Source organism: Oncorhynchus nerka, linkage group LG12, assembly GCF_034236695.1.
Source record: "Oncorhynchus nerka isolate Pitt River linkage group LG12, Oner_Uvic_2.0, whole genome shotgun sequence".
NCBI lineage: Eukaryota > Metazoa > Chordata > Actinopteri > Salmoniformes > Salmonidae > Oncorhynchus > Oncorhynchus nerka.
The window spans coordinates 19,754,594-19,826,682 of NC_088407.1; the positions used below are offsets into that span (position 1 = coordinate 19,754,594).

The 72,089-nt window shown below is 42.6% G+C and overlaps 7 protein-coding genes across 7 annotated transcripts in view; all 7 read left to right on the forward strand.

Moving 5' to 3' along the window:
* The window catches only part of LOC115120828 (uncharacterized), a 9,328-nt gene extending 2,553 nt beyond the window's left edge, over positions 1–6,775 (forward strand). Inside the window, exons 4-9 of the mRNA XM_029649805.2 lie at positions 1–346; positions 3,949–4,131; positions 4,418–4,507; positions 4,636–4,816; positions 5,039–5,122; positions 6,605–6,775. The exon at positions 1–346 is cut by the window's left edge and continues 360 nt beyond it. Coding sequence (XP_029505665.2) covers positions 1–346; positions 3,949–4,131; positions 4,418–4,507; positions 4,636–4,816; positions 5,039–5,122; positions 6,605–6,654 — 934 coding nt within the window. The 3' untranslated portion in view covers positions 6,655–6,775. The remainder of the gene's footprint in view (positions 347–3,948; positions 4,132–4,417; positions 4,508–4,635; positions 4,817–5,038; positions 5,123–6,604) is intronic.
* Positions 6,776–25,269: 18,494 nt separating this feature from the next.
* Positions 25,270–25,854, forward strand: LOC135574284 (hepatitis A virus cellular receptor 1-like; the record flags this gene model as incomplete). The annotated part of the gene is made up of 1 exon (XM_065025355.1): positions 25,270–25,854. A coding segment is annotated over one exon (585 nt), but the record flags the coding sequence as incomplete, so codon positions are not given.
* Positions 25,855–27,162: 1,308 nt separating this feature from the next.
* LOC135574273 (mucin-2-like) lies at positions 27,163–29,694 on the forward strand (the record flags this gene model as incomplete). The annotated part of the gene is made up of 1 exon (XM_065025342.1): positions 27,163–29,694. A coding segment is annotated over one exon (2,532 nt), but the record flags the coding sequence as incomplete, so codon positions are not given.
* Positions 29,695–31,903: 2,209 nt separating this feature from the next.
* On the forward strand, positions 31,904–34,723 carry LOC135574272 (mucin-2-like; the record flags this gene model as incomplete). The annotated part of the gene is made up of 1 exon (XM_065025341.1): positions 31,904–34,723. A coding segment is annotated over one exon (2,820 nt), but the record flags the coding sequence as incomplete, so codon positions are not given.
* A 2,212-nt stretch (positions 34,724–36,935) lies between these two features.
* On the forward strand, positions 36,936–38,802 carry LOC135574107 (mucin-5AC-like; the record flags this gene model as incomplete). The annotated part of the gene is made up of 2 exons (XM_065024984.1): positions 36,936–38,073; positions 38,198–38,802. Coding segments are annotated over 2 exons (1,743 nt in total), but the record flags the coding sequence as incomplete, so codon positions are not given.
* Positions 38,803–39,933: 1,131 nt separating this feature from the next.
* Positions 39,934–40,707, forward strand: LOC135574283 (hepatitis A virus cellular receptor 1-like; the record flags this gene model as incomplete). The annotated part of the gene is made up of 1 exon (XM_065025354.1): positions 39,934–40,707. A coding segment is annotated over one exon (774 nt), but the record flags the coding sequence as incomplete, so codon positions are not given.
* A 366-nt stretch (positions 40,708–41,073) lies between these two features.
* Positions 41,074–42,648, forward strand: LOC135574275 (mucin-2-like; the record flags this gene model as incomplete). The annotated part of the gene is made up of 1 exon (XM_065025347.1): positions 41,074–42,648. A coding segment is annotated over one exon (1,575 nt), but the record flags the coding sequence as incomplete, so codon positions are not given.
* Between the last annotated feature and the right edge of the window lie 29,441 nt (positions 42,649–72,089).

The window sequence follows — 72,089 nt, forward strand, 5'->3', positions numbered from 1 at the left end:
TACTGATCCTACTACAACAACTACTGATCCTACTACAACAACTACTGATCTTACTACAACAACAACTATTGCTCAACTAAATCTCCAACCACAACAACCACTGCTCCTACTACAACAACTACAGCTCCCACTACAACAACTACAGCTCCTAACACAACATCTACTGGACCTATCCCAAACAGCTCTGAACAGCACAACTATGACTCCTACTGCTACATCTGCTACTCCAAGTCCTACTCCTATGCCTCCTACTGCTACATCTGCTACTCCTAGTCCTACTCCTCTGACTCCTAATTCGTCAACAACTCCAACTACTGCTACTGCTACAACTCCTCTTAGACTTACGGTAATGTCCTCAGACACAAGTATAGATGCATAGTACTTGTACTATTTTAATTCAATTTAGCAGGCATTGTTGAGTGTTGCGCTAAGTGTTGCGCTAGTGTTGCGCTAGCTCTCAACATGAGAAAGTTTAATTTCATAGAAATTAAACAGGACCACTTTCTCTTTGTCACACAGGGACGAAAATGTTGTGCTTAAAGCCAAGGTTGTAACGAGTCGGCATGTATTTGAATCGTGACTCTGTGTCGCGTGAGAGGACGCAGGACATAATATTCTGTCATCAGTAGTATGAAGTGGTGCCAATTTTGTACTGTCACTAAGTGCTGAGATTTTCCTGGTCAGGCTGTATGTCCAGGGTTAGTCAAGGCCCAAAGTGTATATATGTCAAAACCCCCAAAAATCTGTATACAGTTCCCTCGGAAAGTATTTGGACCCCTTGATTTTTTAAAACATTTTGTTACATTACAGCCTTATTCTAAAATGTATTAAATCGTTTTTTCCCTCGTCAATCTACACACAATACCCCATAATGACAAAGCAACAACAGGTTTTTAGAAATGTTCGTTAATTTATACAGGTAAAATAAAATGGAAATATCACATTTACATAAGTATGCAGACCCTTTACACAGTATTTTGTTGAATCACCTTTGGCAGCGATTACAGCCTCAAGTCTTCTTTGGGTATGACACTACAAGCTTAGCACACCTGTATTTGGGGAGTTTCTCCCATTCTTCTCTGAAGATCCTCTCAAGCTCTGTCAGGTTGGATGTGGAGTGTTACTACACAGTTGGATGTGGATTGTTACTGCACAGGTCTCTCTGTCTGGGCGACACAAGGACATTCAGAGCCACTCCTGCGTTGTCTTGGCTGTGTGCTTAGGGTTGTTATCCTGTTGGAATGTGATCCTTCACCACAGTCTGAGGTCCTGAGCTCTTTGGAGCAGGATTTCATCAAGGATCTCTCTGTACTTTGTTCCTCTTTGCCTCGATCATGACTAGTCTCACAGTCCCTGCCACTGAAAAACATCCCCCCAGCATGATGCTGCCACCACCATGTTTCACCGTAGGGATGGTGCCAGGTTTCCTCCAGACGTGACGCTTGGAATTCAGGCCAAAGTGTTACATTTTCGTTTCATCAGACCAGAGAATCTTGTTTCTCATGGCCTGAGAGTCATTAGGTGCTTTTTGGCAAACTCCAAGTGGGATGTATTGTGTATTTTACTGAGGATTGGCTTCCGTCTAGCCACTCTACAATAAAGGCCTGATTGGTGGAGTGCTGCAAAGATGGTTGTCCTTCTGGAAGGTACTCCCATGTCCACAGAGGAACTCCAGAGACCTGTCAGAATGATCTGTCATCTCCCTGACCGAGGACTTTCTACCCCTGTTGCTCAGTTTGGCCATACGGCCAGCTCTAGGAAGAGTTTTGGTGGTTCTAAACTTCTTCCATTTAAGAATGATGGAGGCCACTGTGCTCTAGGGACCTACAATGCTGGAGAAATGTTGTGGTACCCTTCCCTAGATCTGTGCCTCGACACAATCCTGTCTCGGAGCTCTTTGAACTCATGGCTTGGTTTTTTCTCTGACATGCGCTGTCAACAGTTGGACCTTATGTAGACAGACGTGTTCCTTTCCAAATCATCCAATCAATTGAATTTACCACATGTGGACTCCAATCAAGTTGTAGAAACATCTCAAGGATGATCAAGGGAAGCAGGATGCCCCCAAGCTCAATCTCGAGTCTCATAGCAAAGGGTTTGAAAACTTTTTTTAGCAAGGTATTTCTGTTTCTAATTTGTAATAAATGTACAAAACAACAACAACACTGTTTTCGCTTTGCCATTAGGTGGTAGATTGATGAGGGGAAAAAAATATTGAGTAAATTTTAGAACAAGGCTGTAACGTAGCCAAATTTGGAAAAAGGGAAGGGGTTTGAGTATTTTTCCAATGCACTGTATATACAGTGCCTTGCGAAAGTATTCGGCCCCCTTGAACTTTGCGACCTTTTGCCACATTTCAGGCTTCAAACATAAAGATATAAAACTGTATTTTTTTTGTGAAGAATCAACAACAAGTGGGACACAATCATGAAGTTGAACGACATTTATTGGATATTTCAAACTTTTTTAACAAATCAAAAACTTAACCTTTCAGTGCAGCAAACTCTCTCCAGAAGTTCAGTGAGGATCTCTGAATGATCCAATGTTGACCTAAATGACTAATGATGATAAATACAATCCACCTGTGTGTAATCAAGTCTCCGTATAAATGCACCTGCACTGTGATAGTCTCAGAGGTCCGTTAAAAGCGCAGAGAGCATCATGAAGAACAAGGAACACACCAGGCAGGTCCGAGATACTGTTGTGAAGAAGTTTAAAGCCGGATTTGGATACAAAAAGATTTCCCAAGCTTTAAACATCCCAAGGAGCACTGTGCAAGCGATCATATTGAAATGGAAGGAGTATCAGACCACTGCAAATCTACCAAGACCTGGCCGTCCCTCTAAACTTTCAGCTCATACAATGAGAAGACTGATCAGAGATGCAGCCAAGAGGCCCATGATCACTCTGGATGAACTGCAGAGATCTACAGCTGAGGTGGGAGACTCTGTCCATAGGACAACAATCAGTCGTATATTGCACAAATCTGGCCTTTATGGAAGAGTGGCAAGAAGAAAGCCATTTCTTAAAGATATCCATAAAAAGTGTCATTTAAAGTTTGCCACAAGCCACCTGGGAGACACACCAAACATGTGGAAGAAGGTGCTCTGGTCAGATGAAACCAAAATTGAACTTTTTGGCAACAATGCAAAATGTTATGTTTGGCGTAAAAGCAACACAGCTCATCACCCTGAACACACTATCCCCACTGTCAAACATGGTGGTGGCAGCATCATGGTTTGGGCCTGCTTTTCTTCAGCAGGGACAGGGAAGATGGTTAAAATTGATGGGAAGATGGATGGAGCCAAATACAGGACCGTTCTGGAAGAAAACCTGATGGAGTCTGCAAAAGACCTGAGACTGGGACGGAGATTTGTCTTCCAACAAGACAATGAGCCAAAACATAAAGCAAAATCTACAATGGAATGGTTCAAAAATAAACATATCCAGGTGTTAGAATGGCCAAGTCAAAGTCCAGACCTGAATCCAATCGAGAATCTGTGGAAAGAACTGAAAACTGCTGTTCACAAATGCTCTCCATCCAACCTCACTGAGCTCGAGCTGTTTTGCAAGGAGGAATGGGAAAAAATGTCAGTCTCTCGATGTGCAAAACTGATAGAGACATACCCCAAGCGACTTACAGCTGTAATCGCAGCAAAAGGTGGCCCTACAAAGTATTAACTTAAGGGGGCTGAATATTTTTGCACGCCCAATTTTTCAGTTTATGATTTGTTAAAAAAGTTTGAAATATCCAATAAATGTCGTTCCACTTCATGATTGTTTCCCACTTGTTGTTGATTCTTCACAAAAAAAATACAGTTTTATATCTTTATGTTTGAAGCCTGAAATGTGGCAAAAGGTCGCAAAGTTCAAGGGGGCCGAATACTTTCGCAAGGCACTGTATATATACAGTATATATAATATTTTTGATTTATTTTTTACGCTCAGAGTTTGAGAGAAAGAAAGCGCTACTCTAGACCAATGGGCTGCGATGTTAGAGATGACCCCAGGAAATGCACCTACATCTCTGTCACAACCTACCCTCCTTTCATAGTGGAGATTAGTGCACCTGCAGACACACCTAAGGGGTACCTGGGAATCATCACTGAAATGCTAACTAATCAAATCAAGGTAACACAACACATCCAGATTTCCTTATATCATTTTATTCGAAGGACAGCAATGAAGTGGTAAAGTTTAAGCAAGTATGTTTAGGGATTGGTTAAATAAAGGCAAGTAAATCTAATTTGTTAATGTTAATATGGGATTCAAACCAGTGACCTTGTGTATGGAAACCCATATAAACCTTTTATAAATCAGATACTTAGACATTACAGGAACCTCTCCATTCATCACCAAAACATACTTCATTAATTACAACAACAAAAAATGATGAATATTGTTGATATTTTTTCAGTTTGAATCAGTGATTGTGGTGTACGAAAGTGGAACATTTACTGTTCAAAACGCCTTTTACAATGGAGCCACATTTATCAACAAAACACTAGTAAGTTTAAATCTCTAGTGATATTACAAATTACATATACAGAGGATTACTTCTACTCGGGAGCACATGACAGTCCTGTTTGAACTTCCATTATTTAATAGTTTGATTATTTCATACTTTTCTTTCAGGTGGAGGTAACGGACAAAGAACTTGCTTATGATCCTTATATAAAAATACTTCAATTGAACTTCATCATCCCTGATAATTTGACTCCACTTTTGCTCAAAACCTTGACCCTAACACCCAGATGTGTAATAGATACTGGTCTTCAAAAAGTGTTCTTTGTCCGAGGATCTGTTGGGGATAATGGTAAGATTCAGAGTGCGTCTTCTTAAATAAATGCTTTTGTCTACCATGAAATGCTATTTAAAATGTACATTTGTTGACTATGCTGACACAGCTGTTTTGCATATTGTAAGAGAGCTTGTACACACACACACACACACACACACACACACACACACCACACACACACCTAGGAAAGAGGAAGTGTTCTGTAACTTTGCAAAATGTGTTGTTCTTCTCCTGCAGGTGATCTTGGCTCTCCCTCCATCACATTTTTGACAGGCCTCTCCAGTCAGGTTTCATCAAGCTGTAGGAAACCCCTTTTTCACGGTGAGTGAAGTCCACTTTTGGTCATTTATCACTTACTGTGGTCATTGTACACTGTGGTCGTTGTGCAGTGTGGTCGTTGTGCAGTCTGGTCGTTGTGCAGTCTGGTCGTTGTGCAGTCTGGTCGTTGTGGACTGTGGTCGTTTCGGACTGTGGTCATTGTACACTGTGGTCATTGTGGACTGTGGTCATTGTACACTGTGGTCATTGTACACTGTGGTCATTGTACACTGTGGTCGTTGTGCAGTCTGGTCGTTGTGCAGTCTGGTCCTTGTGCAGTCTGGTCGTTGTGCAGTGTGGTCATTGTGAAGTGTGGTCATTGTGAAGTGTGGTCATTGTGCAGTGTGGTAATTGTGCAGTGTGGTCATTGTGTAGTGTGATCATTGCACACTGTGGTCATTGTGCAGTGTGGATTTGTGCAGTGTGGACATTGTAGACTGTGGTCATTGTGCAGTGTGGTCATTGTGGACATTGTGGACTGTGGTCATTGTGCAGTGTGGTCATTGTGGACTGTGGTCATTATGGACTGTGGTCATTGTGCAGTGTGGACATTGTACACTGTGGTCGTTGTGCAGTCTGGTCGTTGTGCAGTGTGGTCATTGTGCAGTGTGGTCATTGTGCAGTGTGGTCATTGTGCTGTGTGGTCATTGTAGACTGTGTGGTCTTTGAAGACTTTGGTCATTGTGCTGTGTGGTCATTGTGCTGTGTGGTCATTGTGCTGTGTGGTCATTGTACATTGTGGTCATTGTGCATTGTGGTTATCGTTCAATGTTGTCGTTGTGCAGTGTGGTCATTGAACACTGTGGTATTTGTGGACTGTGGTCATTGAACACTGTGGTCATTGTACACTGTGGTCATTGTGGACTGTGGTCATTGTGGACTGTGGTCATTGTGGACTGTGGTCATTGTGCACTGTGGTCAATGTGGACTGTGGTCACTGTGGACTGTGGTCACTGTACACTATGGTCTTTGTACATTGTGGTCAATGTGAACTGTGGTCATTGTGCAGTGTGGTCAGTGTACACTGTGGTCATTGTGCACTGTGGTCATTGTACACTGTGGTCATTGTCCTTTGTGGTCATTTTACACTGTGGTCATTGTGGGCTGTGGTCATTGTGCAGTGTGATCATTGTGCACTGTGGTCATTGTACACTGTGGTCATTGTACACTGTGGTCATTGTCCTTTGTGGTCATTTTACACTGTGGTCATTGTGGGCTGTGGTCATTGTGCAGTGTGATCGTTGTGCACTGTGGTCATTGTACACTGTGGTCATTGTCCTTTGTGGTCATTTTACACTGTGGTCATTGTGGGCTGTGGTCATTGTACTGTCTGGTCATTGCACCGTGGTCTGTAGGATATAATGCTTTTGAGGCTGTTGGTGACCACTTGACTCAACCAGTAGGTGTCAGTGTTGAAATGTCCTTTTGAAAAAGAACCATAATTTTAATTTTCTTGTTTTCTTGTTTGTTTGTTTGTTTTTCCAGGCCTGTTGATGACGTTGGTCTGTTGGAACCTCTTCAACCTTCTGCCTTAAATCTGCTGAACTTCCAAATGAGGACTTCCAAGTTCAACATTTTATTGATTTGGCTATTTTTGTTCAATAACACTGTATTTTGTAATGTACTGTAGTCGTGCATATTTATTCATATATACAGTGGGGCAAAAAAGTATTTAGTCAGTCACCAATTGTGCAAGTTCTCCCACTTAAAAACATGAGAGAGGCCTGTAATTTTCATCATAGATACACTTCAACTATGACAGACAAAATGAGAAAAAAAATCCAGAAAATCACATTGTAGGATTTTTTATGAATTTATTTGCAAATTATGGTGGAAAATAAGTATTTGGTCACCTACAAACAAGTAAGTTTTCTGGCTCTCACAGACCTGTATCTTCTTTAAGGGGCTCCTCTGTCCTCCACTCGTTACCTGTATTAATGGCACCTGTTTGAACTTGTTATCAGTATAAAAGACACAACCTCAAACAGTCATACTCCAAACTCCACTATGGCCAAGACCAAAGAGCTGTCAAAGGACACCAGAAACAAAATTGTAGACCTGCATCAGGCTGGGAAGACTGAATCTGCAATAGGTAAGCAGCTTGGTTTGAAGAAATCAACTGTGGGAGCAATTATTAGGAAACAGAAGACATACAAGACCATTGATAATCTCCCTCGATCTGGGGCTCCACGCAAGATCTCACCCGTGGGGTCAAAATGATCACAAGAACGGTGAGCAAAAATCCCAGAACCACACGGGGGGACCTAGTGAATGACCGGCAGAGAGCTGGGACCAAAGTAACAAAGCCTACCATCAGTGACACACTACGCCGCCAGGGACTCAAATCCTGCAGTGCCAGACGTGTCCCCCTGCTTAAGCCAGTACATGTCCAGGCCCGTCTGAAGTTTGCTAGAGAGCATTTGGATGATCCAGAAGAAGATTGGGAGAATGTCATATGGTCAGATGAAACCAAAATATAACTTTTTGGTAAAAACTCAACTCGTCGTGTTTGGAGGACAAAGAATGCTGAGTTGCATCCAAAGAACACCATACCTACTGTGAAGCATGGGGGTGGAAAGATCATGCTTTGGGGTTGTTGTTCTGCAAAGGGACCAGGACGACTGATCCGTGTAAAGGAAAGAATGAATGGGGCCATGTATCGTGAGATTTTGAGTGAAAACCTCCTTCCATCAGCATAGGCATTGAAGATTAAACGTGGCTGGGTCTTTCAGCATGACAATGATCCCAAACACATCGCCCGGGCAACGAAGGAGTGGCTTCGTAAGAAGCATTTCAAGGTCCTGGAGTGGCCTAGCCAGTGTCCAGATCTCAACCCCATAGAAAATCTTTGGAGGGAGTTGAAAGTCTGTGTTACCCGGCAACAGACCCAAAACATCACTGCTCCAGAGGAGATCTGCATGGAGGAATGGGCCAAAATACCAGCAACAGTGTGTGAAAACCTTGTGAAGACTTACAGAAAACATTTGACCTCTGTCATTGCCAACAAAGGGTATATAACAAAGTATTGAGATAAACTTTTGTTATTGACCAAATATTTATTTTCCACCATCATTTGCAAATAAATTAATTAAAAATCCTACAATGTGATTTTTTGGAGAAAAAAAACTCATTTTGTCTGTCATAGTTGAAGTGTACCTATGATGAAAATTACAGGCCTCTCTCATCTTTTTAAGTGGGAGAACTTGCACAATTGGTGGCTGACTAAATACTTTTTTGCCCCACCTTATGTGTGTATCTTTTCTCCCGTGAATAATAATTTGTAAATACGTTAATGAATGTTTTTGTGTCCTGAAAATATGATTTATTAAGATATTTTACACATGTTCTGTATCTGATCCGTAAGGGTATTCGCTCCATTAGGAGCTGAAAGTACAAGTTAAGTTCTCCAAGTATTTGATATGGAACTGAGTGTTGGGTTTTGAATGCCTCTAGAAAACCTTTAAGCCAGAGAAGTGAAGAAATGTGTACTCTTATGCAATAACACTGTCCACATATATTTTGAATAGAATTTATGCTCCCTTACCTTATATTTCGGTATTTATTTGGCTGTGTTTACACAGACAGCCCAATTCTGATATTTTTGTATTAATTGGTATTTTGACCAATCAGATCAGCTTTGAAAAAATAGCTCTGATGTGATTGGTCAAAAGACAATTTAGTGGAAAAAAAATCACATTTGGGTATCCTGTGGAAATGCAGACATTGTGATGGTAACACATTTACAGGTAGACCAGAGAAGCCTTATCCTTGATTGGCAGATGAATCGCAATGCTGATTAGAAGCACCTGCTTCTCACCGCTTACTCACCTGTCTTCCCTATAATACATGTATTTACATTTTTTTATTTATCCGTTATTTTACCAGGTAAGTTGACTGAGAACACATTCTCATTTGCAGCAACGACCTGGGGAATAGTTACAGGGGAGAGGAGGGGATGAATGAGCCAATATACTGTTTCTGGTTGAAAAAGTTGTGAACCCTACACACTGTAGAAGGCTGTTAAGCCTAAACTGCATGCTATCATGTTGTAGTAAAATAAATAACAATATATAGAATGCTTTTTGAATGCGGACCCATCACACTTTCTAAGTGAAGAGGTGTAAAAATGAGCTTTTCTGTTCATATTTTTATGAATAGAGATGTAAGTAACATTGAAAATATGCTTCATGATTTTGTGGAATAGCATAGCTAGGGTTGGGAATGAGAAGGACCCATGGTTGTAGACAGATATAACTTGATTTAGAGTAAATCAAATCAAATGTATTCGTCACTTACACATATTTAGCAGATGTTAAGGCGGGTGTAGCGAAATGCTTGTGTTCCTAACTCCAACAGTACAGTAGTTTCTAACAATTCACAACAATCCACACAAATTAAATATTAAATATTAGAATGACCAATGTCAGTGTGGCATTGACTAAATTCTTTAGAATAGAATACAGTGTATGCATTTGAGATGAGTAAAGCAGTATGTAAACATTATTAAAGTGACTAGTGTTCCATTACTAAAGTGGCCAATGATTCCATGTCTATGTATATAGGGCAGCAGCCTCTAAGGTGCAGGATTGAGTAAGTGGGTGGTAGCCGGCTAGTGATGGCTATTTAACTGTCTGATGGCCTTGAGATAGAATCTTTTTTTCAGTCTCGTGGTCCCAGCGTTGATGCACCTGTACTGACCTCACCTTCAGGATGGAAGTGGGATGAACAGGCCGTGGCTCGGTTATTTGATGTCCTTGATGATATTTTTGGCCTTCCTGTGACATCGGGTGATGTAGGTGTCCTGGAGGGCAGGTAGGGTGATGAACTGGGCAGACCGTGCCACCCTCTGGATAGCCCTGCGGTTGCGGGCGGTGCAGTTGCCGTACTAAGCGGTGATACAGCCTGACAGGATACTCTCAAATGTTCATCTGTAAAAGTTTCAGAGGGTCTTAGGGGCCAAGTCAAAATTTTTCAGCCTCCTGAGGTTGAAGAGGTGCTGTTGCGCCTTCTGAGTGTGTCTGTGTGGGTAGACACACTCAGATTGTCAGTGATGTGTACACTAAGGAACTTGAAGCTTTCCACCTTCTCGAATGCGGTCCCGTCGATGTGGATGGGGTATGCTCCCTCTGCTGTTTCCTAAAGTCCACGATCAGCTCCTTCATATTGTTGAAAGGTTATTTTCCTGACACCACTCACCTCCTCCCTGTAGGCTGTCTCGTCATTGTTGGTAATTAGGCCTGCTACTCTTGTGTCATCTGCAAACTTGATGATTGAGCTGGAGGCGTGCGTGGCCACGCAGTCGTGGGTGAACAGGGAGTACAGGAGAGGACTGAGCACACACACTTGTGGGGACCCTGTGTGGTGTGGTTTCCTACCTTCCCCACCTGGGGGCTGCCTGTCAGGAAGTCCAGGACCCAGTTGCAAAGGGCAGGGTTCAGACCCAGGGCCGCGAGCTTAATGATGAGCTTGGAGGTACTATGGTGTTGATTGCTGAGCTATAGTCAATGAACAGCATTCTGACGCAGGTTTTCCTCTTTTCCAGATGGGATAGGGTGATTTGCAGTGCTATTGGGGTGGTTAGCAAATTAAGTGGGTCTAGTGTGTCAAGGTAAGGTAGAAGTGATATGATCCTTAACTAGCCTCTTAAATTACTTCATGATGACAGAAGTGAGTGCTAGTAGATGAAGGATTTCAGCAAACATGACATGGTTTGAAAAACTGCTTACATTAAATTATAGTCATTTATCAGACACACCTTTTCAGAGCAACTAGATTTAAAGTAATTTGCTCTTTCTTGTAAAGATGTTCTCTTTCCTTCAAAGAGTTCCTTGAATGACTTGATGTCATACTTGAGGTTTCCTAGTTCATTTGACACTGGAAGAAATATAAGAGTCAGACAATGTTATCCAGAGGAAAAACACAAACCCACAACCCACCCACCATTTCACGTTTCTGATTGAATACCTCATTTACCAGTTACTTCTGATCTCAGTTAATGTTCAAAAACATCTTAGTTTAAACAAGTTTCAGCTATACATTCACATACACTCCCCATCATATTTATTTGGACAGTGAGGCTACAATGTTTGTTAATTTGGCTCTATATTTGAGATCAAATGTTCTATATGAGGTGACAGTAGAGAATGTCACATTTATTTGAGGGTATTTTCATACATATATTTTTTAACGATTAGAAATTAATGGATTGAAGGTGTCATAAGTATTTGGTAAAATTCACTAATAGACTGATTGTACAAAACATTATGATCACCTGCTTTTTTCAAGCCATAGATTGACCAGGTGAATCCAGGTGAAAGATATGATCCCTTATTGATGTCACTTCTTAAATTCACTTCAATCAGTGTAGATGAAGGGGTGGAGACGGGTTAAATAATATTTTTTAAGACAATTGAGACATGGATTGTGTACGCGTGCCATTCAGACACTTTCGACACCTTGTAGAGTCCATGCCCCAAGGAATTGAGGCTGTTCTTAGGGCAAACGGTGGTGTAACTCAACATTAGTACGGTGTTCTTAATGTTTTGTACACACTGTAGTGTATTAAAGTAGTCAAAAGTTTTGTATGTTAGTCCCATATTCCTAGCACGCAATGACTACATCAAGCTTGTGACCCTACAAACTTGCTGGATGCATCTTCAGTTTGTTTTGGTTGTGAATAATGATGTGTGAGAAAGGAACAAAGGCATGCTAACCTCTCATAATTACCAATAATAGGGGAGCTTAAGTGCCTTGCTTAATTAAGGACACATCGACAGATTATCCAGTGGAGACATCATTGTGCGTACACACACACACACACAGACCTTAGAGATCCTTTTTATTCTCTATTTTGGTTAGGTCAGGGTGTGACTAGGGTGGTTAGTCTAGTTTTTTTATTTCTATGTTGGCCTGGTATGGTTCCCAATCAGAGTCAGCTGTCTTTTGTTGTCTCTGATTGGGGATCCTATTTAGGCAGCCTTTTCCCCACTGTTTTTTGTGGGATCTTGTTTTTGTGTAGCTGCCTTTGAGCAGCCCGTCATATTTCATTTTCTTCTGTATTGTTTTTTGGTGAGGTTAATATTTATTAAACATGTGGAACTCTAAGTACGCTGCGCCTTGGTCCATTCATTCAGATGATCGAGACACACTGATTGGTATTTTGATCAGCTATGAAAAACATCCGATGTGAAAAGATCTGATGTTATTGTTCAAAAGACCAATTATTTTACAAAATATCAGAAATTGTCTCCCTGTCTAAATGCAGCCTTTAAGACTAAATCTACGGCCCACTGGGCAGTTCTCTGGTTGAACCAACGTTTTCATGTTATTTCAATTAAATTACTTTGTTCCGACGTGGAATCCAGCAACACTCCAACATCACTGTAAATTAAAATGGCTGGTTTCTATGTTTTGTGGTCAACAAGGTAGATGAAGGTCTGTGTTGATGTTGGAGTGTTGCTGGAGATGATGAATGGGAAGTATGTTTCTTTAAGAAATAAGAATCTGGTAAAAAAAAATGTCCTCCATATACTTCTATCCCCATAGAAACGTACAATGTTCACATATGATTGGGGTGGTGCTGGAGAATATGTATACGAATTTGAATTGATTGCATTTTTCCTCTAAATGGTATTGTCTATCAACACAATATGTTAGTACTTGCCTTGTATCACTGGGTCCATTCTGTTGGTTAATGTCTTACTACCCTCAACTAGAAGGTGTTTCATTAAGTATGTGGAAAAACATGATTGCATATTTAAGCATATAACTTCAGATCTGACATGGTCCTTTGTTCTGTTACCAGATTGAGTCCATAATTGCACCCTATTCCCTACACAGTGAAAAAAAGGCCTCTATGTAAGGAGAGGGTGTCATTTGGGGACGCAGCCTGACCAAGGTAAGGAGGCAGAATTCCTGAGGGCATGGTGCTTCACATTCAGACCTGCATTACAGCATCATCATACCTAGTACACCTAGCAGGATCAGAAGAGCTATGGAAGAGGGAGAGTGAGAGAGGAGAGGAAATTATATAACCGTTCATATTGGTTGTCTACTCTAAATGATATGGGATTATATTCGATTAGTTAATATGGTAAACCAAATAACTTCCATAAATTACAACGTTATAAATGGTCGTACATGTTTATAAATGTTTTATAAGTTACTCATAATTATGTATTCATAAATTGCTTTTAATGCTTATCAATTATTAAGAGAGAGAGAGTAAAGAAAGAGATACGTTTAGAGAGGGAAAGTAGTGATAATTAGTTTGGAGGGAAAACTGAGTGGTAAGAAATGTATTGTTCCTTTTTCTAGTCAGAGACTCTGTGAGACCGAGTGAGACATGTAGCCTAGGCAACTCACCGTGAGAGCTGTGGCGGTGATGTTGACAACAGGTACCACAGCCTGTCAGAGAATTGTTGTGTTGGGTGCCATGGTACCATTGGCTGATAGTTACGTTCGGAGCATTGTTACGTTGGGTTCCGTAGCTGCATTAGCTGCCATAGTGACGTTCGGGCCGTTGTGGAGTTCTGGGTCTGGACTCCCATCACCATGTACGCCATTACCATGACGACTGCGAACATCAGTCTGCTGCTATTGTCCATTCCTGATAGAGTAACTGAGATCCAGATGGTTAGGATATACTCCTACTACTACTAATAATGTATTTGTTAAAGATCAATACAATTAAATATTTACAAATGTAATCATCAACAGTCAGATGCATTGCACTATCATGCTGATACTTCATATACTTCAATGGGAATATGAAACTATCGTACCAGCTTGAATAAATACATTAAAATATATGTGAATAAACATAGGCCTAATATTATTGTGGTAATTGGTCATACATTCATGGTGGTGTAATAGACAACAAAACACTGAATAGTTAACGGGAAACTTTGTTGAAATAAAATACACCATAATTTTATTCACATTACTTAAATAAAATTACTTTAAAGTACTACTTGCATAAATTCCTCAATAAAATAACGTTATTTTTACTCCATACATTTTCCCTGACAACCAGAAGTACTCGTTACATTTTGAATGCTTAGCAAGAAAATTGTCCAATTCATGCAGTTATCAAGAGAACATCCCTGGTCATCCCTACTGCCTCTGATCTGGCGGACCACTTAAACACAAATGTTTAGTTCGTAAATAACGTCTGAGTGTTGGAGTGTGCACGTGTCCATCCATAAAGAAATAAAAAATACAATTTTGCCATCTGGTTTAATATAAGGAATTTAAAATTATTTATAGTTTTATTTTTGATACCTAAGTATATTTTAGAAAATATATTCATTTTTGATAGTTATGTTTATTTAAAAAAAAATACTTTTAGACTTTTACTCAATTTGTATTTTACTGGGAGACTTTCTATTAACTTCTTAGTGATCCCTTGGCACGCCAATCTCGTTAACGGGATTGATTTGACAACACCCAGTGAAATAGGAGCGCACCAAATTCAAAACCACAAATACTCATAATAATAATTAATAAATCATGCAAGTGTTATACATCGGATTAAAGATGAACTTCTTGTTAATCCAACCACAGTTTCAGATTTCAAAAAGGCTTTACGGCAAAAGCAAACCATGCTATTATCTGGGGACAGCAAACAAACACATGAAAATCACATTTCAACCCGCCAGGCGCGACACAAAAGTCAGAAATAACAATATAATTCATGCCTTTCCTTTGAAGATCTTCTGTTAGCACTCAAGTATGTCCATTAAACATCACAAATGCTCCTTTTGTTTGATAAATTCTGTCATTATATCCCCAAAATGTCCATTTACTTGGCGCATTTCATTGAGAAAATACACCGGTTCCAACTCGCGCAACATGACTACAAAGTATCTAATAAGTTACATGTAAACTTGATCCAAACATTTCAAACAACTTTCCTAATCCAACTTTAGGTATTTTTAAACGTAAATAATCAAATTTAAGAGGGAATAAACTGTGTTCAATACCGGACGAAAGAAATGTGGAGCAAGCTTTCAGGTCGCACGTCCCATCCACAACAGTACACTAAACTCGACCCTCGTTCTGAACAGCCCTACTTCTTCATTACTCAAAATAAAAACATCAATCAATTTCAAAAGACTGTTGACATCTAGTGGAAGAGATAGGAACTGCAAGCAAGTGCCTTAGAAATCTAGATCTACATTGAAAACTCATTGAAAAGAGAGTGACCTCAAAAAAAAATATCCTGGTTGGTTTGTTCTCAGGGCTTCGCCTGCCAAATAAGTTCTGTTATACTCACAGACATAATTGTAACAGATTTAGAAACTTTGGAGTGTTTTCTTTCCAAATCTATCCATATTCTAGATTCAGGGCCTGAGTAGCAGGCAGTTTACTTTGGGCACACTTTTCATCCGGACGTGAAAATAGTGCCCCATAGCCTTAAGAATTAAGGTATTTGATATTTGGTATTTAATTAGGATCCTCATTAGCTGTTGCAAAAGCACCAGCTGCTCTTCCTGGGGTCCACACAAAACATGAAACATGACATATTACAAAACATCAATACACAAGAACAGCTCAAGGACAGAACTACAACAATCAACCTCTCTAGGGAGTGTGAGAAATTGCAGAGCGCCAAATTCAAAAACAGAAATACTCAAAGTAAAAATTTAAAAAACATACAAGTGTTATACATCGGCTTAAATATTAACTTGTTAATCCAACCGTTGTGTCAGATTTCAAAAAGGCTTTACAGTGAAAGCATACCATGCGATTATCTGAGAACAGCGCCCAGCACACAAAACATTACAAGCAGTTACCAGCCAAGTAGAGGAGTAACAAAAGTCAGAAATAGCGATAAAATGAATCACTTACCTTTGATGATCTTCATATGGTTGCACTCACAAGACTCCCAGTTACCCAATAAATGTTTGTTTTGTTCGATAAAGTCCCTCTTTATATCCAAAAACCTACGTTTTGTTGGCACGTTTTGTTCAGTAATCCAATGGCTCCATGGCGGTCACAACAGGCAGATGAAAAATCTCAGGTTGTTTTAAGTCATAATAAACAATAATATTTAAACCGGACAATAGCTTATTCAATAGAAAAGCTAAACATGGAAGGTGCGCTCTCAGTCATGCGCAGTAAACAGCTCTGGGACACTGCAGGGTCCACTCATTCAGAGTGGTCTTACTCTCTCATTTTTCATAGTACAAGCCTGAAACCATTTCTAAAGACTGTTGACATCTAGCGGAAGCCATGGGTAGTGCAATCTGAGTCTTAAATCATTGGATAATGTAAAGGCAGTCAATGGAAAACTACAAACATAAAAAAAATCCCACTTCTTGGATGGATTTTTCTCAGGTTTTCAGCCTGCCATATCAGTTCTGTTATACTCACAGACATTATTTTAACAGTTTGATCAACTTTAGAGTGTTTTCTATCTATTATATGCATATCCTAGCTTCTGGACCTGAGTAACAGGCAGTTTACTTTGGGCACGCTTTTAATCCGGAGGTGAAAATAGTGCCCCCTACCCTAGTGAGGTTAAAATAAAATAAATATATTAAAATTAAAAAGGCACACGTAGCCTACATACTAATACATACACACAAACTATTTAGGTCAAATAGGGGAGAGGAGTTTTTTGAAACCAGGTTTGCTGTTCAATCAATCAATCAATCAATCAATCAAACATATTTTTAAAGCCCTTTTATATCAGCAGATGTCACAAGGTGCTATAGAGAAACCCAGCCTAAAACCCCAAACAGCAAGCAATGCAGATGTAGAAGAACGGTGGCTAGGAAGAACTTCCTAGAAAAGCAGGAACCTAGGAAGAAACCTAAAGAGGAACCAAGCTCTGAGGGGTTGCCAGTCCTCTTCTGGCTGTGCTGGGTGGAGATTATAAGAGTACATGGCCATTTAAGGCCAGATTGTTCTTCAGATGTTCAAACGTTCATAGATGACTAGCAGGGTAAAATAATAATCACAGTGGTGATTGAGGGTGCAACAGGTCAGTACCTCAGGAGTAAATGTCAGTTGGCTTTCATAGCCGGACATTCAGAGGTTGAGAAAGCAGTTGCGGTAGAAGGTAGCACGTCCGCTGAACAGGGCATGGTTCCCTAGCCGCAGGCAGAACAGTTGAAACTGGACCAGCAGCACAACCATTCTGTTGCAATACAATTCAAGAGTAGAGTTACTTTGCTTCTGAACATAAATCATGATGAGGAAACATTTAATTAGAGCTTTCTTGTTGTGGGTTTTACAAATGTGTTGCATGATTTGTCACTGCCGTGTCAACAGACTTGACGACAAAGGGAATCTATGTGTCAGTGTCCGATCATTTGGTTGTTTACTTGGTTCTTCTATTAGATAAAAATGTAAAACCAACCAGACTTGACTCAGAGTCAGACTGGAATTCTTCCTGTGTAAGGCATGTCAAAAGTAAATAAAACTATATTTGGAAACAATGCAGCTTTTATTGCTTCATAGTGCAGGACCTACATTAAGATCCATATATAACACCTTACTGTAGGACCTCCTTGGTTAATTATATGTCTTCAACAGCTACATGAAACATTTTGCAAGAAAAACAACAATCTACTGTGATATTTTAACATGAACATTTATTGTCATGTCACAGCTATGGAACCTTGCCAAGGAGCACTCAAAAACATGTCAAACAAGTGTGTGTGTGTGTGTGTGTGTGTGTGTGTGTGTGTGTGTGTGTGTGTGTTATTAGGTCACAAGGAAGTGGAGTTCTTGATAAGTAGATGAAGACAGGTATTTATTTTTGTTACCATGACGTGGGACCTGATATATATGGTCTCTGTGTGCCAAGCTCTGATTCACACTCGGTTGTATATCCTCATAGTCCACCAATACCGGATTCGGGTTTGTGACTACGGCTCAATCTCATTAGCATAACGCACAATGCGAAAAAATATTCCTAAAAATATTTAACCTCCACACATTAACAAGTAAAATAGCTCAAATGAAAGATAAACAAGTTGTTTATCTACCCAGCAAGTCACATTTCTAAAATGTTTTACGGCGAAAACATAGCACATATTTATGTCCAACCACCACCGCAGACATACCTCATTAGCATAGCCAAGTAGGAAAAAATATGCAATCAACAAACGCAGGATTAAAAGAAAAATCATTTCACTAAACTTATGAAATCTTCATCAGATGACAGTAATATAACATGTTACACAGTACATACATTTTTTTTTCAATAATCTGCAATATATATCCATAAATCTCTGTTTACAATGACGCATCGTTCAAAAAATGCTACTACAATGTCAGGAGAAATGAAATAGCTCCGGCAGATAACGTCAGCTAACAAGGAATACACATCATAAACTTTGACTAAATATGCATGTTTTACATATGTATAGCAAGATACACTTCTTCTAAATGCAATCGCTGTGTTACATTTATTTTTAACGTTACAGGTTGCGTTCACTAGGCTATACTAGGAGTCGGCGCTCCAACATTAGCAGTATCGCTCCTCTATCTTGGAGTCGACAGAAACCCAAAATTACCACATAAATATTCCCTTACCTTTGCTGTTCTTCCATCAGAAGACCTGGAAGGGATTATACTTACCAAACCAGCGTTTAGTTTTCAAGTCTGTGTCTTTCGGTTCTCAAAATAGCCACATTTCGGTCGAAATGTAGGCAAATTTCAAGTGGATGCGCACCAAAACGTCGAAATTATATATTATATGTCGAGTAAACTTGTCAAACTATGTTCATAATTAAGCTTTAACATGTTATAAAGGTGCACAGAAATCGTGAGGACGAACAGAAACACACATGTCGTTTAATCGATCCTGAAGAAAGGACATCACCCGGCCAGAGCACGCGTAACAGTCACATTTTTTTTCGCGTGGCCGAGAGGTTTCAGCTCGCTCAAACTCCCGTGAGCGTGCAATTCTCACAATGAGAAGCCCCATTGAAAGCAGGCTTCGCGCTGAACACGTACAGACTGTTCCCAGAGCGGTAGCTGTTTGGGAGGTGCGTGTGAGATGACGTCAAAGTTCGGCCAACTTTTTCCATGACAAGAGAACATTTGGGAGAATGCATGCCCTGAGAGTTCTGCTTTACATAGAGACAAAATTTAAACGGTTTTAGAAGCTTTAGAGTGTTTTCTATTAGATAATATTTTTTATATGCATATATTAGCAATTTTGGGGAAAAATATTTTCAGTTTACTATGGGCACGCACTTTCTCCAACAGGGGCAGTATAGAGCAAGAGTTCTAAGAGGATATCACGTCCTTGAAACAGTTCAATTCAACACTCGTCTAGCTGAAGTTAAATCAACCTGGTAAGCCATGGTTTATCTTTTCATGAACTACTTTCACTACTAACTATTTAACAGGCCTATGTTAATAACACTAACAAATAATTGTCAGTCACTAGTGAATGGAGGGAAGTGTTGCAGGAGAAAATGGCAGGATGATGATTTACTGGGAAAGATGGGTTGATCTGTGACTGTCTGAAGGTTGGAATTAATGAGTGTTGGAATAAATACATAGACACATGAACAGTATAAATATTTGAGCTCCACCAATCAGGGTGAGAATGTGTGTTTAGTTATACAGTGGGGTAAAAAAGTATTTAGTCAGCCAACAATTGTGCAAGTTCTCCCACTTAAAAAAGATGAGAGAGTCCTGTAATTTTCATCATAGATACTCATCAACTATGACAGACAAAATGAGGGGGAAAAAATCCAGAAAATCACATTGTAGGATTTTTTATGAATTTATTTGCAAATTATGGTGGAAAATAAGTATTTAGTCACCTACAAACAAGCAAGATTTCTGGCTCTCACAGACATGTAACTTCTTCTTTAAGAGGCTCCTCTGTCCTCCACTCGTTACCTGTATTAATGGCACCTGTTTGAACTTGTTATCAGTATAAAAGACACCTGTCCACAACCTCAAACAGTCACACCCCAAACTCCACTATGGCCAAGACCAAAGAGCTGTCAAAGGACACCAGAAACAAAATTGTAGACCTGCACCAGGCTGGGAAGACTGAATCTGCAATAAGTAAGCAGCCTGGTTTGAAGAAATCAACTGTGGGAGCGATTATTAGGAAATGGAAGACATACAAGACCACTGATAATCTCCCTCGATCTGGGGCTCCACGCAAGATCTCACCCTGTGGGGTCAAAATGATCACAAGAACGGTGAGCAAAGATCCCAGTACCACACAGGGGACCTAGTGAATGACCTGCAGAGAGCTGGGACCAAAGTAACAAAGCCTACCATCAGTAACACACTACTCTGCCAGGGACTCAAATCCTGCAGTGCCAGACGTGTCCCCCTGCTTAAGCCAGTACATGTCCAGGCCCGTCTGAAGTTTGCTAGAGAGCATTTGGATGATCCAGAAGAAGATTGGGAGAATGTCATATGGTCAGATGAAACCAAAATATAACTTTTTGGTAAAAACTCAACTCGTCGTGTTTGGAGGACAAAGAATGCTGAATTGCATCCAAAGAACACCATACCTACTGTGAAGCATGGGGGTGAAGACATCATGCTTTGGGGCTGTTTTTCTGCAAAGGGACCAGGACGACTGATCCGTGTAAAGGAAAGAATGAATGGGGCCATGTTTCGTGAGATTTTGAGTGAAAACCTCCTTCCATTAGCAAGGGCATTGAAGATGAAACGTGGCTGGGTCTTTCAGCATGACATGATCCCAAACACACCGCCCGGGCAACGAAGGAGTGGCTTCGTAAGAAGCATTTCAAGGTCCTGGAGTGGCCTAGCCAGTCTCCAGATCTCAACCCCATAGAAATCTTTCGAGGGAGTTGAAAGTCCGTGTTGCCCAGCAACAGCCCGAAAACATCACTGCTCTAGAGGAGATCTGTATGGAGGAATGGGCCAAAATACCAGCAACAGTGTGTGAAAACCTTGTGAGACTTAACGAAAACGTTTGACATCTGTCATTGCCAACAAAGGGTATATAACAAAGTACTGAGAAACTTTTGTTATTGACCAAATACTTATTTTCAACCATAATTTGCAAATAAATTCATTAAAAATCCTACAATGTGATTTTCCGGATTTTTTTCTCTCACTTTGTCTGTCATAGTTGAAATGTACCTATGATAAAAAATTACAGGCCTCTCTCATCTTTTTAAGTGGGAGAACTTGCACAATTGGTGGCTGACTAAATACTTTTTTGCCCCACTGTATATGTTTTATGTTTTGGTTTCACGGTCTGAGATGTGTGTGTGCTGGTCGTGGTGGTTATGGTATCAGGAATCAAGGTAAGACCCAAGTGCAGATGGTGTGAAGTAACAATGCTTATCATAACACTGGGACAGGCAAACGTCAGGTCAAGGAAGGCAGGGGTCGATAATCCAGAGCAGGAGCAAGGTACAGGACAGCGGGCAGGCTCAGGGTCAGGGACAGGGAGAGAGGTCTGGCGGGCAGGTACAGGGTCAGGACAGGCAAAGGTCAAAAACCAGGAGGACGCAAAAAAAGAGAATCTGGGAAAAGACAGGAGCTGACAGGACAAACGCTGGTAAACTTGAACAAAAAGACGAACTGGAAAAGACAGACAGAAAACACAGGTATAAATAGACAATGGATAATGGGGAAGACGAGCAACACCTAGAGGGGGTGGAGACAAGCACAAGATAGGTGAAACTGATCAGGGCGTGACATATGTTTGCACTCGCTTCCATACCAGCCTGGGCATCAGGCTGGGCTTGGTCCTACCTGCCCTGGAAAATCCCTTTGGGCAGGGGGCTTCGCCATGCTGGCATCCCACTGACCAGAGCACCCACTGATGCGAGCACCCATTCACATTGTCTTTGTAATGTATTTTTGTTGTTTTAATAGCAATAATAATAATTGTCCTCAGTAACGTTAGAAATTAGGTTTTAAGACGTCATGCTAGAGATAGATAATAAAAAGCCTAATACATAATTTGGCACCAAACAATTCACCTGAATACTTGTCTTTTTTTGGATTAAGTTCTATTGAACAAGACTGGATATTTGTTTCAATGTCTTCTAACATGGAGGCTCATGTATGCTCTTCTATACAGAGAAATGGTGGGGTTTTGTCTGCCTTCTCCTCTCTCTGACTGCTTTACAAGTGGAGGGTTTCAGTGGGGGAGGATCTTCCATTGCTTCTCAGTGTGGTTCAATACTACCTGGTAATAGTTTTCATGGCAGCACAGGGCAGAGCTCTTCCTCACCATACACTGTCACTGTCAACCAGAACACCTACCAGCCAGGAGACACCATCCAAGGTGAGTCACCGAGATGGTGGAAACACACTATTAGGCTTACCCAATACATACCGTATGGGCTCAGACGAAGGAATGGAGTGGGAACAGTAATCTGTCTGGACATTTCTAATACACAACCCATTTTATTCCTTGAGGCCCCAGCAATTTTATTAAAATGTTGTGAGAAAATTTAAACAAACATTTTAACAGGGCTTATTGTGTTACTTTTTGTTGTTACTTATTTTTAGTCTACTTGGTAAATATTTTCTTCTTCTTGAACTGCACTGTTGGTTAAGGGCTTGTAAGTAAGCATTTCACGGTAAAGTCTACACTTGTATTCGGCGCATGTTACAAATAAAGTTAGATTTTATTTGAGATAGACCATTTACCAGAATTGCCCTTTGGCAATCCGTCCCTGCTCAGGCATTAACTTTTCACATAGCATATTCCAGCACAGTTAACGTGACAATATAAGATTGCTAAGAGGCAGGGAATCATGACTTAGTCCAAGGACATGTCATCCAGCGTTTTAGCACTCAATTTCTCTTTCTTTCTCCTTCTCTCTCCCTTTTTCAATTTATCTTCATTTCACTCACTCCCTTTCTACCTCTCTCTCTTTCTCAGTGACTCTGTCAGGAACCTTCACCTATAAAGAGTTTCTTCTGGAGGCCCATGAGGAAGGACAGAACAAGGCTGTGGGAATGTTCTCTCTCGACAGTGGAACTGGGATCGTTCTTGTGCCTTGCAATGGGATCGCAGTGAGTTACTGTTAGGGTTGTATAATTCCTGAAACTTTCCCAGTTGGAGGATTCCCACCCTGCTCCTACCCTCCTGAATCATGAGATCCTCCAACTGAGATTTCTGGAAAACCTGGGACATTTTGGGAGAGTTTCTGGAATTTTGTAACCCTAGTTACAATACAGCACAGGACATTCTGTCCATATTCTTCACTGTTACCAATTTACCCACTGATTTATTGGACTATATTGACTCATCAATATGTCAAATGAAACTGATTTGAGCCCAATAATAGGAGAGATTTTACTGGTCCGGCTACACAGTGCTGAAAAGTAGGGTTGCTAAAATTCCGGTAACTTCCCAAAATTCCAAGGTTTTCCAAAAATCTAGTTGGTGGATTCCAGATTTACTGCTTAAAACCTGGGTATTTCGGGCAAGTTACAGTCATTTTCCAACCTTAAACAAGAGTTTGTTACCTTTACGTACTATAGCTAGAACCACCAAAAAGCATTGATCAGTGCCTTACCTGCCATCAATGTACCAAGATCATTATCCTCTATTGATTGACTTACCGGTTGTTTTATTGTTAGGCCTCTGGGGTGAGTCAAAGCAACAATCAACCTAGATCATCAATAACAGTCACCTGGACAGCACCGTCATTGAGTAACATCGTAGTCAAGTAAGTCTCCACTAGAGTTGAACAATTACAGTAACTTTCCCCAAATCCCCAGGTTCTCCAGAAATCCTGGTTGGAAGTTACTGGCATTTGGCAACCAAAGTCTCTGCTAAAACCATCACAAACACGACACAGTTCTTTTTTACATTATTTTTCTGTAGGACGCAACTGAAATAACATATATTTTGCCAAAAATGTTTGCACAGGTGCCATGCCTATTGAAAGCATGACGGTACTATTTATCTATTTGTAGTATAAAAACATTTTGGTGCATGATCCAACGGCACAGACAACAATTCAGCATCTAGATTTCATTTACCGTTGGTTGTGTTGTCGAAATGACCTTACGTTGATGACTTCCTCCAAACCCATTCGATTTTCTATGGTGATTCAGTGTCATCACATAGATATTTGGGGTTGAAATTACGAGAAAGAACGTTGATTAAACTAGTTTTACCCAGTGATAAGCCTCTAAATGTTTGCTCTGGGTTGCAAAATTCCAGAAACTTTCCCAAAACTCCCAGGTTTTCCAGAAATGGATGATCTGCAGAATCAGGATGGAATGAGCACTGGGAATACTACAACCATGGGATTTTACAACTACTACTTCAACAACTACGGATCCTAATACAACAACTACTGCTCCTATAACAACTACTGCTCCGACTACAACAACTACTACTACTACTACTACAAAAACAGTTCCTAACACAACAAATACTGCTCCTACAACAACAACTGCTCCAACAACAACAACTACAGCTCCTACAACAACCCACTACTGCTCCGACAACATCTACGGCTCCTACTACAACAACTCTTGCTCCTACTACAACAACTACAGTTTCTACTACAACAACTACAGTTCCTACTACAACAACTACAGTTCCTACTACAACAACTACAGCTCCTAATACAAAAACTCCTCCTCCTACTACAACAACTACAGCTCCTAATACAACAACTACTGTTCCTATTACAACAACTACTACTCCTACAACAACTACTGCTGATACTACGTCAACTACTGCTCCTACAACAACTACTGCTCCTACAACAACTACTGCTGATACTACGTCAACTCCTGCTCCTACAACAACTACTGCTCCTACAACAACTACTGCTCCTACAATAACTACTGCTGATACTACGTCAACTCCTGCTCCTACAACAACTACTGCTGATACTACGACAACTACTGCTCCTACAACAACTACTGCTGATACTACGTCAACTACTGCTCCTACAACAACTACTGTTCCTACAACAACTACTGCTGATACTACGTCAACTCCTGCTCCTACAACAACTACTGCTCCTACAACAACTACTGCTCCTACAACAACTACTGCTGATACTACGTCAACTCCTGCTCCTACAACAACTACTGCTCCTACAACAACTACTGCTCATACAACAACTACTGCTCCTACAACAACTACTGCTCCTACAACAACTACTTCTGATACTACGTCAACTCCTGCTCCTACAACAACTACTGCTCCTACAACAACTACTGCTGATACTACGTCAACTCCTGCTCCTACAACAACTACTGCTCCTACAACAACTACTGCTGATACTACGACAACTCCTGCTCCTACAACAACTACTGCTGATACTACGACAACTACTGGTCCTACAACAACTACTGCTCCTACAACAACTACTGCTGATACTACGACAACTACTGCTCCTACAACAACTACTGCTCCTACAACAAGTACTGCTGATACTACGTCAACTCCTGCTCCTACAACAACTACTGCTGATACTACGTCAACTACTGCTCCTACAACAACTACTGCTCCTACAACAACTACTGCTCCTACAACAACTACTGCTGATACTACGTCAACTCCTGCTCCTACAACACCTACTGCTCCTACAACAACTACTGCTCCTACAACAACTACTGCTCCTACAACAACTACTGCTGATACTACGTCAACTCCTGCTCCTACAACAACTACTGCTCCTACAACAACTACTGCTCCTACAACAACTACTGCTGATACTACGTCAACTCCTGCTCCTACAACAACTACTGCTGATACTACGACAACTACTGCTCCTACAACAACTACTGCTGATACTACGTCAACTACTGCTCCTACAACAACTACTGTTCCTACAACAACTACTGCTGATACTACGTCAACTCCTGCTCCTACAACTACTGCTGATACTACGACAACTACTGCTCCTACAACAACTACTGCTGATACTACGTCAACTACTGCTCCTACAACAACTACTGTTCCTACAACAACTACTGCTGATACTACGTCAACTACTGCTCCTACAACAACTACTGCTCCTACAACAACTACTGCTCCTACAACAACTACTGCTGATACTACGTCAACTCCTGCTCCTACAACAACTACTGCTCCTACAACAACTACTGCTCCTACAACAACTACTGCTCCTACAACAAATACTGCTCCTACAACAACTACTGCTGATACTACGTCAACTCCTGCTCCTACAACAACTACTGCTCCTACAACAACTACTGCTCCTACAACAACTACTGCTCCTACAACAACTACTGCTCCTACAACAACTACTGCTGATACTACGTCAACTCCTGCTCCTACAACACCTACTGCTCCTACAACAACTACTGCTCCTACAACAACTACTGTTCCTACAACAACTACTACTCCTACAACAACTACTGCTGATACTACGTCAACTACTGCTCCTACAACAACTACTGCTCCTACAACAACTACTGCTGATACTACGTCAACTCCTGCTCCTACAACAACTACTGCTCCTACAACAACTACTGCTCCTACAACAACTACTGCTGATACTACGTCAACTCCTGCTCCTACAACAACTACTGCTGATACTACGACAACTACTGCTCCTACAACAACTACTGCTGATACTACGTCAACTCCTGCTCCTACAACAACTCCTGCTCCTACAACAACTACTGCTCCTACAACAACTACTGCTGATACTACGTCAACTCCTGCTCCTACAACAACTACTGCTCCTACAACAACTACTGCTGATACTACGACAACTACTGGTCCTACAACAACTACTGCTCCTACAACAACTACTGCTGATACTACGACAACTACTGCTCCTACAACAACTACTGCTCCTACAACAACTACTGCTGATACTACGTCAACTCCTGCTCCTACAACAACTACTGCTGATACTACGTCAACTACTGCTCCTACAACAACTACTGCTCCTACAACAACTACTGCTGATTCTATGACAACTACTGCTGATACTACGTCAACTACTGCTCCTACAACAACTACTGCTGATTCTATGACAACTACTGCTGATACTACGTCAACTCCTGCTCCTACAACAACTACTGCTCCTACAACAACTACTGCTCCTACAACAACTACTGTTCCTACAACAACTACTGCTGATACTACGTCAACTACTGCTCCTACAACAACTACTGCTGATACTACGTCAACTCCTGCTCCTACAACAACTACTGCTCCTACAACAACTACTGCTCCTACAACAACTACTGCTGATACTACGTCAACTCCTGCTCCTACAACAACTACTGCTGATACTACGACAACTACTGCTCCTACAACAACTACTGCTGATACTACGTCATCTCCTGCTCCTACAACAACTACTGCTCCTACAACAACTACTGCTCCTACAACAACTACTGCTGATACTACGTCAACTCCTGCTCCTACAACAACTACTGCTCCTACAACAACTACTGCTCCTACAACAACTACTGCTGATACTACGTCAACTCCTGCTCCTACAACAACTACTGCTGATACTACGACAACTACTGCTCCTACAACAACTACTGCTGATACTACGTCAACTCCTGCTCCTACAACAACTCCTGCTCCTACAACAACTACTGCTCCTACAACAACTACTGCTGATACTACGTCAACTCCTGCTCCTACAACAACTACTGCTCCTACAACAACTACTGCTGATACTACGACAACTACTGGTCCTACAACAACTACTGCTCCTACAACAACTACTGCTGATACTACGACAACTACTGCTCCTACAACAACTACTGCTCCTACAACAACTACTGCTGATACTACGTCAACTCCTGCTCCTACAACAACTACTGCTGATACTACGTCAACTACTGCTCCTACAACAACTACTGCTCCTACAACAACTACTGCTGATTCTATGACAACTACTGCTGATACTACGTCAACTACTGCTCCTACAACAACTACTGCTGATTCTATGACAACTACTGCTGATACTACGTCAACTCCTGCTCCTACAACAACTACTGCTCCTACAACAACTACTGCTCCTACAACAACTACTGTTCCTACAACAACTACTGCTGATACTACGTCAACTACTGCTCCTACAACAACTACTGCTGATACTACGTCAACTCCTGCTCCTACAACAACTACTGCTCCTACAACAACTACTGCTCCTACAACAACTACTGCTGATACTACGTCAACTCCTGCTCCTACAACAACTACTGCTGATACTACGACAACTACTGCTCCTACAACAACTACTGCTGATACTACGTCATCTCCTGCTCCTACAACAACTACTGCTCCTACAACAACTACTGCTCCTACAACAACTACTGCTGATACTACGTCAACTCCTGCTCCTACAACAACTACTGCTCCTACAACAACTACTGCTCCTACAACAACTACTGCTGATACTACGTCAACTCCTGCTCCTACAACAACTACTGCTGATACTACGACAACTACTGCTCCTACAACAACTACTGCTGATACTACGTCAACTACTGCTCCTACAACAACTACTGTTCCTACAACAACTACTGCTGATACTACGTCAACTCCTGCTCCTACAACAACTACTGCTCCTACAACAACTACTGCTCCTACAACAACTACTGCTGATACTACGTCAACTCCTGCTCCTACAACAACTACTGCTGATACTACGACAACTACTGCTCCTACAACAACTACTGCTGATACTACGTCAACTACTGCTCCTACAACAACTACTGTTCCTACAACAACTACTGCTGATACTACGTCAACTCCTGCTCCTACAACAACTACTGCTCCTACAACAACTACTGCTCCTACAACAAATACTGCTGATACTACGTCAACTCCTGCTCCTACAACAACTACTTCTGATACTACGTCAACTCCTGCTCCTACAACAACTACTGCTCCTACAACAACTACTGCTGATACTACGTCAACTCCTGCTCCTACAACAACTACTGCTCCTACAACAACTACTGCTGATACTACGACAACTACTGGTCCTACAACAACTACTGCTCCTACAACAACTACTGCTGATACTACGACAACTACTGCTCCTACAACAACTACTGCTCCTACAACAACTACTGCTGATACTACGTCAACTCCTGCTCCTACAACAACTACTGCTGATACTACGTCAACTACTGCTCCTACAACAACTACTGCTCCTACAACAACTACTGCTGATTCTATGACAACTACTGCTGATACTACGTCAACTACTGCTCCTACAACAACTACTGCTGATTCTATGACAACTACTGCTGATACTACGTCAACTCCTGCTCCTACAACAACTACTGCTCCTACAACAACTACTGCTCCTACAACAACTACTGTTCCTACAACAACTACTGCTGATACTACGTCAACTACTGCTCCTACAACAACTACTGCTGATACTACGTCAACTCCTGCTCCTACAACAACTACTGCTCCTACAACAACTACTGCTCCTACAACAACTACTGCTGATACTACGTCAACTCCTGCTCCTACAACAACTACTGCTCCTACAACAACTACTGCTGATACTACGTCAACTCCTGCTCCTACAACACCTACTGCTCCTACAACAACTACTGCTCCTACAACAACTACTGCTCCTACAACAACTACTGCTGATACTACGTCAACTCCTGCTCCTACAACAACTACTGCTCCTACAACAACTACTGCTCCTACAACAACTACTGCTGATACTACGTCAACTCCTGCTCCTACAACAACTACTGCTGATACTACGACAACTACTGCTCCTACAACAACTACTGCTGATACTACGACAACTACTGCTCCTACAACAACTACTGCTCCTACAACAACTACTGCTGATACTACGTCAACTCCTGCTCCTACAACAACTACTGCTGATACTACGTCAACTACTGCTCCTACAACAACTACTGCTCCTACAACAACTACTGCTGATTCTATGACAACTACTGCTGATACTACGTCAACTACTGCTCCTACAACAACTACTGCTGATTCTATGACAACTACTGCTGATACTACGTCAACTCCTGCTCCTACAACAACTACTGCTCCTACAACAACTACTGCTCCTACAACAACTACTGTTCCTACAACAACTACTGCTGATACTACGTCAACTACTGCTCCTACAACAACTACTGCTGATACTACGTCAACTCCTGCTCCTACAACAACTACTGCTCCTACAACAACTACTGCTGATACTACGTCAACTCCTGCTCCTACAACAACTACTGCTCCTACAACAACTACTGCTGATACTACGTCAACTCCTGCTCCTACAACACCTACTGCTCCTACAACAACTACTGCTCCTACAACAACTACTGCTCCTACAACAACTACTGCTGATACTACGTCAACTCCTGCTCCTACAACAACTACTGCTCCTACAACAACTACTGCTCCTACAACAACTACTGCTGATACTACGTCAACTCCTGCTCCTACAACAACTACTGCTGATACTACGACTGCTCCAACTACTGCTCCTACAACAACTACTGCTGATACAACTACTGTTCCTACAACAACTACTGCTCCTACAACAACTACTGTTCCTACAACAACTACTGCTGATACTACGTACAACTCCTGCTCCTACAACTACTGCTGATACTACCTACAACAACTACTGTTCCTACAACAACTACTGCTGATACTACGTCAACTACTGCTCCTACAACAACTACTGCTCCTACAACAACTACTGCTGATACTACGTCAACTACTGCTCCTACAACAACTACTGCTCCTACAACAACTACTGCTCCTACAACAACTACTGCTGATACTACAACAACTCCTGCTCCTACAACAACTACTGCTGATAACAACTACTGCTCCTACAACTCCTGCTCCTACTAACAACTACTGCTCCTACAACAACTACTGCTCCTACAACAACTACTGCTCCTACAACAACTACTGCTCCTACAACAACTACTGCTGATACTACGTCAACTCCTGCTCCTACAACACCTACTGCTCCTACAACAACTACTGCTCCTACAACAACTACTGTTCCTACAACAACTACTACTCCTACAACAACTACTGCTGATACTACGTCAACTACTGCTCCTACAACAACTACTGCTCCTACAACAACTACTGCTGATACTACGTCAACTCCTGCTCCTACAACAACTACTGCTCCTACAACAACTACTGCTCCTACAACAACTACTGCTGATACTACGTCAACTCCTGCTCCTACAACAACTACTGCTGATACTACGTCAACTACTGCTCCTACAACAACTACTGCTGATACTACGTCAACTACTGCTCCTACAACAACTACTGTTCCTACAACAACTACTGCTGATACTACGTCAACTCCTGCTCCTACAACAACTACTTCTGATACTACGTCAACTCCTGCTCCTACAACAACTACTGCTCCTACAACAACTACTGCTGATACTACGTCAACTCCTGCTCCTACAACAACTACTGCTCCTACAACAACTACTGCTGATACTACGACAACTACTGGTCCTACAACAACTACTGCTCCTACAACAACTACTGCTGATACTACGACAACTACTGCTCCTACAACAACTACTGCTCCTACAACAACTACTGCTGATACTACGTCAACTCCTGCTCCTACAACAACTACTGCTGATACTACGTCAACTACTGCTCCTACAACAACTACTGCTCCTACAACAACTACTGCTGATTCTATGACAACTACTGCTGATACTACGTCAACTACTGCTCCTACAACAACTACTGCTGATTCTATGACAACTACTGCTGATACTACGTCAACTCCTGCTCCTACAACAACTACTGCTCCTACAACAACTACTGCTCCTACAACAACTACTGTTCCTACAACAACTACTGCTGATACTACGTCAACTACTGCTCCTACAACAACTACTGCTGATACTACGTCAACTCCTGCTCCTACAACAACTACTGCTCCTACAACAACTACTGCTCCTACAACAACTACTGCTGATACTACGTCAACTCCTGCTCCTACAACAACTACTGCTGATACTACGACAACTACTGCTCCTACAACAACTACTGCTGATACTACGTCATCTCCTGCTCCTACAACAACTACTGCTGATACTACGTCAACTCCTGCTCCTACAACAACTACTGCTCCTACAACAACTACTGCTCCTACAACAACTACTGCTGATACTACGTCAACTCCTGCTCCTACAACAACTACTGCTGATACTACGACAACTACTGCTCCTACAACAACTACTGCTGATACTACGTCAACTACTGCTCCTACAACAACTACTGTTCCTACAACAACTACTGCTGATACTACGTCAACTCCTGCTCCTACAACAACTACTGCTCCTACAACAACTACTGCTCCTACAACAACTACTGCTGATACTACGTCAACTCCTGCTCCTACAACAACTACTGCTGATACTACGACAACTACTGCTCCTACAACAACTACTGCTGATACTACGTCAACTACTGCTCCTACAACAACTACTGTTCCTACAACAACTACTGCTGATACTACGTCAACTCCTGCTCCTACAACAACTACTGCTCCTACAACAACTACTGCTCCTACAACAAATACTGCTGATACTACGTCAACTCCTGCTCCTACAACAACTACTGCTCCTACAACAACTACTGCTCCTACAACAACTACTGCTGATACTACGTCAACTCCTGCTCCTACAACAACTACTGCTCCTACAACAACTACTGCTCCTACAACAACAACTGCTCCTACAACAACTACTTCTGATACTACGTCTACTCCTGCTCCTACAACAACTACTGCTCCTACAACAACTACTGCTGATACTACGTCAACTCCTGCTCCTACAACAACTACTGCTCCTACAACAACTACTGCTGATACTACGACAACTCCTGCTCCTACAACAACTACTGCTGATACTACGACAACTACTGGTCCTACAACAACTACTGCTCCTACAACAACTACTGCTGATACTACGACAACTACTGCCCCTACAACAACTACTGCTCCTACAACAACTACTGCTGATACTACGTCAACTCCTGCTCCTACAACAACTACTGCTGATACTACGTCAACTACTGCTCCTACAACAACTACTGCTCCTACAACAACTACTGCTGATTCTATGACAACTACTGCTGATACTACGTCAACTACTGCTCCTACAACAACTACTGCTGATTCTATGACAACTACTGCTGATACTACGTCAACTCCTGCTCCTACAACAACTACTGCTCCTACAACAACTACTGCTCCTACAACAACTACTGTTCCTACAACAACTACTACTCCTACAACAACTACTGCTGATACTACGTCAACTACTGCTCCTACAACAACTACTGCTCCTACAACAACTACTGCTGATACTACGTCAACTCCTGCTCCTACAACAACTACTGCTCCTACAACAACTACTGCTGATACTACGTCAACTCCTGCTCCTACAACAACTACTGCTGATACTACGACAACTACTGCTCCTACAACAACTACTGCTGATACTACGTCAACTACTGCTCCTACAACAACTACTGTTCCTACAACAACTACTGCTGATACTACGTCAACTCCTGCTCCTACAACAACTACTGCTCCTACAACAACTACTGCTCCTACAACAACTACTGCTCCTACAACAACTACTGCTGATACTACGTCAACTCCTGCTCCTATATCAGCTACTGCTCCTACAACAACTACTGCTCCTACAACAACTACTGCTCCTACAACAACTACTGCTCCTACAACAACTACTGCTCCTACAAAAACTACTTCTGATACTACGTCAACTCCTGCAACAACTACTGCTCCTACAACAACTACTGCTGATACTACGTCAACTCCTGCTCCTACAACAACTACTGCTCCTACAACAACTACTGCTGATACTACGACAACTCCTGCTCCTACAACAACTACTGCTGATACTACGACAACTACTGTTCCTACAACAACTACTGCTCCTACAACAACTACTGCTGATACTACGACATCTCCTGCTCCTACAACAACTACTGCTGATACTACGACAACTACTGGTCCTACAACAACTACTGCTCCTACAACAACTACTGCTGATACTACGTCAACTACTGCTCCTACAACAACTACTGCTCCTACAACAACTACTGCTCCTACAACAACTACTGCTGATACTACGACAACTACTGCTGATACTACGTCAACTACTGCTCCTACAACAACTACTGCTCCTACAACAACTACTGCTGATACTACGTCAACTCCTGCTCCTACAACAACTACTGCTCCTACAACAACTACTGCTCCTACAACAACTACTGCTCCTACAACAACTACTGCTCCTACAACAACTACTGTTCCTACGACAACTACTGCTGATACTACGTCAACTACTGCTCCTACAACAACTACTGCTCCTACAACAACTACTGCTGATACTACGTCAACTCCTGCTCCTACAACAACTACTGCTCCTACAACAACTACTGCTCCTACAACAACTACTGCTGATACTACGTCAACTCCTGCTCCTACAACAACTACTGCTGATACTACGACAACTACTGCTCCTACAACAACTACTGCTGATACTACGTCAACTACTGCTCATACAACAACTACTGTTCCTACAACAACTACTGCTGATACTACGTCAACTCCTGCTCCTACAACAACTACTGCTCCTACAACAACTACTGCTGATACTACGTCAACTCCTGCTCCTACAACAACTACTGCTGATACTACGTCAACTCCTGCTCCTACAACAACTACTGCTCCTACAACAACTACTGCTCCTACAACAACTACTGCTCCTACAACAACTACTGCTGATACTACGTCAACTCCTGCTCCTATATCAGCTACTGCTCCTACAACAACTACTGCTCCTACAACAACTACTGCTCCTACAACAACTACTGCTCCTACAACAACTACTGCTCCTACAAAAACTACTTCTGATACTACGTCAACTCCTGCAACAACTACTGCTCCTACAACAACTACTGCTGATACTACGTCAACTCCTGCTCCTACAACAACTACTGCTCCTACAACAACTACTGCTGATACTACGACAACTCCTGCTCCTACAACAACTACTGCTGATACTACGACAACTACTGTTCCTACAACAACTACTGCTCCTACAACAACTACTGCTGATACTACGACATCTCCTGCTCCTACAACAACTACTGCTGATACTACGACAACTACTGGTCCTACAACAACTACTGCTCCTACAACAACTACTGCTGATACTACGTCAACTACTGCTCCTACAACAACTACTGCTCCTACAACAACTACTGCTCCTACAACAACTACTGCTGATACTACGACAACTACTGCTGATACTACGTCAACTACTGCTCCTACAACAACTACTGCTCCTACAACAACTACTGCTGATACTACGTCAACTCCTGCTCCTACAACAACTACTGCTCCTACAACAACTACTGCTCCTACAACAACTACTGCTCCTACAACAACTACTGCTCCTACAACAACTACTGTTCCTACGACAACTACTGCTGATACTACGTCAACTACTGCTCCTACAACAACTACTGCTCCTACAACAACTACTGCTGATACTACGTCAACTCCTGCTCCTACAACAACTACTGCTCCTACAACAACTACTGCTCCTACAACAACTACTGCTGATACTACGTCAACTCCTGCTCCTACAACAACTACTGCTGATACTACGACAACTACTGCTCCTACAACAACTACTGCTGATACTACGTCAACTACTGCTCATACAACAACTACTGTTCCTACAACAACTACTGCTGATACTACGTCAACTCCTGCTCCTACAACAACTACTGCTCCTACAACAACTACTGCTGATACTACGTCAACTCCTGCTCCTACAACAACTACTGCTGATACTACGTCAACTACTGCTCCTACAACAACTACTGCTCCTACAACAACTACTGCTGATTCTATGACAACTACTGCTGATACTACGTCAACTACTGCTCCTACAACAACTACTGCTCCTACAACAACTACTGCTGATACTACGTCAACTCCTGCTCCTACAACAACTACTGCTCCTACAACAACTACTGTTCCTACAACAACTACTACTCCTACAACAACTACTGCTGATACTACGTCAACTACTGCTCCTACAACAACTACTGCTCCTACAACAACTACTGCTGATACTACGTCAACTCCTGCTCCTACAACAACTACTGCTCCTACAACAACTACTGCTCCTACAACAACTACTGCTGATACTACGTCAACTACTGCTCATACAACAACTACTGTTCCTACAACAACTACTGCTGATACTACGTCAACTCCTGCTCCTACAACAACTACTGCTCCTACAACAACTACTGCTGATACAACAACTCCTGCTCCTACAACAACTACTGCTGATACTACGTCAACTACTGCTCCTACAACAACTACTGCTCCTACAACAACTACTGCTGATTCTATGACAACTACTGCTGATACTACGTCAACTACTGCTCCTACAACAACTACTGCTCCTACAACAACTACTGCTGATACTACGTCAACTCCTGCTCCTACAACAACTACTGCTCCTACAACAACTACTGTTCCTACAACAACTACTACTCCTACAACAACTACTGCTGATACTACGTCAACTACTGCTCCTACAACAACTACTGCTCCTACAACAACTACTGCTGATACTAATCAACTACGCTCCTACAACAACAACTCCTGCTCCTACAACAACTACTGCTCCTACAACAACTACTGCTCCTACAACAACTACTGCTGATACTACGTCAACTCCTGCTCCTACAACAACTACTGCTGATACTACGACAACTACTGCTCCTACAACAACTACTGCTGATACTACAACAACTACTGCTCCTTCAACAACTACTGCTCCTACAACAACTACTGCTGATACTACGTCAACTCCTGCTCCTACAACAACTACTGCTCCTACAACAACTACTGCTCCTACAACAACTACTGCTCCTACAACAACTACTGCTCCTACAACAACTACTGCTCCTACAACAACTACTGCTCCTACAAAAACTACTTCTGATACTACGTCAACTCCTGCTCCTACAACAACTACTGCTCCTACAACAACTACTGCTGATACTACGACAACTCCTGCTCCTACAACAACTACTGCTGATACTACGACAACTACTGTTCCTACAACAACTACTGCTCCTACAACAACTACTGCTGATACTACGACAACCCCTGCTCCTACAACAACTACTGCTGATACTACGACAACTACTGGTCCTACAACAACTACTGCTCCTACAACAACTACTGCTGATACTACGTCAACTACTGCTCCTACAACAACTACTGCTCCTACAACAACTACTGCTGATACTATGACAACTACTGCTGATACTACGTCAACTACTGCTCCTACAACAACTACTGCTCCTACAACAACTACTGCTGATACTACGTCAACTCCTGCTCCTACAACAACTACTGCTCCTACAACAACTAATGCTCCTACAACAACTACTGCTGATACTACGACAACTACTGCTGATACTACGTCAACTACTGCTCCTACAACAACTACTGCTCCTACAACAACTACTGCTGATACTACGTCAACTCCTGCTCCTACAACAACTACTGCTCCTACAACAACTACTGCTCCTACAACAACTACTGCTCCTACAACAACTACTGTTCCTACAACAACTACTACTCCGACAACAACTACTGCTGATACTACGTCAACTACTGCTCCTACAACAACTACTGCTCCTACAACAACTACTGCTGATACTACGTCAACTCCTGCTCCTACAACAACTACTGCTCCTACAACAACTACTGCTCCTACAACAACTACTGCTGATACTACGTCAACTCCTGCTCCTACAACAACTACTGCTCCTACAACAACTACTGCTCCTACAACAACTACTGCTGATACTACGTCAACTCCTGCTCCTACAACAACTACTGCTCCTACAACAACTACTGCTCCTACAACAACTACTGCTCCTACAACAACTACTGCTCCTACAACAACTACTTCTGATACTACGCTCCTCAACTCCTGCTCCTACAACAACTACTGCTCCTACAACAACTACTGCTGATACTACGTCAACTCCTGCTCCTACAACAACTACTGCTCCTACAACAACTACTGCTGATACTACGACAACTCCTGCTCCTACAACAACTACTGCTGATACTACGACAACTCCTGCTCCTACAACAACTACTGCTGATACTACGACAACTACTGCTCCTACAACAACTACTGCTCCTACAACAACTACTGCTGATACTACGTCAACTCCCGCTCCTACAACAACTACTGCTGATACTACGTCAACTACTGCTCCTACAACAACTACTGCTCCTACAACAACTACTGCTGATACTATGACAACTACTGCTGATACTACGTCAACTACTGCTCCTACAACAACTACTGCTCCTACAACAACTACTGCTGATACTACGTCAACTCCTGCTCCTACAACAACTACTGCTCCTAGAACAACTACTGCTCCTACAACAACTACTGCTGATACTACGACAACTACTGCTGATACTATGACAACTACTGCTCCTACAACAACAACTACTGCTCCTACAACAACTACTGCTGATACTATGACAACTACTGCTCCTACAACAACTACTGCTGATACTACGTCAACTACTGCTGATACTACGACAACTACTGCTCCTACAACAACTACTGCTCCTACAACAACTACTGATGATACTACGTCAACTACTGCTCCTACAACAACTACTGCTGATACTACGACAACTACTGCTCCTACAACAACTACTGCTCCTACAACAACTACTGCTGATACTACGTCAACTACTGCTCCTACAACAACTACTGCTGATACTACGTCAACTACTGCTCCTACAACAACTACTGCTGATACTACGTCAACTCCTGCTCCTACAACAACTACTGCTCCTACAACAACTACTGCTGATACTACGTCAACTCCTGCTCCTACAAAAACTACTGCTCCTACAACAACTACTGCTGATACTACGTCAACTCCTGCTCCTACAACAACTACTGCTGATACTACGACAACTACTGGTCCTACAACAACTACTGCTGATACTACGTCAACTACTGCTCCTACAACAACTACTGCTGATACTACGTCAACTCCTGCTCCTACAACAACTACTGCTGATACTACGACAACTACTGCTCCTACAACAACTACTGCTGATACTACGTCAACTACTGCTCCTTCAACAACTACTGCTCCTACAACAACTACTGCTGATACTACGTCAACTCCTGCTCCTACAACAACTACTGCTCCTACAACAACTACTGCTCCTACAACAACTACTGCTCCTACAACAACTACTGCTCCTACAACAACTACTGCTCCTACAACAACTACTGCTCCTACAAAAACTACTTCTGATACTACGTCAACTCCTGCTCCTACAACAACTACTGCTCCTACAACAACTACTGCTGATACTACGACAACTCCTGCTCCTACAACAACTACTGCTGATACTACGACAACTACTGTTCCTACAACAACTACTGCTCCTACAACAACTACTGCTGATACTACGACAACCCCTGCTCCTACAACAACTACTGCTGATACTACGACAACTACTGGTCCTACAACAACTACTGCTCCTACAACAACTACTGCTGATACTACGTCAACTACTGCTCCTACAACAACTACTGCTCCTACAACAACTACTGCTGATACTATGACAACTACTGCTGATACTACGTCAACTACTGCTCCTACAACAACTACTGCTCCTACAACAACTACTGCTGATACTACGTCAACTCCTGCTCCTACAACAACTACTGCTCCTACAACAACTAATGCTCCTACAACAACTACTGCTGATACTACGACAACTACTGCTGATACTACGTCAACTACTGCTCCTACAACAACTACTGCTCCTACAACAACTACTGCTGATACTACGTCAACTCCTGCTCCTACAACAACTACTGCTCCTACAACAACTACTGCTCCTACAACAACTACTGCTCCTACAACAACTACTGTTCCTACAACAACTACTACTCCGACAACAACTACTGCTGATACTACGTCAACTACTGCTCCTACAACAACTACTGCTCCTACAACAACTACTGCTGATACTACGTCAACTCCTGCTCCTACAACAACTACTGCTCCTACAACAACTACTGCTCCTACAACAACTACTGCTGATACTACGTCAACTCCTGCTCCTACAACAACTACTGCTGATACTACGACAACTACTGCTCCTACAACAACTACTGCTGATACTACGTCAACTACTGCTCCTACAACAACTACTGTTCCTACAACAACTACTGCTGATACTACGTCAACTCCTGCTCCTACAACAACTACTGCTCCTACAACAACTACTGCTCCTACAACAACTACTGCTGATACTACGTCAACTCCTGCTCCTACAACAACTACTGCTCCTACAACAACTACTGCTCCTACAACAACTACTGCTCCTACAACAACTACTGCTCCTACAACAACTACTTCTGATACTACGTCAACTCCTGCTCCTACAACAACTACTGCTCCTACAACAACTACTGCTGATACTACGTCAACTCCTGCTCCTACAACAACTACTGCTCCTACAACAACTACTGCTGATACTACGACAACTCCTGCTCCTACAACAACTACTGCTGATACTACGACAACTCCTGCTCCTACAACAACTACTGCTGATACTACGACAACTACTGCTCCTACAACAACTACTGCTCCTACAACAACTACTGCTGATACTACGTCAACTCCCGCTCCTACAACAACTACTGCTGATACTACGTCAACTACTGCTCCTACAACAACTACTGCTGATACTATGACAACTACTGCTGATACTACGTCAACTACTGCTCCTACAACAACTACTGCTCCTACAACAACTACTGCTGATACTACGTCAACTCCTGCTCCTACAACAACTACTGCTCCTACAACAACTACTGCTCCTACAACAACTACTGCTGATACTACGACAACTACTGCTGATACTATGACAACTACTGCTCCTACAACAACAACTACTGCTCCTACAACAACTACTGCTGATACTATGACAACTACTGCTCCTACAACAACTACTGCTGATACTACGTCAACTACTGCTGATACTACGACAACTACTGCTCCTACAACAACTACTGCTCCTACAACAACTACTGATGATACTACGTCAACTACTGCTCCTACAACAACTACTGCTGATACTACGACAACTACTGCTCCTACAACAACTACTGCTCCTACAACAACTACTGCTGATACTACGTCAACTACTGCTCCTACAACAACTACTGCTGATACTACGTCAACTACTGCTCCTACAACAACTACTGCTGATACTACGTCAACTCCTGCTCCTACAACAACTACTGCTCCTACAACAACTACTGCTGATACTACGTCAACTCCTGCTCCTACAAAAACTACTGCTCCTACAACAACTACTGCTGATACTACGTCAACTCCTGCTCCTACAACAACTACTGCTGATACTACGACAACTACTGGTCCTACAACAACTACTGCTGATACTACGTCAACTACTGCTCCTACAACAACTACTGCTGATACTATGACAACTACTGCTGATACTACGTCAACTACTGCTCCTACAACAACTACTGCTCCTACAACAACTACTGCTGATACTACGTCAACTACTGCTCCTACAACAACTACTGCTGATACTACGTCAACTACTGCTCCTACAACAACTACTGCTGATACTACGTCAACTCCTGCTCCTACAACAACTACTGCTCCTACAACAACTACTGCTGATACTACGTCAACTCCTGCTCCTACAACAACTACTGCTCCTACAACAACTACTGCTGATACTACGTCAACTCCTGCTCCTACAACAACTACTGCTGATACTACGACAACTACTGCTCCTACAACAACTACTGCTGATACTACGTCAACTACTGCTCCTACAACAACTACTGCTGATACTATGACAACTACTGCTGATACTACGTCAACTACTGCTCCTACAACAACTACTGCTCCTACAACAACTACTGCTGATACTACGTCAACTGCTGCTCCTACAACAACTACTGCTCCTACAACAACTACTGCTGATACTACGACAACTCCTGCTCCTACAACAACTACTGCTGATACTACGACAACTACTGCTCCTACAACAACTACTGCTCCTACAACAACTACTGCTGATACTACGTCAACTCCCGCTCCTACAACAACTACTGCTGATACTACGTCAACTACTGCTCCTACAACAACTACTGCTCCTACAACAACTACTGCTGATACTATGACAACTACTGCTGATACTACGTCAACTACTGCTCCTACAACAACTACTGCTCCTACAACAACTACTGCTGATACTACGTCAACTCCTGCTCCTACAACAACTACTGCTCCTACAACAACTACTGCTCCTACAACAACTACTGCTCCTACAACAACTACTGCTGATACTACGTCAACTCCTGCTCCTACAACAACTACTGCTCCTACAACAACTACTGCTCCTACAACAACTACTGCTGATACTACGACAACTACTGCTGATACTATGACAACTACTGCTCCTACAACAACAACTACTGCTCCTACAACAACTACTGCTAATACTATGACAACTACTGCTCCTACAACAACTACTGCTGATACTACGTCCAATTTGTAAGTCGCTCTGGATAAGAGCGTCTGCTAAATGACTTAAATGTAAATGTAAATGTACTACGTCAACTACTGCTGATACTACGACAACTACTGCTCCTACAACAACTACTGCTCCTACAACAACTACTGATGATACTACGTCAACTACTGCTCCTACAACAACTACTGCTGATACTACGACAACTACTGCTCCTACAACAACTACTGCTCCTACAACAACTACTGCTGATACTACGTCAACTACTGCTTCTACAACAACTACTGCTGATACTACGTCAACTCCTGCTCCTACAACAACTACTACTCCTACAACAACTACTGATGATACTACGTCAACTCCTGCTCCTATAACAACTTCTGCTCCTACAACAACTACTGCTGATACTACGTCAACTACTGCTCCTACAACAACTACTGCTGATACTACGTCAACTACTGCTCCTACAACAACTACTGCTGATACTACTCAACTCCTGCTCCTACAACAACTACTGCTCCTACAACAACTACTGCTGATACTACAACAACTGCTGCTCCTACAAAACTACTGCTCCTACAACAACTACTGCTCCTACAACAACTACTGCTGATACTATGTCAACTACTGCTCCTACAACAACTACTGCTGATACTACGCTCAACTCCTGCTCCTACAACAACTACTGCTCCTACAACAACTACTGCTGATACTACGTCAACTCCTGCTCCTACAACAACTACTGCTGATACTACGACAACTACTGCTCCTACAACAACTACTGCTGATACTACGTCAACTACTGCTCCTACAACAACTACTGCTGATACTATGACAACTACTGCTGATACTACGTCAACTACTGCTCCTACAACAACTACTGCTCCTACAACAACTACTGCTGATACTACGTCAACTCCTGCTCCTACAACAACTACTGCTCCTACAACAACTACTGCTCCTACAACAACTACTGCTGATACTACGTCAACTCCTGCTCCTACAACAACTACTGCTCCTACAACAACTACTGCTCCTACAACAACTACTGCTGATACTACGACAACTACTGCTCCTACAACAACTACTGCTGATACTACGTCAACTCCTGCTCCTACAACAACTACTGCTCCTACAACAACTACTGCTGATACTACGACAACTACTGCTGATACTATGACAATTACTGCTCCTACAACAACAACTACTGCTCCTACAACAACTACTGCTGATACTATGACAACTACTGCTCCTACAACAACTACTGCTGATACTACGTCAACTACTGCTGATACTACGACAACTACTGCTGATACTATGACAACTACTGCTCCTACAACAACTACTGCTCCTACAACAACTACTGCTGATACTACGTCAACTCCCGCTCCTACAACAACTACTGCTGATACTACGTCTACTACTGCTCCTACAACAACTACTGCTCCTACAACAACTACTGCTGATACTATGACAACTACTGCTGATACTACGTCAACTACTGCTCCTACAACAACTACTGCTGATACTATGACAACTACTGCTGATACTACGTCAACTACTGCTCCTACAACAACTACTGCTCCTACAACAACTACTGCTGATACTACGTCAACTCCTGCTCCTACAACAACTACTGCTCCTACAACAACTACTGCTCCTACAACAACTACTGCTCCTACAACAACTACTGCTGATACTACGTCAACTCCTGCTGTACAACAACTACTGCTCCTACAACAACTACTGCTCCTACAACAACTACTGCTGATACTACGACAACTACTGCTGATACTATGACAACTACTGCTCCTACAACAACAACTACTGCTCCTACAACAACTACTGATGATACTACGTCAACTACTGCTCCTACAACAACTACTGCTGATACTACGACAACTACTGCTCCTACAACAACTACTGCTCCTACAACAACTACTGCTGATACTACGTCAACTACTGCTCCTACAACAACTACTGCTGATACTACGTCAACTCCTGCTCCTACAACAACTACTGCTCCTACAACAACTACTGATGATACTAATCAACTCCTGCTCCTACAACAACTACTGCTCCTACAACAACTACTGCTGATACTACGTCATCTACTGCTCCTACAACAACTACTGCTGATACACGTCAACTACTGCTCCTACAACAACTACTGCTGATACTACGTCAACTCCTGCTCCTACAACAACTACTGCTCCTACAACAACTACTGCTGATACTAAATCAACTCCTGCTCCTACAACAACTACTGCTGATACTACGACAACTACTGCTCCTACAACAACTACTGCTGATACTAAACTACTGCTCCTACAACAACTACTGCTGATACTATGACAACTACTGCTGATACTAACAACTACTGCTCCTACAACAACTACTGCTCCTACAACAACTACTGATGATACTACGTCAACTACTGCTCCTACAACAACTACTGCTCCTACAACAACTACTGCTGATACTACGTCAACTACTGCTTCTACAACAACTACTGCTGATACTACGTCAACTCCTGCTCCTACAACAACTACTACTCCTACAACAACTACTGATGATACTACGTCAACTCCTGCTCCTACAACAACTTCTGCTCCTACAACAACTACTGCTGATACTACGTCAACTACTGCTCCTACAACAACTACTGCTGATACTACGTCAACTACTGCTCCTACAACAACTACTGCTGATACTACGTCAACTCCTGCTCCTACAACAACTACTGCTGATACTACGTCAACTGCTGCTCCTACAAAAACTACTGCTCCTACAACAACTACTGCTCCTACAACAACTACTGCTGATACCATGTCAACTACTGCTCCTACAACAACTACTGCTGATACTACGTCAACTCCTGCTCCTACAACAACTACTGCTCCTACAACAACTACTGCTGATACTACGTCAACTCCTGCTCCTACAACAACTACTGCTGATACTACGACAACTACTGCTCCTACAACAACTACTGCTGATACTACGTCAACTACTGCTCCTACAACAACTACTGCTGATACTATGACAACTACTGCTGATACTACGTCAACTACTGCTCCTACAACAACTACTGCTCCTACAACAACTACTGCTGATACTACGTCAACTCCTGCTCCTACAACAACTACTGCTCCTACAACAACTACTGCTCCTACAACAACTACTGCTCCTACAACAACTACTGCTCCTACAACAACTACTGCTGATACTACGTCAACTCCTGCTCCTACAACAACTACTGCTCCTACAACAACTACTGCTCCTACAACAACTACTGCTGATACTACGACAACTACTGCTCCTACAACAACTACTGCTGATACTACGTCAACTCCTGCTCCTACAACAACTACTGCTCCTACAACAACTACTGCTGATACTACGACAACTACTGCTGATACTATGACAATTACTGCTCCTACAACAACAACTACTGCTCCTACAACAACTACTGCTGATACTATGACAACTACTGCTCCTACAACAACTACTGCTGATACTACGTCAACTACTGCTGATACTACGACAACTACTGCTGATACAATGACAACTACTGCTCCTACAACAACTACTGCTCCTACAACATCTACTGCTGATACTACGTCAACTCCCGCTCCTACAACAACTACTGCTGATACTACGTCAACTACTGCTCCTACAACAACTACTGCTCCTACAACAACTACTGCTGATACTATGACAACTACTGCTCCTACAACAACTACTGCTGATACTACGTCAACTACTGCTGATACTACGACAACTACTGCTGATACAATGACAACTACTGCTCCTACAACAACTACTGCTCCTACAACATCTACTGCTGATACTACGTCAACTCCCGCTCCTACAACAACTACTGCTGATACTACGTCAACTACTGCTCCTACAACAACTACTGCTCCTACAACAACTACTGCTGATACTACATCAACTACTGCTCCTACAACAACTACTGCTGATACTATGACAACTACTGCTGATACTACGTCAACTACTGCTCCTACAACAACTACTGCTCCTACAACAACTACTGCTGATACTACGTCAACTCCTGCTCCTACAACAACTACTGTTCCTACAACAACTACTGCTCCTACAACAACTACTGCTCCTACAACAACTACTGCTGATACTACGTCAACTCCTGCTGTACAACAACTACTGCTCCTACAACAACTACTGCTCCTACAACAACTACTGCTGATACTACGACAACTACTGCTGATACTATGACAACTACTGCTCCTACAACAACAACTACTGCTCCTACAACAACTACTGCTGATACTATGACAACTACTGCTCCTACAACAACTACTGCTGATACTACGTCAACTACTGCTGATACTACAACAACTACTGCTCCTACAACAACTACTGCTCCTACAACAACTACTGATGATACTACGTCAACTACTGCTCCTACAACAACTACTGCTGATACTACGACAACTACTGCTCCTACAACAACTACTGCTCCTACAACAACTACTGCTGATACTACGTCAACTACTGCTCCTACAACAACTACTGCTGATACTACGTCAACTCCTGCTCCTACAACAACTACTGCTCCTACAACAACTACTGATGATACTACGTCAACTCCTGCTCCTACAACAACTCTGCTCCTACAACAACTACTGCTGATACTACGTCAACTACTGCTCCTACAACAACTACTGCTGATACTACAACAACTACTGCTCCTACAACAACTACTGCTGATACTACGTCAACTCCTGCTCCTACAACAACTACTGCTCCTACAACAACTACTGCTGATACAACAACTCCTGCTCCTACAACAACTACTGCTGATACTACAACAACTACTGCTCCTACAACAACTACTGCTGATACTACGTCAACTACTGCTCCTACAACAACTACTGCTGATACTATGACAACTACTGCTGATACTACGTCAACTACTGCTCCTACAACAACTACTGCTCCTACAACAACTACTGCTGATACTACGTCAACTCCTGCTCCTACAACAACTACTGCTCCTACAACAACTACTGCTCCTACAACAACTACTGCTCCTACAACAACTACTGCTGATACTACGACAACTACTGCTGATACTATGACAACTACTGCTCCTACAACAACAACTACTGCTCCTACAACAACTACTGCTGATACTATGACAACTACTGCTCCTACAACAACTACTGCTGATACTACTCAACTACTGCTGATACTACGACAACTACTGCTCCTACAACAACTACTGCTCCTACAACAACTACTGATGATACTACGTCAACTACTGCTCCTACAACAACTACTGCTGATACTACGACAACTACTGCTCCTACAACAACTACTGCTCCTACAACAACTACTGCTGATACTACGTCAACTACTGCTCCTACAACAACTACTGCTGATACTACGTCAACTCCTGCTCCTACAACAACTACTACTCCTACAACAACTACTGATGATACTACGTCAATTCCTGCTCCTACAACAACTTCTGCTCCTACAACAACTACTGCTGATACTACGTCAACTACTGCTCCTACAACAACTACTGCTGATACTACGTCAACTACTGCTCCTACAACAACTACTGCTGATACTACGTCAACTCCTGCTCCTACAACAACTACTGCTCCTACAACAACTACTGCTGATACTACGTCAACTCCTGCTCCTACAACAACTACTGCTGATACTACGTCAACTACTGCTCCTACAACAACTACTGCTGATACTACGTCAACTCCTGCTCCTACAACAACTACTGCTCCTACAACAACTACTGCTGATACCATGTCAACTACTGCTCCTACAACAACTACTGCTGATACTACGTCAACTCCTGCTCCTACAACAACTACTGCTCCTACAACAACTACTGCTGATACTACGTCAACTCCTGCTCCTACAACAACTACTGCTGATACTACGACAACTACTGCTCCTACAACAACTACTGCTGATACTACGTCAACTACTGCTCCTACAACAACTACTGCTGATACTATGACAACTACTGCTGATACTACGTCAACTACTGCTCCTACAACAACTACTGCTCCTACAACAACTACTGCTGATATTACGTCAACTCCTGCTCCTACAACAACTACTGCTCCTACAACAACTACTGCTCCTACAACAACTACTGCTCCTACAACAACTACTGCTCCTACAACAACTACTGCTGATACTACGTCTACTCCTGCTCCTACAACAACTACTGCTCCTACAACAACTACTGCTCCTACAACAACTACTGCTGATACTACGACAACTACTGCTCCTACAACAACTACTGCTCCTACAACAACTACTGCTGATACTACGACAACTACTGCTGATACTATGACAACTACTGCTCCTACAACAACAACTACTGCTCCTACAACAACTACTGCTGATACTATGACAACTACTGCTCCTACAACAACTACTGCTGATACTACGTCAACTACTGCTGATACTACGACAACTACTGCTGATACTATGACAACTACTGCTCCTACAACAACTACTGCTCCTACAACAACTACTGCTGATACTACGTCAACTCCCGCTCCTACAACAACTACTGCTGATACTACGTCAACTACTGCTCCTTCAACAACTACTGCTCCTACAACAACTACTGCTGATAGTATGACAACTACTGCTGATACTACGTCAACTACTGCTCCTACAACAACTACTGCTGATACTACGTCAACTCCTGCTCCTACAACAACTACTGCTCCTACAACAACTACTGCTCCTACAACAACTACTGCTCCTACAACAACTACTGCTGATACTACGTCAACTCCTGCTGTACAACAACTACTGCTCCTACAACAACTACTGCTCCTACAACAACTACTGCTGATACTAATAACAACTACTGCTGATACTATGACAACTACTGCTCCTACAACAACAACTACTGCTCCTACAACAACTACTGCTGATACTATGACAACTACTGCTCCTACAACAACTACTGCTGATACTACGTCAACTACTGCTGATACTACGACAACTACTGCTCCTACAACAACTACTGCTCCTACAACAACTACTGATGATACTACGTCAACTACTGCTCCTACAACAACTACTGCTGATACTACGACAACTACTGCTCCTACAACAACTACTGCTCCTACAACAACTACTGCTGATACTACGTCAACTACTGCTCCTACAACAACTACTGCTGATACTACGTCAACTCCTGCTCCTACAACAACTACTACTCCTACAACAACTACTGATGATACTACGTCAACTCCTGCTCCTACAACAACTTCTGCTCCTACAACAACTACTGCTGATACTACGTCAACTACTGCTCCTACAACAACTACTGCTGATACTACGTCAACTACTGCTCCTACAACAACTACTGCTGATACTACGTCAACTCCTGCTCCTACAACAACTACTGCTCCTACAACAACTACTGCTGATACTACGTCAACTCCTGCTCCTACAAAAACTACTGCTCCTACAACAACTACTGCTCCTACAACAACTACTGCTGATACCATGTCAACTACTGCTCCTACAACAACTACTGCTGATACTAACAACTCCTGCTCCTACAACAACTACTGCTCCTACAACAACTACTGCTGATACTACGTCAACTCCTGCTCCTACAACAACTACTGCTGATACTACGACAACTACTGCTCCTACAACAACTACTGCTGATACTACGTCAACTACTGCTCCTACAACAACTACTGCTGATACTATGACAACTACTGCTGATAGTAACAACTACTGCTCCTACAACAACTACTGCTCCTACAACAACTACTGCTGATACTAACAACCCTGCTCCTACAACAACTACTGCTCCTACAACAACTACTGCTCCTACAACAACTACTGCTCCTACAACAACTACTGCTGATACTACGTCAACTACTGCTGATACTACGACAACTACTGCTCCTACAACAACTACTGCTCCTACAACAACTACTGATGATATTACGTCAACTACTGCTCCTACAACAACTACTGCTGATATTACGACAACTACTGCTCCTACAACAACTACTGCTCCTACAACAACTACTGCTGATACTACGTCAACTACTGCTCCTACAACAACTACTGCTGATACTACGTCAACTCCTGCTCCTACAACAACTACTACTCCTACAACAACTACTGATGATACTACGTCAACTCCTGCTCCTACAACAACTTCTGCTCCTACAACAACTACTGCTGATACTACGTCAACTCCTGCTCCTACAACAACTACTGCTCCTACAACAACTACTGCTGATACTACGTCAACTCCTGCTCCTACAAAAACTACTGCTCCTACAACAACTACTGCTCCTACAACAACTACTGCTGATACCATGTCAACTACTGCTCCTACAACAACTACTGCTGATACTACGTCAACTCCTGCTCCTACAACAACTACTGCTCCTACAACAACTACTGCTGATACTACGTCAACTCCTGCTCCTACAACAACTACTGCTGATACTAACAACTCCTGCTCCTACAACAACTACTGCTCCTACAACAACTACTGCTGATACTACGTCAACTCCTGCTCCTACAAAAACTACTGCTCCTACAACAACTACTGCTCCTACAACAACTACTGCTGATACCATGTCAACTACTGCTCCTACAACAACTACTGCTGATACTACGTCAACTCCTGCTCCTACAACAACTACTGCTCCTACAACAACTACTGCTGATACTACGTCAACTCCTGCTCCTACAACAACTACTGCTGATACTACGACAACTACTGCTCCTACAACAACTACTGCTGATACTACATCAACTACTGCTCCTACAACAACTACTGCTGATACTATGACAACTACTGCTGATACTACAACAACTACTGCTCCTACAACAACTACTGCTCCTACAACAACTACTGCTGATACTACGTCAACTCCTGCTCCTACAACAACTACTGCTCCTACAACAACTACTGCTCCTACAACAACTACTGCTCCTACAACAACTACTGCTGATACTACGTCAACTCCTGCTCCTACAACAACTACTGCTCCTACAACAACTACTGCTCCTACAACAACTACTGCTGATACTACAACAACTACTGCTCCTACAACAACTACTGCTGATACTACGTCAACTCCTGCTCCTACAACAACTACTGCTCCTACAACAACTACTGCTGATACTACGACAACTACTGCTGATACTATGACAACTACTGCTCTACAACAACAACTACTGCTCCTACAACAACTACTGCTGATACTATGACAACTACTGCTCCTACAACAACTACTGCTGATACTACGTCAACTACTGCTGATACTACGACAACTACTGCTGATACTATGACAACTACTGCTCCTACAACAACTACTGCTCCTACAACAACTACTGCTGATACTACGTCAACTCCCGCTCCTACAACAACTACTGCTGATACTACGTCAACTACTGCTCCTACAACAACTACTGCTCCTACAACAACTACTGCTGATACTATGACAACTACTGCTGATACTACGTCAACTACTGCTCCTACAACAACTACTGCTCCTACAACAACTACTGCTGATACTACGTCAACTCCTGCTCCTACAACAACTACTGCTCCTACAACAACTACTGCTCCTACAACAACTACTGCTCCTACAACAACTACTGCTGATACTACGTCAACTCCTGCTGTACAACAACTACTGCTCCTACAACAACTACTGCTCCTACAACAACTACTGCTGATACTACGACAACTACTGCTGATACTATGACAACTACTGCTCCTACAACAACAACTACTGCTCCTACAACAACTACTGCTGATACTATGACAACTACTGCTGATACTACGTCAACTACTGCTCCTACAACAACTACTGCTCCTACAACAACTACTGCTGATACTACGTCAACTCCTGCTCCTACAACAACTACTGCTCCTACAACAACTACTGCTCCTACAACAACTACTGCTCCTACAACAACTACTGCTGATACTACGTCAACTCCTGCTCCTACAACAACTACTGCTCCTACAACAACTACTGCTCCTACAACAACTACTGCTGATACTACGACAACTACTGCTCCTACAACAACTACTGCTGATACTACGTCAACTCCTGCTCCTACAACAACTACTGCTCCTACAACAACTACTGCTGATACTACGACAACTACTGCTGATACTATGACAACTACTGCTCCTACAACAACAACTACTGCTCCTACAACAACTACTGCTGATACTATGACAACTACTGCTCCTACAACAACTACTGCTGATACTACGTCAACTACTGCTGATACTACGACAACTACTGCTGATACTATGACAACTACTGCTCCTACAACAACTACTGCTCCTACAACAACTACTGCTGATACTACGTCAACTCCCGCTCCTACAACAACTACTGCTGATACTACGTCAACTACTGCTCCTACAACAACTACTGCTCCTACAACAACTACTGCTGATACTATGACAACTACTGCTGATACTACGTCAACTACTGCTCCTACAACAACTACTGCTCCTACAACAACTACTGCTGATACTACGTCAACTCCTGCTCCTACAACAACTACTGCTCCTACAACAACTACTGCTCCTACAACAACTACTGCTCCTACAACAACTACTGCTGATACTACGTCAACTCCTGCTGTACAACAACTACTGCTCCTACAACAACTACTGCTCCTACAACAACTACTGCTGATACTACGACAACTACTGCTGATACTATGACAACTACTGCTCCTACAACAACAACTACTGCTCCTACAACAACTACTGCTGATACTATGACAACTACTGCTCCTACAACAACTACTGCTGATACTACGTCAACTACTGCTGATACTACGACAACTACTGCTCCTACAACAACTACTGCTCCTACAACAACTACTGATGATACTACTCAACTACTGCTCCTACAACAACTACTGCTGATACTACGACAACTACTGCTCCTACAACAACTACTGCTCCTACAACAACTACTGCTGATACTACGTCAACTACTGCTCCTACAACAACTACTGCTGATACTACGTCAACTCCTGCTCCTACAACAACTACTACTCCTACAACAACTACTGATGATACTACGTCAACTCCTGCTCCTACAACAACTTCTGCTCCTACAACAACTACTGCTGATACTACGTCAACTACTGCTCCTACAACAACTACTGCTGATACTACGTCAACTACTGCTCCTACAACAACTACTGCTGATACTACGTCAACTCCTGCTCCTACAACAACTACTGCTCCTACAACAACTACTGCTCCTACAACAACTACTGCTGATACCATGTCAACTACTGCTCCTACAACAACTACTGCTGATACTACGTCAACTCCTGCTCCTACAACAACTACTGCTCCTACAACAACTACTGCTGATACTACGTCAACTCCTGCTCCTACAACAACTACTGCTGATACTACGACAACTACTGCTCCTACAACAACTACTGCTGATACGACGTCAACTACTGCTCCTACAACAACTACTGCTGATACTATGACAACTACTGCTGATAGTACGTCAACTACTGCTCCTACAACAACTACTGCTCCTACAACAACTACTGCTGATACTACGTCAACTCCTGCTCCTACAACAACTACTGCTCCTACAACAACTACTGCTCCTACAACAACTACTGCTCCTACAACAACTACTGCTGATACTACGTCAACTCCTGCTCCTACAACAACTACTGCTCCTACAACAACTACTGCTCCTACAACAACTACTGCTGATACTACGTCAACTACTGCTCCTACAACAACTACTGCTCCTACAACAACTACTGCTGATACTACCTCAACTCCTGCTCCTACAACAACTACTGCTCCTACAACAACTACTGCTCCTACAACAACTACTGCTGATACTACGACAACTACTGCTCCTACAACAACTACTGCTGATACTACGTCAACTCCTGCTCCTACAACAACTACTGCTCCTACAACAACTACGGCTGATACTACGACAACTACTGCTGATACTATGACCATTACTGCTCCTACAACAACAACTCCTGCTCCTACAACAACTACTGCTCCTACAACAACTACTGCTGATACTACGACAACTACTGCTGATACTATGACAACTACTGCTCCTACAACAACAACTACTGCTCCTACAACAACTACTGCTGATACTATGACAACTACTGCTCCTACAACAACTACTGCTGATACTACGTCAACTACTGCTGATACTACGACAACTACTGCTGATACTATGACAACTACTGCTCCTACAACAACTACTGCTCCTACAACAACTACTGATGACACTACATCAACTACTGCTCCTACAACAACTACTGCTGATACTACGTCAACTCCTGCTCCTACAACAACTACTGCTCCTACAACAACTACTGATGATACTACGTCAACTCCTGCTCCTACAACAACTTCTGCTCCTACAACAACTACTGCTGATACTACGTCAACTACTGCTCCTACAACAACTACTGCTGATACTACGTCAACTACTGCTCCTACAACAACTACTGCTGATACTACGTCAACTCCTGCTCCTACAACAACTACTGCTCCTACAACAACTACTGCTGATACTACGTCAACTCCTGCTCCTACAAAAACTACTGCTCCTACAACAACTACTGCTCCTACAACAACTACTGCTGATACTACGTCAACTACTGCTCCTACAACAACTACTGCTCCTACAACAACTACTGCTGATACTACGTCAACTCCTGCTGTACAACAACTACTGCTCCTACAACAACTACTGCTCCTACAACAACTACTGCTGATACTACGACAACTACTGCTGATACTATGACAACTACTGCTCCTACAACAACAACTACTGCTCCTACAACAACTACTGCTGATACTATGACAACTACTGCTCCTACAACAACTACTGCTGATACTACAACAACTACTGCTGATACTACGACAACTACTGCTCCTACAACAACTACTGCTCCTACAACAACTACTGATGATACTACGTCAACTACTGCTCCTACAACAACTACTGCTGATACTAACAACTACTGCTCCTACAACAACTACTGCTCCTACAACAACTACTGCTGATACTACGTCAACTACTGCTCCTACAACAACTACTGCTGATACTACGTCAACTCCTGCTCCTACAACAACTACTGCTCCTACAACAACTACTGCTGATACTACGTCAACTCCTGCTCCTACAACAACTACTGCTCCTACAACAACTACTGCTGATACTACGTCAACTACTGCTCCTACAACAACTACTGCTGATACTACGTCAACTACTGCTCCTACAACAACTACTGCTGATACAACAACTCCTGCTCCTACAACAACTACTGCTCCTACAACAACTACTGCTGATACCATGTCAACTACTGCTCCTACAACAACTACTGCTGATACTACGTCAACTCCTGCTCCTACAACAACTACTGCTCCTACAACAACTACTGCTGATACTACGTCAACTCCTGCTCCTACAACAACTACTGCTGATACTAACAACTACTGCTCCTACAACAACTACTGCTGATACGACGTCAACTACTGCTCCTACAACAACTACTGCTGATACTATGACAACTACTGCTGATAGTACGTCAACTACTGCTCCTACAACAACTACTGCTCCTACAACAACTACTGCTGATACTACGCCAACTCCTGCTCCTACAACAACTACTGCTCCTACAACAACTACTGCTCCTACAACAACTACTGCTCCTACAACAACTACTGCTGATACTACGTCAACTCCTGCTCCTACAACAACTACTGCTCCTACAACAACTACTGCTCCTACAACAACTACTGCTGATACTACTAACAACTACTGCTCCTACAACAACTACTGCTCCTACAACAACTACTGCTGATACTACTCAACTCCTGCTCCTACAACAACTACTGCTCCTACAACAACTACTGCTCCTACAACAACTACTGCTGATACTACGACAACTACTGCTCCTACAACAACTACTGCTGATACTACGTCAACTCCTGCTCCTACAACAACTACTGCTCCTACAACAACTACTGATACTACAACAACTACTGCTGATACTATGACCATTACTGCTCCTACAACAACAACTCCTGCTCCTACAACAACTACTGCTCCTACAACAACTACTGCTGATACTACGACAACTACTGCTGATACTATGACAACTACTGCTCCTACAACAACAACTACTGCTCCTACAACAACTACTGCTGATACTATGACAACTACTGCTCCTACAACAACTACTGCTGATACTACGTCAACTACTGCTGATACTACGACAACTACTGCTGATACTATGACAACTACTGCTCCTACAACAACTACTGCTCCTACAACAACTACTGATGATACTACATCAACTACTGCTCCTACAACAACTACTGCTGATACTACGTCAACTCCTGCTCCTACAACAACTACTGCTCCTACAACAACTACTGATGATACTACGTCAACTCCTGCTCCTACAACAACTTCTGCTCCTACAACAACTACTGCTGATACTACGTCAACTACTGCTCCTACAACAACTACTGATGATACTACGTCAACTACTGCTCCTACAACAACTACTGCTGATACTACGTCAACTCCTGCTCCTACAACAACTACTGCTCCTACAACAACTACTGCTGATACTACGTCAACTCCTGCTCCTACAAAAACTACTGCTCCTACAACAACTACTGCTCCTACAACAACTACTGCTGATACTACGTCAACTACTGCTCCTACAACAACTACTGCTGATACTACGTCAACTCCTGCTCCTACAACAACTACTGCTCCTACAACAACTACTGCTGATACTACGTCAACTCCTGCTCCTACAACAACTACTGCTGATACTACGACAACTACTGCTCCTACAACAACTACTGCTGATACTACGTCAACTACTGCTCCTACAACAACTACTGCTGACACTATGACAACTGCTGCTGATACTACGTCAACTACTGCTCCTACAACATCTACTGCTCCTACAACAACTACTGCTGATACTACGTCAACTCCTGCTCCTACAACAACTACTGCTCCTACAACAACTACTGCTCCTACAACAACTACTGCTCCTACAACAACTACTGCTCCTACAACAACTACTGCTGATACTACGTCAACTCCTGCTCCTACAACAACTACTGCTCCTACAACAACTACTGCTCCTACAACAACTACTGCTGATACTACGACAACTACTGCTCCTACAACAACTACTGCTGATACTACGTCAACTCCTGCTCCTACAACAACTACTGCTCCTACAACAACTACTGCTGATACTACGACAACTACTGCTGATACTATGACAACTACTGCTCCTACAACAACAACTACTGCTCCTACAACAACTACTGCTGATACTATGACAACTACTGCTCCTACAACAACTACTGCTGATACTACGTCAACTACTGCTGATACTACGACAACTACTGCTGATACTATGACAAGTACTGCTCCTACAACAACTACTGCTCCTACAACAACTACTGCTCCTACAACAACTACTGATGATACTACAACAACTACTGCTCCTACAACAACTACTGCTGATACTACGACAACTACTGCTCCTACAACAACTACTGCTCCTACAACAACTACTGCTGATACTACGACAACTACTGCTCCTACAACAACTACTGCTGATACTACGTCAACTCCTGCTCCTACAACAACTACTGCTCCTACAACAACTACTGCTGATACTACGACAACTACTGCTGATACTATGACAACTACTGCTCCTACAACAACAACTACTGCTCCTACAACAACTACTGCTGATACTATGACAACTACTGCTCCTACAACAACTACTGCTGATACTACGTCAACTACTGCTGATACTACGACAACTACTGCTGATACTATGACAACTACTGCTCCTACAACAACTACTGCTCCTACAACAACTACTGCTCCTACAACAACTACTGATGATACTACAACAACTACTGCTCCTACAACAACTACTGCTGATACTACGACAACTACTGCTCCTACAACAACTACTGCTCCTACAACAACTACTGCTCCTACAACAACTACTGCTCCTACAACAACTACTGCTCCTACAACAACTACTTCTGATACTACGTCAACTCCTGCTCCTACAACAACTACTGCTCCTACAACAACTACTGCTGATACTACGTCAACTCCTGCTCCTACAACAACTACTGCTCCTACAACAACTACTGCTGATACTACGACAACTCCTGCTCCTACAACAACTACTGCTGATACTACGACAACTACTGGTCCTACAACAACTACTGCTCCTGCAACAACTACTGCTGATACTACGACAACTACTGCTCCTACAACAACTACTGCTCCTACAACAACTACTGCTGATACTACGTCAACTCCTGCTCCTACAACAACTACTGCTGATACTAACTACTGCTCCTACAACAACTACTGCTCCTACAACAAACTACTGCTGATCCTACAACAACTACTGCTGATACTATGTCAACTACTGCTCCTACAACAACTACTGCTCCTACAACAACTACTGCTGATACTACAACTCCTGCTCCTACAACAACTACTGCTCCTACAACAACTACTGCTCCTACAACAACTACTGCTCCTACAACAACTACTGCTGATACTACGTCAACTCCTGCTCCTACAACAGCTACTGCTCCTACAACAACTACTGCTCCTACAACAACTACTACTCCTACAACAACTACTGCTGATACTACGTCAACTACTGCTCCTACAACAACTACTGCTCCTACAACAACTACTGCTGATACTACGTCAACTCCTGGTCCTACAACAACTACTGCTCCTACAACAACTACTGCTCCTACAACAACTACTGCTGATACTACGTCAACTCCTGCTCCTACAACAACTACTGCTCCTACAACAACTACTGCTCCTACAACAACTACTGCTCCTACAACAACTACTGCTCATACAACAACTACTTCTGATACTACGTCAACTCCTGCTCCTACAACAACTACTGCTCCTACAACAACTACTGCTGATACTACGTCAACTCCTGCTCCTACAACAACTACTGCTCCTACAACAACTACTGCTGATACTACGACAACTCCTGCTCCTACAACAACTACTGCTGATACTACGACAACTACTGGTCCTACAACAACTACTGCTCCTACAACAACTACTGCTGATACTACGACAACTACTGCTCCTACAACAACTACTGCTCCTACAACAACTACTGCTGATACTACGTCAACTCCTGCTCCTACAACAACTACTGCTGATACTACGTCAACTACTGGTCCTACAACAACTACTGCTCCTGCAATAACTACTGCTGATACTACGACAACTACTGTTCCTACAACAACTATTGCTCCTACAACAACTACTGCTGATACTACAACAACTCCTGCTCCTACAACAACTACTGCTGATACTACAACTACTGCTCCTACAACAACTACTGCTCCTACAACAACTACTGCTGATACTATGACAACTACTGCTGATACTATGTCAACTACTGCTCCTACAACAACTACTGCTCCTACAACAACCATTGCTGATACTACACAACTCCTGCTCCTACAACAACTACTGCTCCTACAACAACTACTGCTCCTACAACAACTACTACTCCTACAACAACTACTGCTGATACAACAACTACTGCTCCTACAACAACTACTGCTCCTACAACAACTACTGCTGATACTACGTCATCTCCTGGTCCTACAACAACTACTGCTCCTACAACAACTACTGCTCCTACAACAACTACTGCTGATACTACGTCAACTCCTGCTCCTACAACAACTACTGCTCCTACAACAACTACTGCTCCTACAACAACTACTGCTCCTACAACAACTACTGCTCTCATACAACAACTACTTCTGATACTACGTCAACTCCTGCTCCTACAACAACTACTGCTCCTACAACAACTACTGCTGATACTACCAACTCCTGCTCCACAACAACTACTGCTCCTACAACAACTACTGCTGATACTACGACAACTCCTGCTCCTACAACAACTACTGCTGATACTATGTCAACTACTGTCCTACAACAACTACTGCTCCTACAACAACTACTGCTGATACTACGACAACTACTGCTCCTACAACAACTACTGCTCCTACAACAACTACTGCTGATACTAACAACTCCTGCTCCTACAACAACTACTGCTGATACTACGTCAACTACTGCTCCTACAACAACTACTGCTCCTACAACAACTACTGCTGATACTATGACAACTACTGCTGATACTATTGTCAACTCCTGCTCCTACAACAACTACTGCTCCTACAACAACTACTGCTGATACTACGACAACTACTGCTGATACTAACAACATTGCTCCAACAACAACTACTGCTCCTACAACAACTAGTGCTGATACTATGACAACTACTGCTCCTACAACAACTACTGCTGATACTACGTCAACTACTGCTGATACTACTACAACAACTACTGCTGATACTATGACAACACCACTGCTCCTACAACAACTACTGCTCCTACAACAACTACTGATGATACTACATCAACTACTGCTCCTACAACAACTACTGCTGATACTACGTCAACTCCTGCTCCTACAACAACTACTGCTCCTACAACAACTACTGCTGATACTACGTCAACTCCTGCTCCTACAACAACTACTGCTCCTACAACAACTACTGCTGATACTACGTCACAACTACTGCTCCTACAACAACTACTGCTGATACTACGCCAACTCCTGCTCCTACAACAACTACTGCTGATACTAACAACTCCTGCTCCTACAACAACTACTGCTCCTACAACAACTATTGCTGATACAACGCCAACTCCTGCTCCTACAAAACTACTGCTCCTACAACAACCACTGCTCCTACAATAACTACTGCTGATACTACAACAACTACTGCTCCTACAACAACTACTGCTGATACTACGTCAACTCCTGCTCCTACAACAACTACTGCTCTACAACAACTACTGCTGATACTACGCCAACCCTGCTCCTACAACAACTACTGCTGATACTACGACAACTACTGCTCCTACAACAACTACTGCTGATACTACGTCAACTACTGCTCCTACAACAACTACTGCTGACACTATGACAACTACTGCTGATACTACGTCAACTACTGCTCCTACAACAACTACTGCTCCTACAACAACTACTGCTGATACTACGTCAACTCCTGCTCCTACAACAACTACTGCTCCTACAACAACTACTGCTCCTACAACAACTACTGCTGATACTACGACAACTACTGCTCCTACAACAACTACTGCTGATACTACGTCAACTCCTGCTCCTACAACAACTACTGCTGATACTACGACAACTACTGCTCCTACAACAACTACTGCTGATACTACGTCAACTACTGCTCCAACAACAACTACTGCTGACACTATGACAACTACTGCTGATACTACAACAACTACTGCTCCTACAACAACTACTGCTCCTACAACAACTACTGCTGATACTACGTCAACTCCTGCTCCTACAACAACTACTGCTGATACTACGTCAACTACTGCTCCTACAACAACTACTGCTCCTACAACAACTACTGCTGATACTATGACAACTACTGCTGATACTATGACAACTACTGCTGATACTACGTCAACTCCTGCTCCTACAACAACTACTGCTCCTACAACAACTACTGCTGATACTACGACAACTACTGCTGATACTATGACAACTACTGCCCCTACAACAACAACTACTGCTCCTACAACAACTACTGCTGATACTATGACAACTACTGCTCCTACAACAACTACTGCTGATACTACAACAACTACTGCTGATACTACGACAACTACTGCTGATACTATGACAACCATGCTCCTACAACAACTACTGCTCCTACAACAACTACTGATGATACTACATCAACTACTGCTCCTACAACAACTACTGCTGATACTACGCCAACTCCTGCTCCTACAACAACTACTGCTCCTACAACAACTACTGATGATACTACGTCAACTCCTGCTCCTACAACAACTACTGCTCCTACAACAACTACTGCTGATACAACAACTACTGCTCCTACAACAACTACTGCTGATACCTACAACTACTGCTCCTACAACAACTACTGCTGATACTACGTCAACTCCTGCTCCTACAACAACTACTGCTCCTACAACAACTACTGCTGATACTACTCAACTCCTGCTCCTACAAAACTACTGCTCCTACAACAACTACTGCTCCTACAACAACTACTGCTGATACTACGTCAACTACTGCTCCTACAACAACTACTGCTGATACTAACAACTCCTGCTCCTACAACAACCATTGCTCCTACAACAACTACTGCTGATACTACGCCAACTCCTGCTCCTACAACAACTACTGCTGATACTACGACAACTACTGCTCCTACAACAACTACTGCTGATACTACAACAACTACTGTCCTACAACAACTACTGCTGACACTATGACAACTACTGCTGATACTACGTCAACTACTGCTCCTACAACAACTACTGCTCCTACAACAACTATTGCTGATACTACGTCAACTCCTGCTCCTACAACAACTACTGCTCCTACAACAACTACTGTTTCCTCAACAACCACTGCTCCTACAACAACTACTGCTGATACTACAACAACTCCTGCTCCTACAACAACTACTGCTCCTACAACAACTACTGCTTACAACAACTACTGCTGATACTACGTCAACTCCTGCTCCTACAACAACTACTGCTCCTACAACAACTACTGCTCCTACAACAACTACTGCTGATACTACGACAACCACTGCTCCTACAACAACTACTGCTGATACTACGTCAACTCCTGCTCCTACAACAACTGCTCCGACAACAACTACTGCTGATACTACGACAACTACTGCTGATACTATGACAACTACTGCTCCTACAACAACAACTACTGCTCCTACAACAACTACTGCTGATACTATGACAACCACTGCTCCTACAACAACTACTGCTGATACTACGTCAACTACTGCTGATACTACGACAACTACTGCTGATACTATGACAACTACTGCCTACAACAACTACTGCTCCTACAACAACTACCATTCCTACAACAACTACTGATGATACTACAACAACTACTGCTCCTACAACAACTACTGCTGATACAACAACTACTGCTCCTACAACAACCACTGCTCCTACAACAACTACTGCTCCTACAACAACTACTGCTCCTACAACAACTACTGCTCCTACAACAACTACTTCTGATACTACGTCAACTCCTGCTCCTACAACAACTACTGCTCCTACAACAACTACTGCTGATACTACGTCAACTCCTGCTCCTACAACAACTACTGCTCCTACAACAACTACTGCTGATACTACGACAACTCCTGCTCCTACAACAACTACTGCTGATACTACGACAACTACTGGTCCTACAACAACTACTGCTCCTGCAACAACTACTGCTGATACTACGACAACTACTGCTCCTACAACAACTACTGCTCCTACAACAACTACTGCTGATACTACGACAACTCCTGCTCCTACAACAACTACTGCTGATACTACGTCAACTACTGCTCCTACAACAACTACTGCTCCTACAACAACTACTGCTGATACTATGACAACTACTGCTGATACTATGTCAACTACTGCTCCTACAACAACTACTGCTCCTACAACAACTACTGCTGATACTACGTCAACTCCTGCTCCTACAACAACTACTGCTCCTACAACAACTACTGCTCCTACAACAACTACTGCTGATACTACGTCAACTCCTGCTCCTACAACAACTACTGCTCCTACAACAACCATTGCTGATCCTACAACAACTACTGCTCCTACAACAACTACTGCTCATACAACAACTACTGCTCCTACAACAACTACTTCTGATACTACGTCAACTACTGCTCCTACAACAACTACTGCTCCTACAACAACTACTGCTGATACTACGTCAACTCCTGCTCCTACAACAACTACTGCTGATACTATGTCAACTACTGCTCCTACAACAACTACTGCTCCTACAACAACTACTGCTGATACTATGTCAACCATTGCTCTTACAACAACACTGCTTCCTACAACAACTACTGCTGATACTACGACAACTACTGCTCCTACAACTACTACTGCTCCTACAACAACTACTGCTGATACTACGACAACTACTGCTCCTACAACAACTACTGCTCCTACAACAACTACTGCTCCTACAACAACTACTGCTCCTACAACTACTACTGCTGATACTACGTCAACTACTGCTCCTACAACAACTCCTGCTCCTACAACAACTACTGCTGATACTACGTCAACTACTGCTGATACTACAACAACTACTGCTCCTACAACAACTCCTGCTGATAAAACTACACTGCTCCTACAACAACTACTGCCTACAACAACTACTGCTGATACTACGTCAACTACTGCTCCTACAACAACTACTGCTCCTACAACAACTACTGCTGATACTACGTCAACTACTGCTCCTACAACAACTACTGCTTATACTATGTCAACTACTGCTCCTACAACAACTACTGCTGATACTACGTCAACTCCTGCTCCTACAACAACCATTGCCTACAACAACTATTGCTCTTCACAACAACTACTGCTCTACAACAACATTGCTGATACTGCTCTACAACACTGCTCTTACAACAACTCCTGCTCTACAACAACTAACAACTACTGCTCCTACAACACTACTGCTCCTACAACAACTACTGCTGATACTACGCCAACTCCTGCTCTACAACAACTACTGCTCCTACAACAACTACTGCTCCTACAACAACTACTGCTCCTACAACAACTCCTGCTGATACTACGTCTCACTGCTCTTACAACAACTACTGCTCCTACAACAACTGCTCCTACAACAAACTACTGCTCCTACAACTACTACTGCTCCTACAACAACTACTGCTGATACTATAACAACACTGCTGATACAACAACTACTGCTGATACTATGACAACTACTGCTCCTACAACAACTACTGCTCCTACAACAACTACTGCTCCTACAACAACTACTGATGATACTACAACAACTACTGCTCCTACAACAACTACTGCTGATACTATGACAACTACTGCTCCTACAACAACTACTGCTCCTACAACAACTACTGCTCCTACAACAACTACTGCTCCTACAACAACTACTGCTCCTACAACAACTACTTCTGATACTACAACAACTCCTGCTCCTACAACAACTACTGCTCCTACAACAACTACTGCTGATACTACGTCAACTCCTGCTCCTACAACAACCACTGCTCCTACAACAACTACTGCTGATACTACGATAACTCCTGCTCCTACAACAACTACTGCTGATACTACGACAACTACTGGTCCTACAACAACTACTGCTCCTGCAACAACTACTGCTGATACTACGACAACACTGCTCCTACAACAACTACTGCTCCTACAACAACTACTGCTGATACTACAACAACTCCTGCTCCTACAACATCTACTGCTGATACTAACAACTACTGCTCCTACATCAACTACTGCTCCTACAACAACTACTGCTGATACTATGACAACTACTGCTGATACTATGTCAACATTGCTCCTACAACAACTACTGCTCCTACAACAACTACCTGCTGATACTAACAACAACTACTGCTCCTACAACAACTACTGCTCCTACAACAACTACTGCTGATACTACGTGCTCCTGCTCCTACAACAACTACTGCTCCTACAACACTACTGTACAACAACTGCCTCCTACAACAACTACTGCTCATACAACAATTCATTGCTCCTACAACAACTACTTCTGATACTAACAACTACTGCTCCTACAACAACTACTGCTCCTACAACAACTACTGCTGATACTAACAACCACTGCTCCTACAACAACTACTGCTGATACTATGTCAACTACTGCTGATACAACAACTACTGCTCCTACAACAACTACTGCTGATACTATGTCAACTACTGCTCCTACAACAACCATTGCTCCTACAACAACTACTGCTGATACTACGTCATAACCACTGCTCCTACAACCACCATTGCTCTTACAACAACTACTGCTGATACTACGACAACTACTGCTCCTACAACAACTACTGCTCCTACAACAACTACTGCTCCTACAACAACTACTGCTCCTACAACAACTACTGCTGATACTATGTCAACTACTGTCCTACAACAACTCCTGCTCCTACAACAACTACTGCTGATACTACGTCAACCACTGTCTTTACAACAACCATTGCTCCTACAACAACTCCTGCTCCTACAACAACTACACTGCTCCTACAACTACTACTGCTCCTACAACAACTCATTGCTGATACTACGTCAACTCACTGCTCCTACAACAACCACTGCTCCTACAACAACTCACTGCTGATACTACGCCAACTACTGCTCCTACAACAACTACTGCTTATACTATGCCAACTACTGCTCCTACAACAACTACTGCTGATACTATGTCAACTCCTGCTCCTTACAACAACTACTGCTCCTACAACAACTACTGCTCCTACAACAACTACTGCTCTACAACAACTACTGCTGATACTACAACAACATTGCTCCTACAACAACTACTGCCTACAACAACTCCTGCTCCTACAACAACTACTACTGCCTACAACTACTACTGCTCCACAACAACTACTGCTGATACTACGTCAACTCCTGCTCCTACAACAACCACTGCTGATCCTACAACACCACTTTCCTACAACAACTACTGCTCCTACAACAACTCCTGCTGATACTACAACAACCACTGCTGATACAACAACTACCATTCCTACAACAACTACTGCTCCTACAACAACTACTGCTCCTACAACAACTACTGCTCCTACAACAACTACTGCTGATACTACAACAACTACTGCTCCTACAACAACTACTGCTGATACAACAACCATTGCTCCTACAACAACTACTGCCTCCTACAATACTTGCCAACTCCTGCTCCTACAACAACTACTGCTCCTACAACAACTACTGCTGATACTACGTCACACCATTGCTCCTACAATAACTACATTGCTCCTACAACAACTACTGCTAATACAACAACTACTGCTGCTACTACAACAACTACTGCTCCTACAACAACTACTGCTGATACTACAACAACCACTGCTCCTACAACAACTACTGCTCCTACAACAACTACTGCTGATACTACGTCAACCATTGCCTTACAACAACTACTGTTCCTACAACAACTACTGCTGATACTACGTCAACAACTGCTCCTACAACAACTACTTGCCCTACAACAACTACTGTTCCTACAACAACTACTGCTCCTACAACAACTACTAGTCCTACAACAACTACTGCTCCTACAACAACTACTGCTCCTACAACAACTACTGCTGATACTACGTCAACTACTGCTCCTACAACAACTACTGCTCCTACAACAACACTGCTGATACTACGTCAACTCCTGCTGCCAACAACTACTGCTGATACTATGTCAATTCATTGCTCTTACAACAACTCATTGCTTTACAACAACTACTGTTGATACTACAACAACCACTGCTCTTACACCATACTACTGCGTTTCCTACAACAATTACTGCTGATACTATGCTAACACACATTGCCTTACAACAACCATTGCTCCTACAACAACTACTGCTGATACTACAACAACATTGCTCCTTACAACAACCATTGCCTTACAACAACCACTGCTCTTATAACAACTACGTTGCTCCTACAACAACTACTGCTGATACTACGACAACCACTGCCTTACAACACTGCATTGTCTTACAAATAACAACCATTGCTCTACAACAACCATTGCTGATACTACACACCATTGCTTCAACAACTACTGCTCTTAACAATACAACACCACTACTGCTGATACTACGCTAACAACTCATTGCTGATAACAACAACTACTGCTGACAACAATCTCCTGCTTTACAACAATAACTTGCCTACAACAACCACTGCTGATACTATGTCAACTACAGCTGATACTACGCCAACTCCTGCTCCTAAAACAACTACTGCTCCTACAACAACTACTGCTGATACTATGTCAACTACTGCATTCCTACAACAACTACTGCTGATACTACGTCACTCATTGCCTTACAACACCACTGCTGATATTACATTGCTGAACCATTGGTCCTACAACAATTCATTGCTGATACTACGTCAACTACTGCTCCTACAACAACCATTGCTGATACTACATACACCAACTCCCTGCTCCTACAACAACTACTGCTGATACTGCTCCTACAACACATTACTCCTGATACTACGTCAACTACTGCTCCTTCAACAACTACTGCTACAACAACTACTGCTGATACTACGACAACTACTGCTCCTACAACAACTATTGTTTCCTACAACAACCACTGCCTACAAATCAACCACTGTTTCCTACAACAACCATTGCTCCTACAACAACTACTGCTCCTACAACACCATTGCTCCTACAAAAACTACTTGATACTTACAACGCACCATTCCTACAACAACTACTGCTCTACAACACCATTGCTGATACTACAACAACTCCTGTTTCCTACAATAACTACTGCTGATACAACAACTACTGTTCCTACAACAACTACTGCTGATACAACAACTACTGCTGATACTATGACAACCCCTGCTCCTACAACAACTACTGCTGATACTACGACAACTACTGGTCCTACAACAACTACTGCTCCTACAACAACTACTGCTGATACTACACCAACTACTGCTCCTACAACACCACTGCTCCTACAACAACTACTGCTGATACTACGACACCATTGCTGATACTACAACACTGTTTCATACTACGCCAACATTGCTCTACAACAACTACTGCTGATACTACAACAACTCCTGTTTCCAACAAACACCATTGCCTTACAACAACTACTGCTCCTACAACACCATTGCTGATACTACAACAACTACTGATACTACAACAATTCATTGCTCCTACAACAACTCATTGTTTACAACAACTACTGCTGATATTTACAACCATTGCTCCTACAACAACTACTGCTCTACAACACACTGCTCTTACAACAACTATTGCTGATACTACAACTCCTGCTCCTACAACAACCACTGCTCCTACAACAACTACTGCTACTACAACAACTACTGCTCCTACAACACTACTGCTCCTACAACAACTACATTGCTCCTACAACAACTACTGCTGATACTAACAACTACTGCTCCTACAACAACTACTGCTCCTACAACAACTACTGCTGATACTACGTCAACTACTGCTCCTACAACAACTACTGCTGATACTACAACAACTACTGCTCCTACAACTACTACTGCTCCTACAACAACTACTGCTGATACTATGTCAACCATTGCTCCTACAACAACTACTGCTCCTACAACAACTACTGCTGATACTAAACAACTACTGCTCCTACAACAACTACTGCTCCTACAACAACTACTGCTGATACTACGACAACTACATTGCTCCTACAACAACCATTGCTGATACTACAACAACTATTGCTCCTACAACAACCATTGCTTTACAATAATTCACTGCTGATACTATGTCCAACCATTGCCTCACAACAACAACTCATTGTTTTACAACAACTACTGCTGATACTATTGATCAAACCATTGCTACTACAATAACTACTGCTCCTACAACAACTACTGCTTTACAACAACCACTACTGCTGATACAACACCATTCATTGCCTTACAACACCATTGCTGATACTATGCCTTACAACATTGCTGCCTACAACACTACTGCTCCTACTAAACAACTACTGCTGATACTACACACCATTGCTAACACCATTGCTCCTGCCTAACACTCACTGCTGATACTACATCCACCCTGCCTTACAACAACTACTGCTTCCTACAACAAACTGCTGATCCTACAACACTACTGCTCCTACAACAACTACTGCTGATACGCCACCATTGCTCCTACAACAACTACTGCTGATACTACAACAACTCCTGCTCCTACAACAACTACTACTGCTCCTACACCACATTGCTCTTACAACAACTACTGCTGATACTACGTCAACTCCTGCTCCTACAACACTACTGCTTTACAACAACCACTGCTCCTACAACAACTACACTGCTCCTACAACAACTCCTGCTGATACTACGTCAACTACTGCCTCAACAACACCTACTGCTGATACTACAACAACTCCTGCTCCTACAACAACTACTACTGCTCCTGACAACTACTACTGCTCCTACAACAACTACTGCTGATACTAACAACTACTGCTCCTACAACAACCATTGCCTACAACAACCATTGCTCTTGCCAACAACTACTGCTCCTACAACAACTCCTGCTCCTACAACAACTACTGCTCCTACAACAACTACTGCTGATACTACTACAACAACCACTGCTCCTACAACAACCATTGCTGATCCTACAATCACAACAACCACTGCTGATACTAACAACTCATTGCTCTTACAACTGCTGACCACCATTGCTCCTACAACAACCATTGCTGATACTACACAACTATTGCTCCTACAACAACTACTGCTCCTACAACAACTACTGCTGATACTAACAACCATTGCTCCTACAACAACTACTGTTCCTACAACAACTCATTGCTGATACTATAACACCATTGCCTACAACAACTACTGCTCTTACAACAACCATTGTTCTTACAACACCATTGCCTTACAACAACCATTGTCTGACAAACTACATTGCCTTACAACACCATTCATTGTTTGCTACAACAACCATTGCTGATACTAACAACTATTGCTCCTAACAACAACTGCCTTACAACAACTACTGCTGATACTACACACTACTGCTCCTACAACAACTACTGCTGATACTATGTCAACTCCTGCTCCTACAACAACTACTGCTCCTACAACAACTACTGCTGATACTACGACAACCACTGCTCCTACAACTACTACTGCTCCTACAACAACCACTGCTGATACTACGACAACTACTGCTCCTACAACAACTACTGCTCCTACAACAACTACTGCTGATACTACGCCACACTATTGCCTTCCACAACAACTACTGCTCCTACAACAACTACTGCTCCTACAACAACTACTGCTACTACAACAACTACTGCTGATACTACAACAACCATTGCTCCTACAACAACTACTGCT